Here is a 72,089-nt window from a genome sequence, read left to right on the forward strand (position 1 = left end):
ATACTATAGGCCTGGGGCACGGAATTCGTGTATGGGTAGTTCCCTGGTTCTGGCTGGTGGTCAGGGCCAGTTGGGGCTTTCCAAATGCCGGCCGGGGCCTTCATTCATTCCACATCACCCCCTGGTTGTCAACGCACATCATAGGGAGCATTCGAATTCCTGGTCTCCTGGTCGAGCTCCTGAGGGGACATATTACGTAGCTTTGCGTATCAGCCTATGGATAATCAATTAGAATCACATTGGCAAAGGTATGCTCGTGATGCAAACTGCCAAGTCAGAGACTTTTGTGGGAGTTTTTATTCTGAGTTCCCAGGGGACTCTTTTTTATTTTATTTTATTTTTTTATGATTGTTAAGCTGGGGAGCATGGCCTAATTAAGGCCACCATACAAAGACTGCTTAGGAATCCAGCTACACTGTTGGATGTTTCAGTGATCTGAGCTAATCAATTATTTTTTATTTAAATCTGTTTAATTTTTATGTTAAGCTACCAAATGACAGCTGATTAATACTACATTTCCCCTCTTGTTCAATTCAAAGTAGATATGTGTCCGTTCTTGTCAGAATAGGAGTGGTTATTTATTTTACCCAGAAAGTGGCTATAAAGAAATACAATAATAAAGCCTCCTCTAATTAAATTGTTCTTCAGAGATCAAAAATCCCAAGTCCTCAGCTTCTTTTGGCTTACATTTTTATATCCATCTTGAATGCCATCCCTCTTCCAAACACTGTTACGCTCTGTTACTAAACGTACCACACACACATCAAGTCATTTCACTTTTTAAAATCTTGTCTTATCCCTGTCACACTGGACGTGCTTTCTTCTCGGTTCTGTTCATACATTATTCATGGCAGTCTTCTGTTCTCCTTATCTAGGTGCCTTTAAATATCTTCCTAAAGTGTAAACTGTGAAGGCAGGTTTTTTTGTTTGTTTGTTTTTGTATTCACCTTTGGGCTCTTTTAATGCCCACAAAATGATTGGTAGATTTCTGCTATTCTGTCATATTGGCTTCTTAAGCTGTATTCTTAAGAAAATGGGGGAGGGGGAGAGAAAGATTTTTATCTTCAACACATTTAAAATTTCCCATCACTATTTCCCCCCAAACAGTGAGGACGATGATAGAATTAGTGTGCCAGCAGGTATCAGAACCCTTTCTGCTTTCTAAATTGTTAATTGGTTTGAACTGAATACTCAATGAATTGAGATAATCTCTTAGAAAATTTGCCCACTCACCTCAAATGTCATGTTCATTTTTTTTTTTTTTTTTTTTTTTTTTTTTTTTTTTTTTTTTTTTTTTTTAGGTATTCCCTCTTTAGTATAATTATCTAAACCGTCTGCATAACCTTTAGGTTGTGTTTTTCTTCCAAATTTGGTATTGACATTAGAAGAACATTTGTAGTCCATACCCCTTTCAACATACTTCCAGCATTCCTCAAATTATTAAATAGATACGGGGCTCTCCTAAAGTTAAAGCGTTCAGTGGTATCCCCTCAATAATTCACTAATAGATTGGCATAATTTAATTTAAAAAAATCCAGTTGAACCAGAGGAGAGGACTTCTTTCTTATCCAATTCATGGGATTTCTAAAATGCCTTTCCTCTCCCCAAAAATAACTTTATGCTATAATAGAGAAAAGCCTATTGCAGTGATGCTTTATCCTCCACTCTTACATAGTTGCATGTTTTATTCTTTGTTGTTCCTAGGAATGCAATGCAAAAGCATTATTTTTATTTATTTATTTTCTATACATTTTTAATTACTGTCACAATTTATTCTGTTGTTAACATACACAGTCATTACAATAACTAATTTTAAGGCTCAAAGGAACTTGGTATCATATGAGACTAGTACCCACTATTTTCTGATACATGGCACAGTTTACTTAGCCATGGTTAGCTTCAATTTTACCTGTAAAACGGGTTAATCTGAGAATATTTAGATTCTCATTACATAGAAATATTAAATTATATAATCAATAGCAAGATTATTAAATCTTATAATGAATTTTTCATGATACTATGCATACTCAATTTTAAAATATTGGAGCAAACCTAAGTAACATGAACAACTATGTTGAAAATGCTGTTTTGTCCTTTATAAAAGGAAAAGAAACCCTAGTAAGGAAGTATTTCTGGCTTGAATTTATGCACAGTTTTTTGTGTTTTTTTTTCTTCAGCTTACTGAGCTATTATTTACAAGTAAAATTTTATTTTTTAAATGTGTCAAAGTGATGTTTTGATATACACATACATTGTGAAAAGACTCACACCATTGAGTTAACATCCTTCATTCCACATATTTATCTTTTTATTAAAGTTCCACTCTCTTAGCAAATTTCTACTACACAATACAGTGTTTTCCATAGTGACTGTACCAGTTAATACTCCAGCGGACAGTGTAAAAAGCATACCCTTTTCTGCTCATTCTGCCCAACATTTCTATCCCTTACCTTTTGATAAAAGACATTCTAACAGGTATGTGGTGACATCTCATTGTAGTTTTGATTCGTATTTCCCTGATAATTAGCGATGTTGAGCACGTTTATATATACCTTGTGGTCATTCATGTCTCCTCCTTGGGAAAATGTCTATTCAAGACCTTTGTCCATTTTTAAGTAGTTTCTGTTGTTGTCATTGTTGCATGAGTCTTACATAAGCTCCTTCCAGAGAGATACTGGTGATTCGGAGCAGGTTGGTTCGAGTAGTCCATGGATTCTCTTTGCTTCCTGGGTCACTGAGGAGGATCACAGCCAGGCCCTACAGAGGTGCTAAATCTGAATCCTGCAGAAGTCCTAAAGTCTGCAGACAGCCTCTTCCAGGGAAAGAGTGGGAAACAGTTTCTTTTTCTGCTCCTGCTTCTGCCTTGAGCCCTAAAGCAGCAGCCATGGTGAGTCCTGGAAAGCCATTAAGGACTGTTTCATGGTTGGCTCTGTTCTTGTGGTTCCATGGGTGCAAGCCCTCTTGGCTTTTAGAGCTGGGTGCTTTGTGCATGCTCCCTCAGGTGGGACTCAAAAGCTTGGGCACAGTCCCAATCTTCTGCTCGTGAGGAAGAAGCTGGGAGTTGGGAGTTCCCTCTGCTTGTATGGTGATTTGCTGGTGGCATGGGTTGTGGTGGATTGTGTCTCAGCCTTTTTTATAGATTTTGATGTGGGTAATGTGGGTATTTTCTCATTTGCTGATGTGGAGGAGTGGCTTAGCTAGTATCTGGATTTCTTTAAGAGGAAATAGCTCTGTGTATAGATGTAGATTAATTGTGTCCATGGGAAGAGGCAAATTTTGTAGGCTTCTGTGTCCCAATCTTGGCCCAGACATGTAGATAATGTTTTATAGTATTAATTTCTATTAAGATGATAAGGTGACATGTGAAGATACCAAAGAATCAATAACTTTGCCCATAAGTGTTCCAGAGAGTCTTGGTTGGAACTAGAATTATTTCTTTTTATTTAGTAATTTAATTTTTCATCAGTTATAGATCATCTCAAAATTTTTTTTTCTAAATTTATATTTAGAAATTTAGGAATATCACAGGGTCATCCTCAGGCAAAGTGCCAACAATTTTGTTTCTAGTTGGAGAAAAAGGATGCATAATGACTGGGATGAACCCAGTATTCAAAAAAGAGGGAAAAAGAATTCCATATTGAGGACATGGTAATTATACATGACATTTAGGTCACACACATTAATGAAAGAGCAAAGTGAGATGACTCAAAGATTAACTGAAAGATAAAGATGCAAGGAAAACTGCTTATCAGGTTCATGGGAATAAGAGCAGAAGCAACTCTGGGAGCTGTTAAGTTGGATTTGCTATAATAAGCAGAAAATGTGTACAGTATATCAAGAGGGCTTATGTAAGCATTTATTAGTAGTTAAAAGAAGCTGGTAAACGCAGTGATGTTTGATTTATAGCAAATTAGATTTATAAAAAAGACAGGTCATTATTTTTAGAATTTTAAACAAAGGATATACTACATCAATAAAATATCTTTACCTATAGTTAAGGTCCTGGAGTCTCTGCCCTACAGTATACAAAATATAGGGAGATAAAGTTTTAGAAGTCCAACAATTTATTATGTTGTCATTATTTGCATTAATGCACACATATTATTAACCCCCCAAAGTCAAATGGTGCTATGACTTATTTTATGTATAGTTTTTAGTTGCTGAAATACAGAAAGACAAAATAGTATTATAGCATGTTAGCATACTGAATTAGGCTGCTGGAAAGGGAAATGGAAGAAAAGGAAAAGGAAGAAAAGAGTGGAAGCTGGCAGCAATATAGCTACTTGCAGTAGGATCAGGTACTCATTATCTGGCCATTAATATCACTGACTATGGCATATAAAAATGATTGGCCTCCTAATGAATGCTGAGAACTCCCCTCTTATATCTTATTTATATATAATATTTTGAACAGTTAATTTATCTTGACATATTTTAACTAAGGTTTCTTGCAAATGATTTTAAGGGATATTAAATAGGAAAGCCATAATTAATGCTTCAGCAAACTGGACTAAAATGTCTCCCAGCTGCAATGCTTCTATAGGGCCTGGCTTAGTTTCATGTTTTCATGGGGTTTATCAGTGGTTCAGTGTTGGAATTTAACAAAACCCACATTTTTCTTCAGGTGTATTTTGTGCCAGTTAAGGTTGAACGAATTAGATTTGAGGCAGCATTCTACACAACCAAATAAGCAGAAATGCTTATCTTGATTACTGATTATATGATACAGATTAAGCTGAATGTTCCTATTTGCTTCATATTTAAGTAATGAGGGGAAATCATTCTTAAACTGACTTGCTTTGAAACATCTGGCGATATTAGCAGAAATCAAAAGTTCAATTAGCAGCAGAAAAGCACAGATAAGAAATCTCAATTTTCCCCTAATACAGTTTTAGATATGTGAAAAATCTCGAGTTCTTGAGATAAGAGTGACCATTATTAGCTCACTTTATTGTGTCTAAATTTATATTATCCAAGTGCCATCAAGCTCTGATTAGTGCAGCTTTATATTGAAATATATATGAATGTTCCAAGGTTTTTCTTATATGTCTTCAGTCTTATAACAGAGAGGCTCTTCTACAACAGCTTCATATATATTTTCCACTCCCTCCCTCCCTCCCTCCCTCCCTCTCTCTCTCTCTCTCTCTCTCTCTCTCTCTCTCTCTCTCTCACCATTTATAAACCATGTTCTCATTCCTAGGCATGAACTTATTCTTTCTTCTCTAATTTTAGATTCTAATATATTCCTTCTCTAACCTGACCAAATAAACTACTTAAAAATATATTGGATAACATTTTGCCTAGTTCTCTCACAAATATAATTTGGAACTAATTTTTTTTAATTTTTAATATAATTCTTCAGAGGAGAGTTATATTCACTGCAAAATTGAAGAACGGATATAGAGATTTCCTATATGCATCTGCCCTCACACATGCATAGCATCTTTGATTATCAACATTCCCCAGGAAAGGAGTCCATTTATTGCAATTGATGAACCTACACTGGCACATCATTATCACCCAAATTGCATAGTTTACATTACTGTTCACTCTTCGTTTTGTACATGCTATGGGTTTCAACAAATATATAGTGACATGTATCTATTGTTTAAGTACCACAGAGTATTTTCACTGCCCTAAAGAGCCTATTTATCATTCTCCCTACTACCTCAAGCCTTGGCAACCACTGATCTTATTATTTCCGTATTTTTGCCTTCTCCAGAATGTCATCTAGTTGGCGTCATCTAATAAAAAGTCTTTTCAGATTAGCTTCTTGCACTTAGTAATATGCATTTAAAATTCCTCCACATATTTTCATGGCTTGATAGCTCATTTATTCTTAGTGATGAATAATATCCAATTGTCTGAATGTACCGCAGCTTATTCATTCGCCTACTGAAGAACATCTGGGTTGCTTCCAAGTTTTGGCAACTATAATAAAGCTGGTGTAAACATCTGTGTGTAAGTTTTTTGGTGAACATATTTTCAGCTCCTTTGGTTCAATACTAAGGAGTGTGATTGCTAGATTGTATAGTTAGAGTATATTTAGTTTGGTAAGAAACTGCCAAACTGTCTTCTTACATGTCTATACCATTTTTACATTCCAACCAGCAACGAATCAGAGTTCCTCTTGCTCCAAGTCTTGGTCAGCATTTAGTGGTGTTACTGTTCCAGATTTTGGCCATCCTAATAGCTGTGTAGGGCTATTTTATTGTTGTTTTACTCTGTAGTTCCCTGATGACATGATGTGGAACAATTTTTCCTGGAAGTTTTATTTAGAATGCCATAAGGAAAATAAGGAATTGTTATGGGTTTCTCAGAAGCTATAATATTTCAGTTAATATTTAAACAATATATTTAGGAGGTTTTTTACTAGTATATCTATTTTTTACTATATGCAATATTGTATCCTTATTTGTAATAGGCCCTGAAAAAATCAGAAAGAAAATACAACTCACTACATGCAGATTGTGATGAACACTAGATAAGCTTGTGATATGATGTGATAAAAATCATTACAAGCTTTAAAGTACCCAGAAAATCTGCACAAATCACACGTGGACTCACTCTAAGATAACTTCAGACTTTTAAGTTACCAGATCAGCATGAATAGCTATTCACATCTTTTTACATATGATAAATGGCAGATACATTATGAACAAAATAAAATTTCAAATATCTGCATTGGAGTCTCCAATGATTCTGAGAGCAAAAATTAACATGACAAGATTTGGTATCCAGTTATCACACATATTATAATAGTCTTGCCCTTATAACCACTAGTCTACTACTATGTTACTTTTATGTATTAGTAAAAATAATAATAATAAAATAAATAAATCTTTTTATAATAAAACTATTATTTTAAATTCTACAAATGATTGCTATGTTATTCTATATTATACAATTATATCATTAAAATTTACTGTATGCTGGGTTCATCATAAAACAGCATTTTGTATTAAGGGGCCTAGAATACATGAGGTTTGGCAACTAATATTAATGTGGATTTTTACCAACCTGCAGGTGGACAATAAATACATTTGTAACTTATGAGAAATATTTTTTCAAGAATCTGGAAAAAAAAAACTTAGCTAAAATTATCAAATATATATATATATATACACACACACACACACACACACACACATATATATATATATATATATATATATATATATATATATATATATATATATATATATTTGAATCTTAAGCCATTTTCTGACTTAGCACTCTCCTTTTAGGTAAGATATCCATGATTGTGGGAGCAATTATAATTATACTAGAGGTCTGGTGCACGAAAATTTGTGCACTCAGGGTAGTCTTTCAGCCCGGCCTGCATCCTCTCACAGTCTGGGACCCCTCTGGGAGGGTCCCTAGGCATGGCCTGGGATCAGGGCCTCTCAGGGCTTTCTTCCCCCTGGCTGAAGGCATTTGGCCCCACTTCCGCCACTGCCACTTCTTGCCATCTGTGCAAAGCTGCTCCCCTCCACTGCCACTGGTGGTCTCTCTCTGGAGGCAACAGGCTGGGGTGTGATGGTTTGGCTGGCCTGGGCCTCGCTCTTTCTTTGCTGGGGGTGGTCAGCCCTACAGGGGGGAGTTTGCCTACCTGATCACCCCTAACCACTTGCCTAACCTCTGGCTTGCCTACCTGATCACCCTTAACCACTTGCTTGGGGGCGGGGCTAGCCCACGAGGGGCTGTGGTGGTTGGTCTCTGATCGTTTTAATCATTCTGGCCTTTTATTATATAGGATGCTAATGATTTCCAAATTAACTCATCAGCCTAAATCACTTTTCTGAGAGGTGGATGCACAAACTTAAATCTCTATCTGACAGCTTGGCTTTAATGTCTCCCCATGGCCTGCAAATCAACATGTTCAAAACCCAGTTCTCCCCTAACAGTGGCTGCCTCAAGCACAACTGCAGGTCATGCAATGTCCTGGGGCCTTTGGAAATCAGAGCAAACACACTAGTGCCAATGAATGAGAAGTGTTAAGGAATAAAATTTAGTAAGGAAAGTAGGAATTTCCATATTTAGCTCTCCTTCCTCAGCATGTCTGGGTTTTAAGACTAATCTTTTCACTCTAAAAACCAGCTTCATCAGTTTCATAGTAAACATTGCAATGCTTCTTTTTTCTTTGAATGTGATCTCAAAATCACAATAATTTAATTTTGTGTATGGTTATACATAATAGTAGAGGCCCAGTATATGGATTCATGGATGGGTGGGGGTCCCTCAGCCTGGCCTGTGGGGATCCGGCTAAAACTGGTAGTCTGACATCCCCTGAGGGTCCCAGAGTGGGAGAGGGCACTCTGCAAAGTTGCTGTCGCAAGCTGCATTGAGCGTCTGACCTATGGTGGTCAGTACACATCAGAACTACTGGAAAGTTGATGGTTGGCCAGTCTCTTAGGGTTTTATATATATAGACAAGAGGTATCAAATCTGAATAAACATTATTTTACTCAATTCTCCTAATAGTTCTTGAAATAAGTAATTTTGCCCCTATTTTGTGGACAAGAAAATGCAGAAACAGGGAGATAAAGTATTTTCTCCAAGATCATACAAGATAGCAGTAGCATTAAGTTCTTACCTAATAATAGAAAAACATGTAAATTGACCATATCTCCACTACACACACAGCCAATCAGAGTATGCAAATTAACCCAACAAAGATGGTGGTTAATTTGCATACATACCTGGGTCCTGAGAACCTCCTTGGCACCCAAGCACTCCAGATGGCTATTGGGAAGGGGCTGAGCCTGCCATAGGAGGTGTGGGAGAGAGGGATCCCCTTCCCAAGCCTAAAGCAGGGGCCAAACCTGGGGTCAGAGAGAAGGGGAAAATAATCAATGGAAGCATATCTTTAGGTGAGGATAAAAAAAAAAAAAAGAAAGAAAGAAAGAAATGTCATGTCCTATGAAAGACACATCTTGAAAATGCTTAAAGAAGTTGTCATTTTTTCATGGTGAAGGGATTGGAGTCCATATTGATGAAAATACCTTGGCAGCTACGGTGACTGGCAGTGGCTGCAGCAGTGAGATGATGGGGCTGGTGTCTTCCCCTGATCAGCCTGGTTACCTCCTGCAAAGGGCAGCCAGACTGTGACTTAGTTGCACTCCCAATGGGAGCGGGCATAAGCTATCAGTAAGACATTCCCTGAGGGCTCCCAGTATGTGAGAGGGGGCAGGCTGTGCTAAGGGACCCCTCCCCAGTGCATAAATTTTGTGCACCAGGTCCCTAGTTTAAATATAAATGTATCAAATTTAAAAGTCCATTTGCTTTCAACTTCATGAATCCAATAATTGACATCCTCTTTTCTAAACTGTGGCTTAAAAGATTATACATTTTTAAAAATGGTGTAGCTAATAGAAGTTTAAAAAAAATTAAATCTAGTGTTCACTTTATACATTCCTAGAAATTTGAACTTTATATATCTTCTTATGTAACATAAAATTGCATTGAGATGCAGATTTATTTTAGCAAAAATATTGTATTCTAATGTAGCAATTTTCTCAGGCTGTCTTTTGAACTCAGAATAATGTATATTTCCACACAGTTGAGTGTGTTTAGCATGTTACAATTTCTTTCTGTTTGACTATTTTTCTGTTATTCCATCTTATATTCCACAACCAATTTATACTTTTACCCATACTGTATTAGCTCATGTGAAAATGTTATTAATTCACTATTAACTTATTCTTCCAGATCATGAACCAATAAAATATCCTGTGGAGTAGAAATGAGAACAATGCAGTTTTTTTTTCCCTTACATGCAATTGAAACTTATTCAATAAGGTTTCTAATAAAAAGAGACCTTTCCCTCTCATAGTTTGAATATTACAAACACCTCAATTCTTATTGTAAAATAAAAACTGTCATTATCTTTCTCACTATAGTGCTATTTGCAATAAATGAGATTGAAATACTTTTGATTTTGAAAATAGGAGGGTTCCCCCACATACACACACACTTTATATGGTTTAGGTGTTTTCAGATATCTATTTATATCTTCTCTATAGAATTAGATTGCTTATTACCAACCACTTTATAGACTCCACTTTCATTTGCCAATTGTCTTTGGCCTCTTCTCTCAATTCTGGAAAGCTATAAGCAGCAGCCCCTGTACAACTGTGAACCAGCCAGATGACCCCACCCAAAACCCATCACCTAGTATCTGCTGACAACTCCATTTTTTGTGTGTGTATGTGTGTGTGTCTTACTGCTACATTATACTTAATTATTCAAAAAGGGTTTTAATAAGATTAAAATAATACACAGTACAAATAAATAGACCAATATGAATCAGGAAAACCAAAGAGGTCTCAGGAATATGTATATACAGATGAAAACACAATCTTGATCAAAATGTTTATCTGTTTATAAAATAAAGTTTCTAGTACCTCTATTTTACAAAGAGAAAATGCTTTTATTTCCTGGCTGCTAAAATTTCAATAATTCTAAAATGTAGTAAAATTATATTCATTTTGACAGTTGAGTTTAGATTATGGCCACAAAATCAAGACATAAAAAAGTATAATAATAATATTTTGCACTCATATAAGAATGGCCAGTATTAGAAAGACAATACACAATTTTCTCAACTAAAATTAGTTTATCTATGCTATGCTTTATTTGCTTTTCCCTTATTCTGTTAACACTATTATTGAAAAAATATTTTATATCTACTATATTCAAAACTCTCTGATTAAGTAAAATTTCTACATAGGTTCTATTTTCTATTAAAAAAACTTTCTACCTGTGTTGCAAATTTTAATATCTTTCAAATTTGTAAATATATAGAGTCAACCGGTCACAATATGTTGCTACAACACAAACTCTACTCAGATGTTGTCAAAGCGCCCCTCTAGAATATGGCACACTTAGGATGCCAGATCATTTGCCCCTATTGAAAATAATGTTCAACACATGATATAAACAATGAAAAAGTGTTGAAAGTCAGTATAACATGTAACTTTTAGAATATTCCACATGTAGGAGGTCTTCTGGCCTCCTCATTTAACTTCACAAATAATTGATTTAGCTTGAATTATTCAGATTCTACATCTCTTTAGTCATGGGCAATTTAGAAGGTTTTACCGTTTTAATAATTGAGTGTCTGTCAATTCAATTAGCCATGTGGGACTCTAGATCAACCATTAAGACCACACTCAAGTTGAACCTGCTAAAATCCTTTTGTGTGCGCAATCCTTAGAGCTCTCCGGGCCCCATCTCTGCACTGGGCTTGATGGCCTGAAGAACAGGGAAGAGGTGTTTTAGTGGCTGTGAAATGCTGCCTTGTTTTTAAATGCATAATTATAGGTTTGCATTTGCCTGAATATTTTAATAATTTAAAAGATACTTTTCTAGTAATCAAAATGAAATAATTTTCCCTGATAATTGCCTCAGTCACTTTTAAAGAGTCTATGATGAACATATTCATGCTGTGAGATATAAAGAGGTGATTAAACAGAATTTAGCATTGAATATGTTTTTTATTTTTATTTTTTTGAGCTGCCATCTATTGAAATCACTACCTATATTTCATACTTGTGAGAAATTAGTGTTTTCTTAATGGAATATTATTGATAACATACATTTCTTTTCAAGTAAAATGCATTTTATTCAACTTATTTTTCTCCCCATTATTTGTGATTATAACATGAGGGAGCGAGCACATGTGGAGATAGAAGGTCTAGGAAATGGACTCACTTCAAAGACTGCCTTCAGGGCAGCTTCCTAAGTTGGACACCTTCTCTAGAGAAAGAGCTCTCTCAGCCTTACTTTAAGGATAGTTCAAGATAAGGGAAATTTAATATTATGAGCAGAGCACAGTACTAGAGAATTTCTTTAATAGTTAATACACAGGAATTCATGAAGTAGAACTAGATTTATTCTTAACGTTTAGCCTTGGATTAAGGCACAGGTAAAGGCTCCATTACCTGAAAGATGATAAAATCAAGGCTTACGGAAAGATTCTTAACCTACAGATTAGTATTTATTGGGTCGGCAGCTAAGTAATTGCGGGTTTCACACATATATGGCTTCAGTTGAATTTTTAGGTTTGCAGACGTAGTACAAATGTAAAACACATTTTGTTATTTGATAGTTGGCTATTCAGCTGTTAATCAGTAAAAAAAGTTTTTTGATCTGTTTTGTAGTTTTTGTTTGGCGTTCGTTGAAAAATGGAAAATCAAAAGGAACATTTTTGTCATATTTTGCTTTTTTATTTCCACAAAGGGAAAAACGTATCCCAAGCTCATAAAAAGTTATGTGCTGTTTATGGTGACGAAGCCTTAAAAGAACGGCAGTGTCAAAATTGGTTTGCCAAATTTCGTTCTGGTGATTTTTCACTCAAAGATGAAAAACGCTCTGGTCGTCCAGTTGAAGTTGATGACGCCCTAATCAAAGCAATAATCAATTCGGACTGTCACAGTACAACACGTGAGATTGCAGAGAAGCTTCATGTATCACATACATGCATTGAAAATCACTTAAAACAACTTGGCTATGTTCAGAAACTCGATACATGGGTTCCTCACGAACTGAAAGAATCACAGTTAACGCAACGCATTAGCAGCTGCGATTTGCTAAAGAAACATAATGAAAATGATCCATTTTTAAAACGACTGATAACTGGCGATGAAAAATGGGTTGTTTACAACAATATCAAGTGGAAAAGATCGTGGAGCAGGCCAGGTGAACCAACTCAAACAACATCAAAAGCTGATATTCATCAAAAGAAGGTTTTGTTATCAGTTTGGTGGGATTACAAAGGAATTGTCTACTTTGAACTCTTACCACCCAACCAAACGATCAATTCTGATGTCTACATTGAAGAACTAACGAAATTAAACAATGCAGTTAAAGAAAAGTGGCCCGAATTGACAAATCGAAAAGGTGTTGTATTCCATCATGACAATGCAAGGCCACACACATCTTTGGTCACTCGGCAAAAATTAATGGAGCTTGGTTGGGATGTTTTGCCACATCCACCATATAGTCCTGACCTTGCACCATCTGATTACTTTTTGTTTCGATCTTTACAAAACTCCTTGAATGGTAAAAATTTCAATAATGATGATGATGTCAAATCGTACCTGATTCAGTTTTTTGCTAATAAAAACCAGAAGTTTTTTGAACGTGGGATTATGATGCTGCCTGAAAGATGGCAAAAGGTCATTGATCAAAATGGGCAATACATTACAGAATAAAGTTATTTAGTTCCATAAAAAAATTGTCTTTTTCTTTTAAAAATCCGCAATTACTTAGTTGCCGACCCAATATTTATATCAAGGTAAGAAGAGGGGGAGAATAGAAAAGGGCAGTAGAAAAATATGTGGTCCTTTTGTTCTTTAGTCCAAGCCAATAAGAAGGTATGTGTTTGGAAATAGAACTGGGTAAAGGGAGGTTTAAGGGATTGGTGGTGGTGGTAGGTAAATATGACTATCAAATAACACAAAGTCTAAGATGTTTTCCTTGAGCAGTTGGGTGTAAGTTCTTAACAGCAAAAAAAGCACAGATATTACTCCAGAGCTCAGGGGTTATGACCAAATAGCCAGATCTCAAACACTTAGATCCGAGTTAATTCTGAGTTTGATTTGGAAACAGAGAAAGCCTGCGCATCATGGGATATTGTCATAGGAATATGGATAAAAATACTAGGGGTCCAAGAAAGAAGTGGGAGTTCTTTCCACATCGCTATAACAATGTTGAATGAAGCCCAGGCCTACTCTGTCTCTCAGACACACTTAGAATTAAATAGCTTTCCAAGATTATTTTTTCCATATGATGAGGTTTCTCTGATTTCTCCTTTTTCTGGGAATAATTCTAATTCACCTATAGACCTGCTTAATTTATATAAGTAGGATTATCATATATTAATTTGTCTGCTTCCCTTCACTCAATATTGTTTGTGATTTATCCATGTCATTGCTTGTTACAATAGTTTACCCATTTTCGTCATTGTTATTCCATTGTGTAGATATTTATTGATTTATCGATTCTGCTCTTGATGAAAATTTGTGCTGTTTTTATCCACTGACTTTTAAGCATAGAGTACAATGATTCAGGTCATTATTTTAGTGTAATAGGCTTATTTACAAACTCTTTTTTATACAATTTAAACCACAATACATAAATACAATGAATTATTAACAACATAATGTAAGAACAGAGTCATAATATTCTGAGAAAACTGGAGAATTTCCTATTGATGAAAGAATTTGAAATATGAGTGAAAACAGAATGTACAGGTTTGGAGGTAGGCATGTAATTAACAACATGATACCCATGCATGGCCTTGGTGAAAGGTATGGATTCTGCACCCTCCTACAGGGCATACTCCTCTACTGAGTCTTATGGCTTCACATAATATGATCATTCTAGTGTGCAGTTTCCCTCTCCTCTTTGTTTTTCCCTCTGTTGTCTATGAGAGCAACCCAGACATTTCTACTTTAGCACTGGCTCTTTATTTCTCCAGGCTGCTAAGAGCCACTATCAGACAATTTGCCCTCATTTCCTGGAATACTTTCTAGGGTATTGAGTCCTATGTCCTGAGAATGTGCCTCCAACTTAACAAATTCTCACATATCCAATCTCATGTCCCAGCTCTCAAGATCAAGCATCCTCTGTATTCCCCTGGTACTTGGCCAGAATAGGCTGGGTAGTTCTTATAGTTCCTTTAGCATATACCCCATTTCCTTTCTTTCTAGGCAAAGCAACTCCTTGGCAAGGTTATGTGGGGATTTTATAGCTGGTACAAGTCTGTCAGCAAGGGGAAAGGGTAGGGACACTCCTAAATGGAGATACCTAGTAGCTTGCAGGGAGGAGGACTCTTATAGCATGGGCGGGGGGGGGGGGGGGGGGGAGTGCTAGCTCTTAGTGGGGAAGGAGCCAACTTTGCTAGCACAGGCATCAAGGTCTGCAGAGCCAATGGGCTGAGGGACATCCACATCAATGACTCCATCCTATGTTTTACAGTTCCAGGCTCTCCTAACCAGGACCCTGATCAGAGCAAATGACATTTGCCTGGGATCAGCTTTTAAATGTCCCTGAATTTCTGTGACTATCAGAACTTCAGTCCTGCTTAGTTGCATCAGCTATTCCACTGCAGAAGATGGAGGCCTGTTGTAAGCTACTAAAGACACAAGCAAGAGATTCACTGGGGGTGTTGTGAAGGACAAAAAAGAAGCAAGAGAAGGTGGGAGTGCCTTCAGAATGTTAATGTACATCTGTCTCCCTTTAAGCTGAGAAATTTAAAAAACTCAGGGCAGTGTTAGAAAAGTTTGCCTAGTCAGATGGGGATATACTTTAGCTGCAGTCATGCTTTTAAAAAGTCCCCATCGCCCGTTTGGTGTGGCTCAGGAACTGAGCATCGACCCCTGAACCAAGAGGTCCCAGTTTGATTCCTGGTCAGGGCACATGCGAGAATTCAGGCTTGGTACTTGGGGAGCATGGGGGGGACACAGCTGATTGATGTATCTCTCTCACCAATGTTTCTAACTTTCTATCCCTCTCCCTTCTTCTCTCTCTAAAATATCCAAAATTTACAAGAAACTCATACAACTTAACAAAACAAAACCCAATTAAAAAAATGGGCAAATGACCTAAATAGACACTTTTTGAAAGAAGATATTCAGAAGGCCAAGAGACACATGAAAACATGCTCAAACATCTGAGAGATGCAAATCAAAACAACAATGGGGTACCATCTCACATCTGTCAGAATGGCTATCAACAACGGACAAGTGCTGGCGAGGAGGCAGAGATAAAGAAACCCTTCTTCACTGTTGGTGGGAATGCAGACTAGTGCAGCCACTGTGGAGAACAGTATGGTGTTTCCTCAAAAATTTAAAAATGGAACTGCCATTTGACCCAGTAATACAACTTCTAGGAATATATCCTAAGAAAGCAGAAATACTAATCAGAAAGGATATATACACCCCAATGTTCATAGGAGCACAATTTATAATAGCTAAGATTTAGAAACAGCCTAGGTGCCCACCAGCAGATGAGTACATTAGAAAATTATGGTACATCTACACCATAGAATACTATGCTGCTATAAAATTGAAGGAATTCTTACTATTTGCAGCAGCATGGACGGAACTGGAGAGCATTATGCTAATAAGCTAGGCAGTGAAAGAAAAATACCACATGATCCCACTCATTTATGGATAATAAAGAACATTATAATCTGATGAACAAAAAGATAGATACAGAGACAGAGAAGCATTGAACAGACTTGTCAAATTATAGCAGGAAGGCTGGTTGAGGGGGAGGGAAAGAGATCAATCAAAGGACTTGTATGCATGCATATAAGCACAATCAATGGACACAAGACACTGGGGGGTGAGGTGAGGGCATGTGCCGGGGGTTAGGGGAGCCTGTGGGAAGGTCAACGGGAAAAAAAAAAAAAAAAGGAGACATATATACTATTATTTGTAATACTTTAAACAATAAAAAATAATAAAAATAAAATCAATGAAAACCTATTTTTAAAAAAGATAATGCCCTTGCTGGGACTGGTTTGGCTCAATGGATAGAGCGTCCGCTTGGGGACTGAAAGGTCCCGGGTTTGATTCCAGTCAAGGGCATGTGCCTTGGTTGCGGGCACATCCCCAGTAGGGGGTGTGCAAGAGGCAGCTGATCGATGACTCTCATAGACGTTTCTAACTATATCTCTCTCCCTTCCTCTCTGTACAAAATCAATAAAATATATTTTAAAAAAAAGAAAAGATAATGCCCTTTAAAGTTAAAAGAAAAGAAAAAAAAGCCCCCCATCTTGGAGGAATGGGCCTCCTCCTGCTGTGACTCTGTGCTGGGAGCTGTGTGGGTGCAGCCCTTCGGGAATGTGTGTGAACACAGGCTGGATCTAGAGAAGCAGCAACGGGAAGCCATCCGTCTGACTTTCCCTCCATCAGCAAATCTAGATGCATATTTGCAAGGGCACCACACAAACACATTTCCCAGGCCTCCTTTTCAACCGCCTCCCTACTTAGCCCATGGCAAGCACAGGAGGATATGGGTAGGAGATAGGAGAATGCTAGGGAATTACTCCCCCTTTGTCTTTGGCTGACTGTCGGACAGCATGCAGCTCAGTTGGGGTTTCATCTCCAGTCAGACAGCCCCTCTGTCTATGGTCCCGGCAATCTCTGGGCGGCCCCTGCTTTGGTCCCAGGCTGCCCCCAGGGCCTCTGGGTTCTGTGCTCTCAGTGGGCTTCTCTCACTTCCCTTTAGCCCCAGGGTGATTACAGTTTCCACTGAATTAATCTCTGGATTCAGTCACTGCTTTCTTTTTGGCTTCACAGTTTTCCCATCATTTAAATAATCGATTTTTTATTCAATTTCTTATGATTTGAAGAGTGAAAATGGTTCTATTTGCCTGTCTGGACTCTAAATAATAGAATTAGAATAAATAACATAAAAACTCACACCACTTTCATGAAATCATATATTTTTTCTTTATATATAACTTTCAGAAAATGCAAATATTACAGTTTTCTAATAATACCTTCTGAAATTAATATACTAAAATTATCATTCATTCTAAAGATAGTCTTTTCTCTATACCTTATGTTTCTATGTACTTAAAATCACAACAGAAATAAGTTAAGAAAAATAAGAAACTACATTCCATAAAACATGTTTACATGTTAAAGACACAGAATATTTATTGTTATAGACATATAATTCTAATTCTATACTTTTGATCCTGACATTTAAAAAATATTAATCAGCTTAAAACTAAAGCAATATACATACATTTAAAAACAGAAATGTATATTAATTTGGATATTTTTCTTCCCCATTATTGAGTTTTTAAGCCCATAGGTAACAGTAATAAAATGTTCAATGATGCATTTAAAATTGTTAAAGTCTTTTTAAATGGACTATCCAAAGACAGATTTATCTACCAGGTAGATTTATTTTTACCATTTATACTGAACTGTAGTGAACACATATACCTATATCTTGATCTCTACTGATAACATTTGACTAGATTAAGTAACCTTTCTCAGTGTTTCTGATCAGTCTGCATTTCAAGCATTAGTCAGCAAGACTTGCACATTCTAACATCACTACGATAAAGAATTATTTAAATATACACACACACAAAAAAAGAGAAAGGAGGGGAAATAGGTCAGTAGAAGTGGAGAATTATTGTTTGTTTTACTCTATAAACTTATGTATTTGATATATAAGGAAAAAGTTATATAAATTATTGACTTCGCTAATTACCTTAACTGTGGTCTTCTTTCTTAAACATTGGCATCCATTGGAGGAGCACCTTTCCCATAACTTTTTACCATGCCGGAATCCATACCAGCATTTAAACATTGAAGTCTCCCAGGGAATGTTAATTTTATATCCCAGTGGCAGTCTGATTGGGATGCTTTTACCACTCATATTTTTTGTAATCCCTATTGTAATTGACCCTATATAGCCCTGGCCCGGTAGTTCAGTTGGTTAGAGCATCATCCCCATACTCCAAGGTTGCAGGTTCCATACCTAATCAAGCCACATACAAACATCAACCAATAAATGCATAAATAAGTAGAACAACAAATTGTATTCTTCTCTCTCTCCCCCCGTCTCTCTCTCCCTGCCTCTTTTTTTCTCTGTCTCTCTCCCACTCAATAATAAATTATTTTTAAGAAGTGCTTTATATACTCAGTGAACTGATTGGCTGTTACTTGATGTCGGAGTAAGAGAATAAGCATAAAATCAAGTGGTCTTTGAATATCTCAGAGAATCGATATATATATATAAAAGCCAGTGACCAGAAAACCGTAATGACTGGAACTACTGGTTGCTATGACACCCGTTGCAGCCAGTGAACCGGCCTGATTGACCTCTCCCATCCCAATTGAGGATGGGGTGGCTGGCCAAAACTTCCCCTGCCCCATCCCCCAGCCAGCCCTGCCCCTGATCACCCCTTCCCCTCAATAGGTTGCAGGCCCAGCCAGCCAATCTCCTGTATCCCCTCCCCCAGGCTGGCTCTAGCCCTAAAGGGTTCCCACCACCCTGATGGGCCCACAGCCCCTCCCCTGGCTAGCTCAGTTCTGATTGGGCCCCAATACGAGCAGGCTGGCTAGACCACATCTGTACATGAATTTGTGCACTGGGTCTCTAGTTTCTACATTAAGCATTAATGAATAAACATGTATGCATACTTGCAATACACATTAAAATTATAAATACATAAATAACATGCAAGAAAGAAAATGTGCATGGATGCCACTATTCTTTTCTCTACAAATTGTTACCTAGCCATTCTCGTTAGTAATAACTATGTAGATAGGTAGCTGTAGAGACTGAAAGAGACAGACAGAAATGATGATGGATACAAAGATGAAGCCGAGAAAGCATACATACTAAAACACAAAGAGATATTTACTCATCATTGACTTGGGAACCAGTGAAACTTTTTATTTTCCTCCCACAGAGCAGTTTGAAAGTCTTTAAGAAATTAACAAAAAGGACATGAGCAGATACACTGTTTCAGAAGGTTCACTGACCCTCTAAAGTCCACCAACCCACTATACATTTTCTACAATGATCATTTATTATTCTTCTAACAGGGAAAACCTGTTAGATACTGTTAAGAAGAAAAGAATAGACAGCTTACCTGGTAAGGTGGAAATTTTCTATATGTCAAGGAAATTAAGACAACAAAATCTTTCTAAAATGAACATGGCGACATAATATAAAAGTAAGACTATTTATAAAATGTAAATGTAGTTGTTTTGAGCAGGGTGGGAGGACAAAATATCCTGTTTATGAATACTACATCATCTTTGCAACATTTTACTACTTAGGTAATATAAAACTAAACTCAAAATATTTCCTCAAAGTCATTTATAACCGCTCAAAATCTTCCATAAAGACATTGTATTTTATTTAGTTTATTTTCAAACTGTCTCATTTGAGAAACCCTTTTGCATTATAAACCAGAAAATACACGGTGCCTCTGGTGTCGGAAGAATGAAAATATTATTTTCCATGTAAATAGAATAACATTTTAGTGATTAATATCTAATATATGTAGAGGTATAGTTTCAATTTTCTTTGAAAATGCAGATCAAGCATATTTGCCAAGGGAGTTTTCTATCCAATATTTTCACATGTTTTAGATTCTGAGGCTGGCATTAGAGCTATGAATCTTCCCAGTGTTTCTTCAACTGTGCTCCTTTAATTATCAAATAAGGATTGGATTTGTTCATACTCATAAATACTGTATGTAATTCAAGTGACGATATTGATGCTACTTAAGAATAGGTGATGATATTGATGCTACTTAAGAATAGTGTATGTTAGCAAATTAACAGAGGAAAGTAACTACCTGAAAGCAAGTACCCTAGGAAAAAAATAATTGCAGATTATGTATTTCATTTAATAAGCAATCTTGAATAAGGTAATTGCATTTGTGTGTGTTTTTAATATTGTTTTCAAGTTATTTCAGGAGGCAGAAAGGAAGATGGGACAACAAAAAAAAAACAAGTAAAATTTAGCTTACATATATTTATAATAATTTTAGCTTTACTCAAGCACCTAAAATTGAAATAAGACAAAAATCCAATCTATATAATGAAATTAACTTCTTATAAACCCAGCTTGATAATTTTGTTATTATTAATGTTAAGTCTTTTCCTACTCTGAGTCCTATCTCATGTTTTCTAGCCTGTTATTCGCTTTTTAGGGATGTGCTTTTAACCAGGGACTAATGATACGCCTGGTGTCAGGACAGGAGTTGTTTGTGTTGGTAATATTCTTCAGGATAATACTCAGACACAATACATAATTCATAAGGCTGGGTTTTACTAACACAAGCACTGCAGCTGTATCTCAGGGTCCCTACATTTCCAATTTTATTTCCTACCATTATCCCTGAGAATTCTGGGAGGTTAGCTTCTGTAAGCTGAGAACCATTGTTTCTACATTCTGGCATTATTGACAGAATAAAAAATGACACCTTCCCCCGCGGGTACCCAACAAGTATTTACTGATGTATATACATTCGAGAGATCTCCAGTCAGATCAGTAACCTCAGTTTGACCTCTCCATTCAGAAATAATTTTATCATTTATTTGCAGACATATCTGTTACCTTCTCTCCTTCCTTTAAATTATCCTAGTTGTTATGCTAAAGCTCTAAATCTATAACATAGATTAGATTGTACACCATTGTTAGTATCTTATATACATTTATTTTTTTATGTGCTAGCCTTTTTTCCCCCTCCAACACAATTACAGGCAAGAATGTTATCTATATTCTTCAATAACCTCCTATAGCACATAAAACATATTTTTGTATTGAGTGAAACAATTGGAAATGTCAGCTAAAGGCATAAGCAACTGTAGATATTTATCCAACCCCTATTTATTGAGTACCTACTCGATGTGAGAAACTATTTTGATGTTGGAGATTCTAAGAAGAAAAACAGACATTAATCTGTTGGAGCACATTCTATTGATGTAGACTGGGAATCTCAACAAAAGTTAAAATAAAGGAAATTAGTACTATAAGTGGAGGAGAACACAAGATGCAATAGAAATAAGGGGTGGATTATGTGATGGGCAGAATTAGCAAGAACTTGACAGAGGGTGTGAGTCTAGAGTCCTAACTTCACTTAAATAGAAATTTTATATGATTACCTATATTTGTGTAAAATAACCCCTTGCTAATTGGTAATGTCTTACTTAGTACATCGTTTTTCTAATGTGAAAGAATAATTTATTCATTGTTAAAGCTATGTCTATTATAAATGCAACAACACAGCCAAGGACATTAGAGAGCTCTTAGGTATTAATTTTCTCATGAAAAGAAAAAACTAATAGCATAGCTGCAATAGAAGTACACTCTTATTTCAAGAGCAGATTTATTTAGTAATTTGTTTTTAATCCTACCCACAAACTAGCACAATCTGTAGGCTCATACTTCCAGTTGTAGATGTGATTTATATAAGCAATACTAGTGATATCCACCTCAGTGCAGCTTTATCACCCATATTCACTTACTCCAAGTGCTAAACTTAAAAGGTAATCCAATGTTGTCTAATTTAAAAATTACATGTTGCATGCACTCATAAACTAGCAAAATTGTGCATTTAGTTTCAATACTGGCTTGATATAAAATTTTCATTATATAAAAACTCAAAATAGTTTATAATCCTTACAATAAATATAGAGTACACCACTTTAAATAATTACAAAGTCACTATTTATTAAAATGTATTTCATTTTAAAAATTAAGCTATCAGCTATTAAAGTATATATACATATTTTTGGGACACCCTGTGTTTATAATTTCCTTAATATTTGGAAATGAATTTTAAAATACTTCTGAACTTTCACTTTAGAGTCCAGGGCTTTAGAGTTCTAGAATGGATTCTATATTGTTTTATTTGGGAGATAATGAAGTCTTGGGTTCAACGTTTGCCTTTGGATTTTTTTTTCATAAATACAGGAATTGCTCTGTAACCTATCCATCCCTCACCTTACCAATCTAGAACAACAAAAGCAAATTATATTTATTTTATATAAACAAGTTATTAGAATAAGAGTCATACACTAGCTTAATTAAAGAAAATTATCCCAGGCATGATCTCCAGTTACATCTGAGGGCAATTATTTTAGTCCTTCTTCTCTCCAGCATTTAAATTATTGATCTTAAGCAAAAAGTCAACCAGATATTTCTCCAGCAAAATAGATTTGAATGAAACATAAGAGGGTGAATTGAAAGAGTCAGCTTAAGGCATAAGCAATTATGGATATTTATTCAACTCCTATTTATTGAGTACCTACTTGATGTGAGAAACAGGAACAACAAAGAGTCGCAATACAGTATATGCAACCAAGGCAAGTCAAGAGAAAGTTCCTTAAAACAAAAGAGAGGAAACTATTTTGTAGAGGGGAAGAGGAAGTTGACAGGGCTATTATAGAGTTCTTATGCTTAGAAATCAGCAATCACTAGCCTGTGAGAGCTCCCCCTTCTGGCCTCCTTACTTCATTTAAAATGAGATTTCTGTTTGTTCTTTTTTAAAAAAAACAAAACAAAAAAAACAGCATCTTGCCATTGTGCTGCTTCTCCAGCTACCTGGCCCAGTGAGGAGAGCTGTCTTCTTGTGGGATGGATGCTGGTAGTCCCAGTGCAGCCCTGGGGAGAGGACAGTGCCATTCTTCCATTTCAAAGTCATTTCTGTCTGCGCTTACTGCTCACTGGGACAGGAACCGAGGAGCACTGTGTGGTGGGTGAGGTTAAGTGGCAATCTCTTTCACCTTCGAATTGCCTTTCTCAACTGCAAGGCACTGGAGAGCTAAAACCTATTTGCTTACAGACTGCTTTTGTAGCCATTGTGGATGCAAATGAGTGTCTGCCAAACACAGGCACTCCTGAGAGAACTGGCAGGCAGGAGTGAGGATGCAGGTAACTGTGGTTGTCGTTGGCAAGATAGTTGGAGATGTGGGTCCCTTCCGCAGCAGTGTGCCAGCCACTGGCTTTGGGGTTGCTAAGATGTAGGTACAAGGGATCACCCCCACTTCAGAGAGTACCTGAGTCTGACAGTGAAAGAAACAGCCTCCAGGGGCCCCTTCCATCCTCACCGTAGCTCCTCTGGTGGGCCAGTTAAGTAGTGTTATTTGAGAATTCATCTTGAACACTCAACCTGTGGTTTTTATGACAACTTTCTGTTTTAAATACCTTTATCCTTAAGATAATTAGAATGATTTGGGTGGTGAGCCCACAATGCAATATTCAGACACTATATTATAGAATTGTACACTTGAAACTCACATATTTTAATAACCAACTAGAGGCCTAGTGCACAAAATTCATGAACTCAGGAGGGGTCCCTCAGTTTGGCCTGTGCCCTCTCACAGTCTGAGAGCCCTCAGAGGATGCTGACTGACAGCTTCAATTTGCTCCCTGATGCTGTGCTTGCCAGCCTTGAGCCTGGTTTCTGGTTGAGCAGTGCTCCCCTTGTGGGAACACATTGACCACCAGAGGCAGCTCCTGCATTGGGCATCTGCTCCCTGGTTGTCAGTGCACGTCATAGTGGCCAGTCCTTCCGCCATTGGGCCGAAACCAGCTCTCTGACATCCGTGGGGGGTCCTGTATTACAAGAGGGTGAAGGCCAGGCTGAGGGACCCCATTGGGGCCAGGGAGTGATGCAGGAGGTTGGCCAGTGAGGAAGGACTTCAGGAGGGCCCCAGGGCATGTCTGGCCCATCTCACTCAGTCCCAATCAGCCAGACCCCAGGAGCAAGCTATCCTACTGGTTGAAGTGTCTGCCCCCTGGTGGTCAGTGCATGTCACAGCGAGCGGTTGAGCAGCCTTAGCATATCATTAGCATATTATGCTTTGATTGGTTGAATGGCTGACCAGATGACTGGACACTTGACATATCAGGCTTTTATTACATAGAATGTCTCCTCAATAAATTTTATTTAAAAAACAACAACTAGAATGGTTGTTGTTTCCTGAAACTAAATTATGACAGATATTTATTTTGAGTCTCACTCTTAGCTGCCCAAATTTGGCTGTTTTCCATTTTACTGCATTTGCAGCTGTTGCTATCATTATGAACGGTGCACTCATTTTAGTAACCTTATTTCCAAGCTGCTTTCACATGGATGAGGAATAGCTGAATATCATTCCTGAAATAGTCCTGGGACACATAATGTCTTATAATCAGAGACCTGTTAGCTCTAGATCAGGTTCCAAAACCTACTTCATTGATTATCTGAGAAATAACCTCCCCCTAGGTACTCTTCAGTAATCGCACCAATTCCCTTCCGTTGAAACCCAACTCCCTACTCACAAGTTTTCCTGTGTCCTCAAGAGAGTCTGACATATACACACCTCATAAATAAAAAGTATTCATTCTATTGTGTCTGTTCTTGCTTTATAATACTCATAATTCTTCTATCGAAACAAACTATAATTGTATCTTATACGTAAGTCAGACACAAATTCTCACTAAAAATAGAATAAAATGCTTAGAGAAAAATAAATAAATAAAATAAAAGTGGGCACTTGTTTTATACTCACTTATTGTTTTCCATGATTTAAAAAGCTACTTATTTTTTTCAAAGAATCAAATGCACCAGCTAATATTAAAATCAATTTTTATTTCTATGAATATTCTCACTTTTGTCTTTTATGGAATTTACTTCAGGTAAAATAATGTATTCTCTTTGTACATTGAATGGAACTATAATTCACTTATAGTTCACTTAATAATTCACTTAATATCCACATTCAGATTTTGACTATCCAAACCCACATCATTCCATTTTCCTAAATTACTGTGGTACTTTTTATACTTGATCATTTAATATTTTAACTTTAAAATGAAATAGTTTTGAGATTTTATTTTTATTGTGGATATATTCACTATTTAAATATGAATGCTTTAGCTGAAGTATACCTACCATATCCATTTATTTATTGTAGTAAATTAAAAATGTTACTCCTCCCTTTGAGAGATGGACTCTAATTCCCCTTCCCTGAAAACCAAGCTTGCCTTATGATTTACTTGTCTAACAAAATGCAGAAAAAGGTAGGGGGTTATACATGAGCAGCTGGGCCCTGCCCTGGGGTCTTGTACAGGATGGGACCAAATTGCCTTCAGACCACCTCTCTATGGGTGGCCTAGCAGCCAGCAGTCCACCAGTGGGCAGGTTCCAAAACCAGCTGGTTCTTGGCGTAAGATCATAAAAAAATGACATGACCTCAATGCGACCTTACTAGGATCCTGGATTAATTATAATAAAATTTGCATTTCAGTTTTTACCCTGCCCCTCTGTGGGGTTTTCTATGTGCATTATGGGTAAGGGAATGCCCACAAGAAATATAGTTATGTAACCCTTTTCTGTCAATCATCCTGAATGCAAATTAAAATCTCCTTCAGAAAATTCCTCTTTTAAATCTAGGAATTTGGGGCCATTCTTCCTTTCTCTTCCTCTCTCTCATGGCCCACTCTAAGTTTGGAATGTATTTTCAATAAACTTCATTTTTTTTTGTTGACTTTAAAATCTTATCTGTATCCATGAAAAGAACTGAGGTCCCAGCCAGTAACCCCAATCGGTAACACTTGAACTCTGCAGCAAAATTATAACCAGTCTTAACAGAATCTACCCTGACTATTGGAACACTGTTTTTGTGTATGTCCATGAAAAAGTGCAACAAACATGAAATTACCAGGATGTGAGAAGCATAACCTTGTGAAAATTCTCTGAAAGATGAGACACCATAGGGAGGGAGTGTAAAAGGGAAGGGGGGAGAGGGAGAGAGAGACAGAGAGAGAGAGAGAGAGAGAGAGAGAGAGAGGGAGAGAGAGAGAGAGAGAGAGAGAGGAGCTCAGAAGCCCAGAGATACCAATGAAGCAGCCATGTTGTAAGACAATCCTGAAGCAACTGAATACTGAAGCCCCAGCTGAATCCTCAAGGATTAAAACAACTACAACAAAATCTGTGCAAGCAATCTCTTTATATAAAAGCCTAATATGTTAAGATTTCAACCATTTGACCATTCGACTGTTTGGTAACTATGACACACATTGACTATCAAGGGGCAGACGCTCAATGCACAGGCATGGAACAGAATGATGAATCTTAGAGGGAAGGATGGAGGGTGGAAGGTGGGAAGAGATTAACCAAAGATCTTATATGCAAGTAGAGGCCTAGTACATATATTCGTGTACCAATGAGGTCCGTAGGCCTGGCCTGCACCCTCTCTCAATCTGGGACCCCCTCAGGGGATGTCAGACTGCCGGTTTCTGCCTGATCCCTGCAGGCAAGACCAAGGGACCCCACCATTGCATGAATCCGTGCATTAGGCCTCTAGTCTCTTCATAATCTTCTGGCATCTGATATTGGAAACCAAATAAAATGGTTGTTTTAAGCCACTAAATATTGGGAATGTTTGGTATGTAACAGTAGATAAACAATGTATTTATTCATTCAATAGATATCTTCAAAAACTTTCTGCATGCTGGGTAATACAAAAATGACCATGTCAAATAACAGCAAAATCCTTGGTTTAAAATAAAAACACTCTAGTATAACAGGCAAACAAATGATTACAACAAAATTTGCCAAGAACATTATTAGAGAAATGTATTGAGTATTATAGGAGAGGAGATGAAAATACATTTCATTGTAAATGGGAGGTAGAGATGAGGTAAGGAATATACAAAGACATATCCAAGTTGAGCCCATGTAGTTAATGGGAATCTTTTATGTAGGCAAAGGAGTTAGAGACATTTTAGGGACAGGGAACAACTTACTAAGGGAAATGAGATGGTGTTCATTGTTGTATCAATGAGACGGTTTCATATAGATGTACAGTAAGATGTACACAAGGGGAATGGTTTGAAAGAAGATTTTCAAACCATTTTGATAATTACTAAGGGCCTTCTGGACTCTATATAGTAGGGGTGTCGAACTCAATCAGAGAAGGGGCCAAAATCTAAAATCCAGCCTAAATCGCGGGCCGAATGGTTTACTGAACAGTCATAAACTGTCATTGTGATGGAAACGCAGCGGAGTGCAGTGATGACAGCGTGGTGCGGGCCACATTGCAAGGCCTGGCGGGACGGATTCAGCCCGCGGGCCTTGTGTTTGACACATGTGCTATATAGTATACCATAGGTAACAAGTTTCTAAAGGATTTTAAAAGTAGTTAAACCATTATAACGAATAGATTCTCAAATATTTGACTGTTCAAACACAAGAATATTTCTGGCTCAACCAAAAAGTCCAAAACCTCCAAGATGGGTTTAAATTAACTGGCATTGGAAAGATGGCCGTGAAACAGTGCCCTGCTCCACACAGCCATTCATAGAGCCAGAGTGATGAAAGCTTGAGGTTCTCAACACATGATCTACAAGGTCACTTTTGAGATCTAAGCCTAGAAGCAGAATGGAAAGAGAATGAGGTATCAAATATTCAATTCTTTATGCAATTATGCAATTCTTTATGAGCCATGTCTGGAAAGTGGTTCATATTAATTCCACCCATATTTCCTGGGTGAAAGATCATAAGACAAGCCCTCACCATAAGAGGTCTGGAAAATGTAGTCTATCAGATGCTCAGAAAGGGGAGAAATCAGGTGTTTTTTGTTTGTTTAACAGCCAGCAGTCTCTGTCACAAAGGTGAAATTAATAGATCTTGACAACTAACTCAATTTGGATAAGTTTAACAGAGAAACTGTTCAGGATGACAATCTGATTTCTCACTTGAGCAGTTCAGTGTATACTCATGTGTTTTAGTTAGAATAAGGAATACAGGAAGAAAATGCCAGCTATTAGTTTTATTATGATGTGGATGATATTAACAACAACAACAAGCCATTACTTCTCAATTTTTATTAGATAAGAAAGAAACCTCAAACTTTGAAGGGGTTGAGTAAATCTCCTGAGGTTATATAATTATTAAGTGACAGATCAAGAATCTAAGACACTTTTCATTTCATAATCACATCTTTAACTACTTACACAACTTCTAAGTTAGAATATTCAAAAAACAACTGTAAATAGTCTTACAAGGTTTGTGAAACTCTAGATATAAATTTGCATGTCATGAGAGCACAGAGAATATTTGAAACTGGCCCCATTTCTCAGCTTGCCAAGGGAGGGTGTGTAGATAAATAAGAGAAGCACAGAAAATGTGCTAAGATGAGTTTCTTGGTCCTGGACCCTAGATCACAGCACCACTGTGGCAGGACTAAAGAAGAGGCAGACAAGACATGTAAGAACCCCTTGTCTTTGAAAGCAGAGAAATGAGTCACAGGAGCATTCTAAATCTGGAAAATTCAATACTGTGATTTCTAAACCAAGGGGATCATGTGTGGTGGGAGGCTAACAGTTTTCACAAATTTAGCTCTCAAATCCCCAAATCATAGTGTACATTAATGACTAACTAGGCAATACTAAAAAGAAAAATACACCCAACTCTTTCTGTCAAGGTCATTTAAATCCTAGCAAAGAGTTTTCCCTGAGCACTGAAACACTGCTTCCTGTTATATCAGTTTAACTACCAAATAATATCATGTTTGCCTTGTATGCTTCCACCATCTTTCCACAAAGGGTATGACAGAGACTGCTGTTTGTTCACAAAGCCCAGGTCCTGTCCTTTCTCAGTTCACAATTAGGCAGAATTTCTCAGACTTCCTGCAGTTGAGTTTGGTCATGTGACTGAGTGCTATTGGACAATGGCATATGAACAGGCATGATTCAAGAGGCTCACAGGCTTGGCCCATAAATTCTCCCCTTTTATGTGATCTTTATCTCTACTTATGCTCTTCTTCCATCCATTACCTATACATTAATGATTAAAAGATCCTAGAGGATGTCAGAGCTCCAGCATAACAATAATTATTTAAAGAGGTAATGTAATCCCTTGAATAATGTAATAATGTAACTGAAAATTTTTGTTCAATGTTTTTTTAAAATATGGACTAGTAAAAAAAAAAAGTATTAGCATAAACTCTTCTAACTTTATTTTAAAGCTTGCTAGTATTTTTATTGGGATTATATTGGCTTTTTAAAGTACCTTAAGGAGAATTGACATGATTATGATGTTGAGTCATTTTATAAAAGAACAAATTGCATCCCATTTGTTCAAAGTCTACTTAGTACCTTTCAAGGGTGTTTTAAAGTTTTCTTTATGTGGGTCTTGCATAATTCTAATTCTTTAAAAAATATATTTAATCTTTGTTGTTATTACAAATGGATTTTCTTTAATATTATGTTCTCTAACTGGTTACTTTCTATATAAATGAAGGCTATTGATTTATATGTGTTAATTTTATTGCCTGCTACCTTACCAAATTATTTTATTATTTTTTATTCTTTCATTATTAGTTTTCATTAGTTTTATAAAAAATTATCTCTGGTTTCAAAAGTTCCCTATCATAATACCTATAAATAGAGTATTCTTATGGTTTACCAAATATTTTGCCTATTATTGATTGACCTTATTTAATTTTGGCATAGATAGATAGATAAATAGATAGATAGACAGATAGATAGATATAGATAGATATTAAATAGTAATGGAGATAGATAGTAGGCATTCTTGCCTTGTTCTTCATCTCAGTAAAATGCCCTTAATGCTTTCTCATTCTGTGAGATACTGGCCTTGAACAAAAAAAAAGTAGCAACTTCAAACACTTTGTTTTACCATTGGAAAGATACCTGCATGCTGCAGGTTTAAACATAAAAGAGAAGATAATTTTTTTAAAAAACTGTAAAAGTCACTTATATTGTAGCCATTGATTTTTAGCCTTTTACAGTGAGTATACCTCTTAATTTAAAGTGTTTCATGAGAATCAATACACCAATGTCTATAAAGGCACTATAAGACCAATAGGCTTTTATTTATTACTAGAGGCCCAGTGCACAGGGTTTGTGCACTGGTTGGAAGCGTAGCCTGCAGGGATCAGCCCACTGTGGGAGCCACTGCTCATCCTGGTCTGCCAAGCAGCTGTGGACCCACCCTCTAAGCTGCTGCTCCCTGGTCTGGCATCTTCTGTGGAGCCAGAACACTTGCCTCTCCAGGGAACACATCTGGGGCCAGGCTTAGGAACAACAGCGCTGAGAGGCAGCAGAGTAGACCTCAGTCCCACAGTGGCCACAAACCCACCTCCCAGCCTTCAGGCTGCTGCACTGCATGGCCTGTGGGCATCCAGAGGAGGCTGCCAGGAGCAAGGAGGAGGAACCTGGGGCCAGGAGGCAATGATCACAGCCTAAATTCCTGCCCATCAGCCCTGGGTTTGCAGCAGCAGCAGCAGCAGCCACTCATCCAGATCAGCTGATCAGTGCTCCCACTGTGGTAGCACACTGACCACCATGGGGCAGCTCCAGTGTTGAGTGTCTGCCCTGTGATGGTCGGTGTACATCATAGTGATCGCTTGACCAATCATTCTGATTGTTCTTCCATTTGGTTGTTGGGCTTTGATTATAAAGGATTATTTACAGTATGTCTATGTTCTTTCCATGCATTCTCAACTGCGTGGCCAGTCCTGGAAAGTTTCCAGGGATAAAACCTGTGTAACCTTGGCTTACTTGTGTAAAAGTGAAGCCTAATTATTCAGAACAGGTTAAAGAAAGCAGGTTCTGAAGAACTCATGGTTTGATCAAGAAAACTCTGTGGGCAGATACTACTTGTTGCCTTGAATTTTATGTAGGACAAAAACATGAACCAAACAACAAAAATAAGGAACCTTCATACAGGGATGGCAAATATGTGACAGCGTACCCTCCTCCACCAGTGACACCATCACAGACACACCACAGCTCCTTTCTGTGCTCAATAGACTTGTGATCTCAGAAGCTTTCTTGACAAAACTGCCTCTATTACACTCTCCCACCAGCAACTAGATTGAGTAAGGCATTAAAATAAAAGTGGATCTGCCAGTTGTGATTGACATCGGTGGTTCTCAACCTTGTCTGTATGCTGGAAGCATCTGACAGAGATCTGAAAACCATTTCTGCCTGCAGACATTCTGCTTTCTTTGCTCTGGCCTGGGCATCACTGTATTTAGAACTTTTGGGTGATTTTAATACGCAGCCTGGAAAAGCCTGAAATGGACTTCTGCAGTAAACACAGACTGACGTTCAGCCTGTGATGACCTTCATTCTGGGAACGATATAATTTTCCACTGTAGCTGCTCCTGTAATGCAAAAGGTGTGCTCCTCCCACAGGACGTGGTTCCAGTCAGCAACCAGGACACTGCCTGGGCTGACAAGAAAAAGCCCATTATCTGAGCCTTCACGGTGGTGGGGAACTGAAAGAAAACCTCCTTAGGCCTGACCTTTGCACACACTGTCTCTAAAGTTTTTTGTGGTTATTTTTTATATTAATCGTGTCTTGTTTATATACATTCAAATCCAGCTCTTTGTTAAAAAGAGAGAAAAAAATGAAGGTAGAGATACCACCTATTCTGTTTCCTTTATTTTATAGAAAATTATGTTGAAAATCAGAGCAATCGGTGATTTGTAAAAGGCAACAAACTTGGTAATTTGAAAATGCAGTCCCCTTTCCTAACTCCCAGTATGGGGTTTCCTAGGTTCAATATTTCTTAAAACATGAGCCTTTATATTTTTTACTTCCAAATGGTAAAAAACAAAAACAGAGGCCGCTTTTATTATAATCTGACTAGAGGCCCGATGTACAAAATTCGTGCAAGGGGCTCGGCCCTCGCAGCCCCAGCTTTATCCAGAAAGTCGTCCGGAAGGACTTTCAGAAGGTCATTCGGCTGTCGGGTTTAATTAGCATATTATGCTTTATTATCATAGATACCATCCTCAGAAAAATGGCTAATTTAGCAGGAAAATCATAAATAAAAATGCTCTAGTCAGCAGGTTTTATTATCTTCCCACCAAATACTTACTGACATGCACTGCTAATGAGAACAGCAAGGGTTTTGCCCTACCTCTCCTTGCTAATTTCTGATGTCTCATTGAGACTTTCTTTTTCTGAACTTTGACAAATTACTCTGAACTTCTGAGTTTATTGAGACACTGTCCTCATTTCCAGAGTACATTGAGTCTCACACTACTAAATAATTTATCCTGGAAAATGATACTTAGCTAATAATCTGCTAGATGAATTCAGCAAAGATTGGAGATGGGATAGATCTGAAAATGAAACAAAATGTAAAACAAGAATAAACGCAAACTGAGAGACTTAATAGGGATGGTACAACTTAACTTCATATATTACTACAGAAATCTGTTTTTTATGGAAAACCAAAAACTATTGCAATAAATAATATAGCATAATGAATTGATTTGCTAAAAACTATTGCTGTAAAAATGTATTATACTAACACTTCCATTATAGCATAACTTACTACCATACAAAATCATATCACCTAGTTCAAATTAGTCATAGATTAATATTGACAAATAATAAACTTGACATAAAACAATCAATGCTTAAGGCATTCGTGAATATTTATCTTATTTAAGGTAAAATCACATTAAAATTGTCATTGTAGTTATAAATAAGTATTCTGTAAATAAGTATACTTTCTGGGCAAGCTTAGAAGTATTGTTTAATACTATTAACAGTAATTTTCTGAATTACTGTATTAACACAGAAATGAAAATCTTTATTATTCTCTAGATATTTTAAACATACATTTAGGCTTATCATTCTAGCATTGAAATTGGCAGGAAGGAAAATACACAAAGGATTAGAAACAATGACAACAAAAGTATATAAGATATTAAAGCAACTGCCTTAAATATTTCTTTTTAATAAAAATCTGTAGATAAATAGGTAAAAATAACAAAATTATTAAAATTAGATCTAAACTAATGATTTCAATAAAATTTTAGGTTTTGAAAGTAGTCTGATCTAATCAAAGGAAAAATATCTGCTCTCTCACTAGCTACCTCTGAAATTTTATCCAACTCTAAACATTTTAGATATCTATGCTTTAACAGAGATATAGCCTTCAAAGTAACTTACCCTAATATGATATAGATTTGCAAGTTAAATATAAGGACATTTTGTCACCAAATATTAATATATCAAGTTATCCTGGTGTCTGCTGGTTTAAAATAACATGTTTTCACCTTTGGGTTTAAATCTTGTCATGCTTGGCAGCCCTTCTTGGAAGAAAGGTTTTTGTATAAATAAAAACTTAATGGATACATTCTTCCACAAAGAAGGCTGATAGTGATTCCTGGGTAGAAAATTTCCTTGAAGAGGACCAAATTAGAATACCAGGACTCTAAAAAAGGAAATACATATTTTATGAAGCAAATAAATCATCCTATATAATAAAATCCCAGTGAGTGACCAGTGGAATGACCAGAACAACCAGGCAACCTGTTGCTATGAGGCACACTGACCACCAGGGGGCAAATGCTCAACACAGGAGCTGCCCACTGGAGGTCAGTGCATTACCACAGTGAGAGCACTGGTCAGCTGACCAGGATGCATGGCTGCTCCTATGCAAACCCCTGGCCTACGGGCAGGAACCTGGGTTGCAATCATTAACTCTTTGCCCTAGGCTCCTCCTTCTCACTCCCTGCCACCTCCTCCAGATGCCTGCAGGCAAAGCAGCACCACTACCAGGCTCACAGAGCTGACTCTGGAGGCTGGCAGGTTCATGGCCACCATGGGACTGAGACCTACTCCTCTGCCTCTCAGTGCTATTGTCCCTGGGCCCAGCCCCAACCAGGTCCCCTGGAGGAGTGAGTGCTCCAGCTCCACAGAAGATGCTGGACCAGGGAGCAGCCCCTCAGAGGGTGGGTCCACAGCCACTGGGTTGACCAGGACGAAAGGTGCTCCCACAGCAGGCCTCGCCCCCCACCAGTACAGGAATCCCGTGCACCAGGCCTCTGGTATAAATATATGTGGTTAGATGAAAAACCAATAAAACTAGAAAGAGGGGAAAATGCCTATATTTGAAGCATTTTATTTACTATTTAACAATCTTTGGGTATTACAGTATTTATGACAAAATAGGTCTTATCCGAACAGGATTTTAAAGAAATAAAATTTCCTCCTTTACTGTAACACTGAGAGGTTTACTGACAAACATCTCCTTATTTTAAATGAACTTGTCCTTGTGTCTTTTCAAACTGTAAAAGTTATATAGCAGCATACAAAAGGAAGGAAGTAATCTCTAAAACGAGCTAGAACTTAGGAGAGTTAAGTTGGTAAGATAAACATCTCACCAATACCAACAAAAGATTTAGGGGTAGAGATGTAGAATGTAACACTTCTAAAATTTTGAGAAGCACTTTAAATTTTTCATTGTTCCAAAAAGACTACCTTATAAATCAACACGTTTAGGTTGGAATAACTGCTCTATATTGTCACTGTGAGGTCTACACAGTAATTAACGTGAATGACATCATTTGGGGACTAGCACATGGGAAGTAGCAAATACTAATTATATGTATGCACTTTTTAGCAATTTATAAGAGTAAACTTGATCTGGAAAATCTTTCATTATTAATCTTGACAACCAATGAGGGTAATGACAACGTAACTGATTTGAATGTTTATTTTTTTAATGAAGATTGGTAGGTTCAAAGCAAGAGAAGCAGTGGCTATTTCAACAAAAGTTCATGTTTCAGAGATAATATGGCCTAATTGAGAAGGAAAAAAAAGTGTCATTATTTAGCTATACAATGTAAAGTGGTCCCTCTCATTTGAGAAAATGTGCTTTGACCATGACATTAACACTCAAAATGACTTAGCTCTTCTCTGTGACCTCTCACTCTGACATGCTGGTCACATACCATCTTTCAATCTTTTAATTCTACTGATTATAAAAGCCTTCTGTCTCCCAGCAATCAGTTTCCTTTGTTCTGAGCATAAACATAATATAGTAGGTGCCTGGATGTCAAGGACATGAGGATACTTTTTGCTTATATCAGGACCCTGATTTAACTCAACCTGACCTATCCAGAATACCTGCTTTCTTTCTTTTAAAAAAATACATTTTTTTATTGATTTCACAGAGGAAAGGAGAGGGTGAGAGAGATAGAAGCATCAATGATAAGAGAGAATCATTGATTAGCTGTCTCCTGCATACCCCCTACTGGGGATTGAGCCCACAACCAGGCATGTGCCCTTGACCAGAATCAAACTTGGGACCCTTCAATCCACAGGCAGATGCTCTACCCATTGAACCAAATCAGCGAGGGCCACAATATCTGCTCTCTTTTCTCCCTTCCTGAACACTCCAGGTGGCACAAAATATTGCTCTTCTCTCTTACCAGTTTCCAAATATATTCATCACCTCTGATGATGGAGCAATAAAAATACATTGTTCCATTATTTGATGCTGTGCATGTATCCTCCGACTGCAAATTTCTGCATGAAGAGATACTCAAACCACTATTCTAAATCAGAGGTTGCCACTTGCATAAATTGGATTTGTAAGTAGGAACCATTTACAGGTGTGGTTTCTTTGCTTTTCAATTTTACCTAATGACAAGGAGCAAACACATATCCAAGGTTACTTTATTGCTCCCACTTTATTGTGCATTATGAAGGTACAGCTAACTGTGGAGACATAAGACATCAACCTAGACAGTCAGTGTGTCACCAGGTATGAGATGTTTTTCATGGTCTCTTAAATTATCAGTTCCCAATGGGTGTTTGGTATCAGCCAACTCAGAGCAACTGCTCATGCTACACCAGCTCTCAGAGGAGAGTGCTAAAGAGCTTTCTCACTTGGGCAAATAAAGGAGGCTCTTTTTATTAGAGCCCAGGCAGGCACATGAGAATGAAACCTCAATACCCAGGACCGCTTTACATTGTATAGCTAAATAATGATACATTTCTTCTTTCAATTAGGCCATCTTATCTCTGAATCTTTCTAATGTAATTCAACTATTATCACTAAAACAAACTGACTTTTGGCCTTGGAGTTAACTAATTAGATCAGAGTATGGAGATCATGTAAAAGGAGCAACATTGCCTGATATTTCAAGCCCAGCAAAAGACAAAAGAGACAATTTCCCCAGAATTTTTCTCAAGCTCAAAAACAATGACATCGCCTGGCTGGTGTGGCTTAGGGGTTGAGTGTTGACCTATGAAACAGGAGGTCATGTTTCCATTCCCAGTCAGGGCACATGCCTGTGTTTAAGGATAGGTTCCTAGTAGAGGGCATGTAGGAAGCAGCCAATCAATGATTCTCTCTTATCATTGATGTTTCTGTCTCTCTCTCCCTCTCCCATCCTCTCTGAAATCAATAATATATATTAATAAACTAATGACATCAAATACTGTGTTGTATATGACTTAAATAATTATAATTTTGATAAGTCCTACCCTGATAGTGTCCTGGAAAAGAGAGAGCTGAGGTCTTATGATGCTGCATGGAGGAAGAGAAGTGGAGTAGAGCTCAGCTTTTGCACATCTGAAGGACCCCAGAGCTGAAAGAACTAGGGAGTAGGGTGGGTGGTTGTGTGAGGTAGGTAGGGGTAGTGATAGAGTATAGAAGATGCAAGATATTGAGTGGAGGAAAGACCCCTCTTGGCTATTGCCACACACAAGTTTTTACTTTATTGTCAACATTTATTTTTCTAATTTTATCTAGCATAACCATTTGATTAGAAAATTTTTGCAAACAACCCAAAATTCTAACATGAAAAGATTGACTTAAGCCTACAACTAAGATTACTCAGCAAAGCTATCATTTAGAATTGAATTACAGATAAAGAGCTTTCCAGACAAGAAAAAGCTAAAGAGTATATCATCATCAAACCAGTATTAGAAGGAATGTTAAAGAATAACAAGGAGGGGGAAAAGAAAATAAAATTAATAAAATGGCAATAAATATATATCTATCAATAATTACTTTAAATGAAAATGGATTAAATGCTCCAGTCAAAAGATATATGGTGACTAAATGGGTAGGAAGACAAAATCCTTACATATACTGTTTACAAAGACTCATTGAAGATCAAGCCAAAACCAGTTTGGCTCAGTGGATGTAGTGTCAGCCTGCAGACTAAAAGGTCCTGGGTTCAATTCTGGTCAAGGGCATGTACCTTGGTTGCAGGCACATGGATAGATAGCCAAATTTTGGAAGCTTCCTAAATGTCTATCAATAGATGAATAGATAAAGTAAAAGTAATGCATATATGAAATGGAATATGACTCAGCCATAAAGAATGACGTTTTTCCATTTGTGACAACATGGATGGACCTACCTAGAGTGTATTGTGCTGAGTTAAATAAGTCAGACAGAGAAAGACAAGCCATATGATTTTACTTTTATGTGGAATCTAAAGCACAAAATAAATAAACAAGCAGAATAGAAACAGATCCATAGATTCAGAGAACATGTTGATGGTTGCCAGAAGGGAGAGAGATTTGGAGTGGTGGGTGAAAAAGGTGAAGAATTAGAAAATACAAATTATTTTTCTGACATCTGAGGTTCTGCCTGAGATGCTCATGCATATATGCAGAGATGAATTATCTATGCTTTTCTAATCTGAACTCGATCATAAATTAAACAAACTTTGCTATTGAGTTTTGTCTACATAGAATCCATTGGTTATATAGTCTCTTACTTTGGCATCATAATGAAGGCACTAGACCTCTCAAAGATCTGCCTCTTCTAAAGCACCATGATTCTTATATATGTCTTTACAATTGGTGCTGCAGGAAATTTTACAGATTAAATTATCTAAAAGTATATCATATATGCAAATATTAGAGCTTTCAGATCCAATAGTTTTAAAAGGTTCAAAGACTAACAAATCTTCCTTAATGGATATTTCCTTGTTCTTTCTAATTCAACTGAGTATAAAAAAAGGTATTAAAGATGACCATTTTTTGCTGCACTCTCTACAGTTGTAGTTCAGAGCAAAAGAAGAGAAAGGGCAGCATATCATGCCAGACAGTCTCTACTGCCAGCACCTTGACAAGTGTGAAAAGGGAATATAACAGGAGACTAAGACTGTTTATAACCAACACAACATTACCATAGCAACTATTCTCCAAGAATATTGCCATGCATTTTGTTAAAATTTTTTATCTTTCTCATTAAAATAATTATATATGTATATTTTATTTACTGTATATATAAATATATAGACAGATAATAATTATTATAAAATTAAATATACAAAAATACTTCACTAAATTAAAAGAGATGTTTAATCATATTATGTATCTATAAAATATGTAATTATAGAAAAATGCTTATAAGTGATAAAGATACTACATGTAAAATGCTCCATATATATATTTCATCGGTAGATATGTTATACAAATGTAAAGGCCATAAACAAATTTATCGAATTATTACTAGCTGTTAATTGTGCTATCTTCAGAAGAAAGTACTAACAGAAGAGTGATTTTAAAATTTCTTTTCTAATTTTTTTACCATGGATATATTATGCATGTAGGTGACATCTAACATTTATATACAGTAAAATCATTCTTCTCCCTCTCCTCTTCCCATTCTTTTTCTCTATCCTCCTTTTATTTTTTTTCCTTTGCTACATTGTTCTGAGTTTTAAAATATGCATAGCTTCTGCCCTTTCTTACCCCTCTTTTTCCTGCAAAAATTTCGGTGTTTTCCCCCCCCAGACAGACAATGTGCTCAGAGCTAAATAATAAATCATGATTGGCTTAAGACAGTCCTGACTGTCTTAAATGATTTCCCAATTTCCATTGTATGTAGTAAGGTAGCTATATAACCCAATTAGGATTGCCAGGTAAAGTACAGGATGCCAGTTAACTTTGAATCACAAATAAACAATAATTAATTTTTTACATCCCAAATATTGAATTGTATCTACTTACAGAAAAATTTGTCATAGTTTATCTAAAATTCATATTTAACTGGTTATCTTGTATTCTTATTTGCAAAAATTGATGCAACTTCACTCCCAGTTCTGGCAAATGGAACCTAATGGAAAGACTTGCAAGAATTTCTTGGGAAGTTTTTGCATTTTTTACCTTTAATATCTATTTTTATTGATTTAAGAGAGGAAGAGGGAGAGAGAGAAACATCAACAATGAGAGAAAATCATTTACTGGTTGCCTTCTGCTCGGCTCTACTGGGGGATGAAGCCTCAAACCTGGGCCATGTGCCATTACTGGGAGTTGAACCATGACTTCCTGGTTCATAGGTCGATGCTCAACCACTGAGCCACTGTGGCCAGGTGCTTTAGCTCTCTTTAATAAAATGGTCTCATAGGACTAGTTCTACCATCTGCCTATTCTTGAATGTAGATGTAGTGTATGGAGATTAATTGCATCTTGTTATAAGTGCTATCACCACAAGCATTGGGGATGAAAGCCACAAACTGAGAGGAAAGATTGGAAAGCTACTTGAAGCTGGTCTCGTATCAGAAACACTGGAGGCTAACTCCTGAATTTTTTCTTTACAGGAAAAAATAACTTCCATTTAGTGAGAACAATGCAAATTTGATTTTTGTATATTTTAATCTGAAGTCATTTAATATGAATGAAGTCATAATAGCTACATACTGCTTGAGGACCACTCTGCCCTCTATACCAAGAGTGCTTTATTTATAGTGATAGTAATACAGTTATATATTCCTTCAGCAATTATTTTTTAAGCTCTGACTTTATGCCTGGCATTGTTTTCCTATAGCTCTCTCCCAGCTATCTGTCAATTATTTTCTAGGAGGTTGCAAAGAAAGTTGATAGAATTACTAACATACTTTAAGTTCTTACAAAAACATTACCTGATAGCCATTCATATGGAAAGGTTCTGCAAACAGCTTGGGTGGGGCTGAAAATTGGAATGGGTGGGGTCTCAGGGAATCACCAATGCTGAGTTAATAGTGTGGGCTCCTTGATGAAAACTCAGATATGGCTGCCAATCAGCTCTGCCACAGACTAGGTCCCAGCACAGGAACAATGACTCCTGCAAGCACCCCTGTCTGAGATAAGTTCACCTCCAAGGCTCAGTTCCTCCCCATGTGTCCCTGGCTCCACCAAGCCATTGCCCCAGCCCTGGAGCTCAGAGGAAGTGGGATCATGTAAGTTTGTGTGCTGGCCCTTTAACAGTAACTGCCTGGGTCAGTCTCCAACAGCCTCCCTGTCACTCAGCCACAATCCCCACTGGCTTTTCCACCCTGAAGTTATGGGGACTTCTCTTCCCAGCTCTGGAACCCTGGGCTAGGAGTCTGGCATAGATCTGGGACCCCTTGCTTCCCATGGGAGGCCTCTGCAGTGGAAATATCCCTCCTGATTAAAAACAAACAAACAAACAAACAAACAAACAAAACAGCCCTTTCAATGCCTCCATCCTTCTTACTAGTCTTTATGTAATTTCTTTACTTATCTAGTTGTAGGACTTCCATTCAGCCATATTTCAAGTGGTTCTGAATGATGGTTTTCTGTATTTTAGTTGTAATTTTGCTGTGGTTATGGGAGGTGGCAAGTACCAGTGTTTATATATGCTGCCATCTTCCTATTTCAACTAATATATTCTTCATCTTAAAATACTAGTAAATCTATTTAAAACATACATATTGGCTATGTTGAGCACAACTCAGTTGACATCATATATATATGTTATTTAAAAGAGAATTATTGCAACTGAAATAAGTGTTGTCAAAAGTATGCTATATCAACATCAGTGAAACGGAAGGGCCTTAAATACAAGCACATTTATCACTGACCATCTTATAATCTTTTTGTAGTTCAATGGATACAATATTTCATAATAAAGTTTTAGAATATTTAAAAGATTTCAAATTTTAAAGTGTTTTTCTAAAGGATATTTTAGTTATGTCTTTATTGATAGACTTATTCTACATTTTATGAACATATGAAAAATGACATTCTTTATATTATAATTGTCATGCTACTTTGCTTTTGTTAAAACTCCAAAATTTGACTTCATTTTAGCCTATAAATAAGATTTAAAATCCTTATTTCATTTTTAAAAATTGGAACATTAAATGCTTTCCAGTTCCTTACTATAACTCATATTTCTACAGAAAGCAACATTCTTTTTGTTATGATAGTCTCATAAAGCTAATTTAAATGACAGATTGTAAAAACAAAGTGATATTAAAAATGTACTTGGATGAGAGGTTTTGGATTTTTAGGAATATTTATGGCAAAGATTGTGTTGATGAAATAAGATGGGCCATTAAACCAGTACAATTAGGATATAAACCGATAAAGACATAAAAATAAACTATTTTTAATTCTTGGTGCTTTCTCTTACTTGTATTTCACTTGTGTACTAGATTTTAGTAACATTTTTGGCTTTGCAAAACACAATGTATAAGACAAAAATAAAAAGCAATCATTTCTAGCAACTTGCACTTAGAGAGAAAAAAACTCTTATCAACAAATCTTATCTCTTATTCTGTTCTGTAAACATTTATTGTAAACAAAAAATTCTTCGTTTTACTAAGAACCATTCTATAAAAATAAACAATTTTTTTGTCTAATTTGAGAAAAAAGAACTCATATCAACAGACATGTTTGTCCTCAATTTTCCAGTTCTCAAACATAATTCACATCAGTTATAATTTCTGTTCAACACTCCTCCTTGCTTACTGACTAGTACTGACCCCTCACAAATTGGGCATAGAGTCAGACCACCACTACTAATTTTAGCCTGTGACCTTCCGTTAGGCATGGTGCTTACATGACATTGAGGAGTAGGAATATGTTAGTCTATCCCAAGGATTTACACATTACATCTGGTGGAGCAGATTTCTACCTTGTTTGTTGTTGTTGCAAAATTGTAGTTGCCTGTTTTTATCCAAGCTTTATTGAAATATAATTAATTGACATGCTGCATTGTGTAAGTTTAAGGTGTACATTGTAATAATTTTATTATTACATATATATAGCTAATTGCTAAATGTCCAACTATATGACTGGTCACTATGATGCACACTGACTACTAGGGGACAGACACTCAATGCAGAAACTGCCATGAAGTGCACTAGCCATTTACAGAGAAACGGCACCTTGGACCTGGTGCTGACAAAATAACACTAAGCTTCTCCCAAGTGGGAGAGAGGCCCCGCCACCACCCTGGAGCAACATCCCACCAAATCCCAGCCAATATTGCTGAGACCCATGATGCAAAATGCTGCACATAGCCCAGTCCAGTCTGGAAACAGTGGGCACTGGGTAATGATGTCACATAGCAACACCCGGCTTACTTTCCCTATCGACTAGCCTCCTTGGGGTTTCTTCAGCTCAGGAACACGACTTGCTTTATAGCCAGGTGAAAACATTTTACACTTTAACTAAAGTCTGTTAAGTGTTTTCCCATGCCTCGTCTCACTTGATCCTTGCAGAAGTCCTGGAGTAAGTAGATAAGAGATTAGTGGAATCCTATTCTCTTTTCAGTAGCTGGAAAACAGAGATTTAGAAAGCCTAGAATCTTGACCCAACTGAAAAAAAGTAAGAAATGGTGGACCTTGAAAATGACTTCAGGTTTTCTCACTGTGCAGAATATATACAATATTATACAGTATTTTTCTTTCTCTGTCTGATTTATTTTATTTAGAATAATGCCTTCAAGGCCCATGTTACTACTGATGGTAGGATTTCCTTCCATTTTCTTTAATGGTTGAATAATACATTCTATATGTATATATAACATTTTTTTTACCCATTTCATTAAAGTCATTAATGAAAATCATGTGAAGTAAGTAGTATTCTTTTAATGAAGAGTAGTTGAGGCTCAGGAGTTGGGTATCTTGCTCAAGGTTACAAGATTTCTAGACTCTTTCCCAGAAGGACTAATTAATAACTGTAGAATAACATAAATATGTTAAAGTTTCTATTAAGAAACAAAATATATATTTCTTTTAGAAGTGAGTCTCCATTCATTTTAATATAACTATATCTCAAAACTGAAACACCTTAGAAATTCCAAACACAAAAGGTATTATTGACAAAAAGCAGCAATGTAGTTTTTTGTCTGAATATTAGAATATTATGAAAACCCAATGAAATATGACTTTTCTTAAAATAAATAATTAAAAGTAAATTATTCTAAATTCAGGATAAAGTTTTTATTCTTCCAAATTTATTTGGAATAAGCCCTTACTTTAAGTCATTGTTTTAATGCTAATAATTTGGTGTTACATTGAAGAAATGAATGAGGTGAGTCATTATAATCCAGTTTTTAGACTAATTCTTATTGGAGTTTTCAGAATTAATTGTGACTTTTAAAAAATAGTTTTGTTGGACTTTTGGACTGCATTTCTCTATATCAGCAAATAAAAGATCTGGTTAAAAACAATCTCTATATTTACATATCTGCTTATCATAGGAAACCTTCTAATCTACTCATCATCACAGTCACAAACTCAGTGATAGACTGTCAGAAGGTCTGGTTATCACCTATCTATCATCTAATTATTTGAGCAAACAAAATTGTTCATAAGTTGACAAAATTAAAAATTGAGTATGTCTAGCCTCATCTTAATCCCCCCCCCCCTTTTTTTTAGAGACAAGGGCTCAAAGAGATTATTAAGTTTATGTTATCTCTCTTACCTCTACACACACACACACACACACACACACACACACGCTCACACCTCATAGATATATGGACTTAATTCTAGTATCATAAAATAAATCAGGAGATATTAATTTTACCTGTAAATATCACTAAGGCGACATTTCAATGAAGATTTGGAAATGGGATGGGGTTGATAAGGTAAAGGACAAGCCACTCTACGTAGAGGAATAGCATGAAATATGGTGTGAAGTAATCAATGAACTTTGAGAATTTGGAGCCACATATCTTTGCATAAATACAGATTGCATGAGGCAGATAAGGCTGGAGCTAATAATGGAAATACAAAATGGAATGTCATAGTGAAGGACTGGAATGCTACATTAAGGTGTTTAAATTTTTTCTCAGAGGCTATGGCATACCATCTGAGTATGGTCTTATTATTTATTTTCCAAAATGAAAAAAGGCATATAGTTGGTCTTTTTAACTGTAAGTGTGGTATATGTTTTTGATTAAAAATAAAATACCATAAAATATAAATGAGAAATAAATGTCTATAATCCCATGAGACAGATAGCAGCCAACACTTTGCTTTATGTCCTCTATGCATGTTTACACTTATTGTGACTATCCATATACCATAAAAGAGCTTCAGAAACCTTTTTAGAACTTCTTAAATATGCAATAAGCTTTATAGGTAAATGTTTAAAATTTTTCAAGAGAAAGGTAAATATCACCCTACTATTTCTCCATTCCCCCAAGTTCATTGTCCAAGAACATAAAATCTGATACATAATTTCAGAAATGGCTATACATACATAAAGATCAATATTAACAAAAGAGTAATATGCTAATTAGACCAGGAGACCTTCCAGGTGTCATTTTGGACAAAGCCATGGTGGCAGGGCCGAGGTTGAAGTTGTTAGAGGCAATCAAGCCAGGAGGGGAGGACAGTTGGAGGTGAGTAGGCCAGCAGTGGGAGGCAGTTGGGGGTTATCAGGCCGGCAGAGGGGCAGCTGAGGGCGAGCAGACCAGCAAGAGGGGCAACTGGGGGGGTAGAAGCCTGGCAGGAAGAGTGGTTAGGGGTGATCAGGCAGGCCAGTGAGCGGTTAGGAGCCAGCCATCCCAGATAGCAAGAGGGTGCAGACTGGGCAGAGGGACACCCCCACCCCTGTGCACAAATTTCATGCACTAGCAACTAGTATATATATTTTTTCTTTTAAAACACATTGTAGTATATTATAAACATGTGAAATGAAACACTATACCACACTATGCTTTGCTTATTCACATAACAATTTATCATGAAATATTGAACATTAAATAAAAATGTTTAATGTAGAGGTACAGAGAAGGTGAGAACTCATGCAAGCATATAAATTATTCATTTTGCTTATCTTAGTAATTTTCTGACTAATTTGTTGTTCTCTTACATTATAAACAAAGCATAATGTTTCTAGTAATTTTACTGTTCTGAATTTATTGAGCATCTTTTGTCAATAATATGACTGTTTTATGGGTACTTGGAAACTGTAAATTTTATGCTCTGCTGAGCTATATCATTTAGATCAATAGAAGCCATAAGGTTATTTAGGTCTTATGTATTTTTTTTTATAATTTAATCTATTATAGGTTGACAGAGGCACATATTAAAGATTTTTTGTTTTATGGTTTTTACTGCAATTGTTTTGTATATAGATCATGATTATAAATTGTTATGTGGATTAAGTCTTTATATTTAAAAGTCTTTTTATTTTATTCAGTTTTTTTATTAGAATCCTGTATTGTCTGATATTAATATGCTGTAAAGTTTTTAGTCTTCAGTTTCCTGCTATGTCTTTGTCTACTCTTCTACTTTCTGAGTTACTTCATTTTATCTCTCCTGTACATAACATGCCATTAGGTTCAGCTTGATTATTTAGCATAAGCATATTTTTTCATTTAATAGGTAAGCAAATCATATATATATAAGTATATATATATAATTAATGTTTAATCTAGTTTTGTCAGCTTAATTTATAATATTTTTGAACACTGATATTTTATTTATTTTTGTTCTTTATAAGGTCTACATTTCCATTAGTATGTATGTTTACTTCTGATCATTTTAAAAGTTTATACTCTTTTAAAGCCATGTGGCCCTTTCTCATTGTAATTTATTTAGTGGAATTAATCTATTTCTTTCTTAGTGCCTACTGATTTCCCTGCAAGTGATGTTGAAATTTTAATACATCTACTTTCTTCCATCTTTGCAATCGCCTTTGCTCCACAGTATGCTGTTAATTATATAACCCTTTGCTTTTCTAGAGGCTATTTTCATTCATTTAAACACAAATACACCCCTTACTAATTTACAAAATGTGCATAAAACATCTTTTCTCCCTAAACAGACATTTTTCTTTAGCTGAAAACTGCTCTCCACCCACAGGTTTCCTTTTACTATGCAATGCAGTTACACAGATGGTAGCTTTCTTTAGTCACTTCAACTTCCTTTTTGAAATAAATGTGAGGGAAGTTTCTGCAGCAGTTCTCATCATTGAACAAATCTGCTTTTCCAAGTATGGGTTCATTGAAATGTCACTCAGGATAGCTCTCTATTTTTGAGGATTCTGTGTTCAAACACCTTTGCCTAATATCTGCACTAGCAGGCTTGCTTTTTTAGGCATTCATCCTCATCTTTGCTCCAATAGGGACGGACACACACACACACACACACACACACACACACACACATTTCTGTATAGTTATTTCTTTCTTATCATCAAGATAGATTTCCATTATTTTTTCTCAATGCTCTTGTTATCCTATTAGTAAGACAATAAAAGAGGAGGTTCTTTATCCCATCATAAAGCCAGAAGTCCATTTAAAAAATGAAGGTTAATGTTTGCCACACATGCAATTGCATTTTATTTTTAAACACTTTCATTGATTTCAGAGAGGAATGAAGAGGGAGAAAGAGATAAAAACATCAATGATGAGAGAGAATCATTGATCAGCTGCCTGCACGCCCCACACTGGGGATCAAACCAAGGCATGTGCCCTGACTGGAATCCTTCTCATTTATAAGCCCATGCACAACCACTGAATCACCTGGGCCAGGCTGAAATTTCATTTTATTACCAAGAAAGAATAATGCCAGTTGTTACAATTCAACTTTATGAGCAGAGATTAAGCTTTTTCAATATACGATGTTATCATTGGTATCAGTTACTCTTAATTGACCAGCATTTACTCCATCTCTTCATGACAACTCCCTGATGTTTCTTGGAACCGTATCTCCCTATTTTCAGTCCACAGAGTCCAGACAGTCCAACCTAACCTTAGAGTTCATGTGTGAACGAACTGTAGTTCAGACCTGATCAATCTGCATAGTTCATCTCCTTGATCATAGTGATTGATTCGATTCAGGAATGGTCATGTGATTCAAGTTGATCAAGTGATATTCAACCCTAGGAGTTTACTGAACCGTGAAGAGGAAAAGCTCAGAAACTGTATTTACTGAGGTTTCTTATCTTTGTAGGATGTACAAGCTCAAACCAGCAGGGTCCACCATATAAAATGAGCCAGTCAGAGAATGAAGCCAGTGCAGAGGAAGGCAGAGCCAAATGACGGAGAGACTTGATTCCTGATGACAATGTTTGTCTCCTAGATCCATTCGTGCCTGAAGCTAATATATCCTCTGGATTTTTCAGTTTTGTGAACTAATAAATACCCTTTTGTTTAAGTTAAAAAAAAAAAAGAAATTGCATTTTAGAAAGATAACTACAAGAATATAAAAACATTGCCACACACTGTGATTCAGTTGGGACCTACAAATATTTTAGATATCTTTGAGTTTATCTAAAGATACCTCAAGATATAAATTTTTGAATTTCATACAAGAAGTGATTTAAGAAGTCCAAGTATGGCATGATAGCCTAAAAGCCCAAAATTAAATCACCTTCATTGTTGGTTAATACCTGAACTTCTACATTTAGAACTTAACCAATGCTTATTATTTGGATCATTTTTAATTTCACATTATTGTTATTAATAGCACTATAATTTGACAATCATTTATTCAGACCTTAATACTAATAAACATGTTGAGAAAAATATTTTTTATAAATGTTTTTGAGAGGAAATTTAGGAAAAGTAAGAAAGATATGAATTCCATGAAGAGGTATTAAGATGCAGAATAAAATATACATTCTGCAAGTCCAAGTTTGAAGGAAATCAGCAGCTATGAGATAATGCAGAAGTTAGTTCTCAACTATAAGAATCAGGAAAAATTTTATAAAAAATATTATGTTTTGATATTAAAATTGTATCTTAAGGGCTTTACATGTTATAAAGCAAATGATATATTTAAAGAAACTCAATTTCAGGCTGAGCAAATGAGATGCTTTAAGGCTCAAAAATATAGAAAATATGAAGTGACCAATCCAAGTAGGCTTAAAATAATACAGATATGGGTGGGTAGCAAGACACTTGTAAGTGGGTTTTGTCTGTGAGACACTTTGAATGCCAATGACAGAAATTCAATTTAAATGAGGTTAGTCTTAAAGTAAAATGAATCATCTCTTGAATCCAAAGCACAGGAAGTCAGAGAGTTAATCTGCCTCAGTGTCAAGAGGAAGAACCCTGTTTAGCCAGGAATGTTGTCCTTGGTTCTGTTACTTCCCCTGAGGTTAGAATGTAAAAGTCATTACTAAAGGGAGGAGATAAAAAAACAACTGATTTATAGTATATTCTCTCTCAGTATAGTAAGTCAATACACACACACACACACACACACACACACACACACACGTATCTTTTTTTTCATCATAGATTATAAATCATGCTCTGGCTAGTTTTTCATCTATTCATAGCAAAACATTCCTGTTTCTAAATGGATATACTGACAAATTGGATCCATCTACAGATTCTGATCTGAGTTCTATTTCCTTCTGTATCATGTTTATTCCCCTAGACTACATCTGGATATGGCTCATCATAATTCTGCAAATCTCGCCTAAGACATTCGAAGAAAGACAATTTAGATCAGGGACTCAGATGTAATTAGGATTCTCTCCATCTCTTCTCTCTGCTAATTTTCTGTATTTTTATTCTATTTTATACCTTTAGTTTCTCCATGAAGCAGTGCTCATGGTGAGAAGCAACTATATGACTAAAAGAGAAAGCAAAGCATATATACCTTTGGCTAGACTAGACAACATAAATTCAAACTATCATAAGAGATTATTATGAAAACTATATGCCAACAAAGTGGACAATCTAAAAGAAATGATAAATTATTGGAAACATGAACACTGAGTCATGAAGAAATAGAATATCTGAACAGACCAAATGCAAGAAGATTAACTCAGTAATCTGAAATCTCACAACTAAGAAAATCACAGGACCAGATGGCTTCAAGCATACATTTAAAAAAAAGAAATAATGCCAATCCTTCTAAAATTCTTGCACAAAAGAAAAAGAGAGGTGATAACACTTCCAACTAATTTTATGAGATCATCATTACTCTGATATCCAAACAAGATAAGGAAATTATAAGAAAAAAAATGGTGAGGCAATATCCTTGATAATATAAATGCAAAAATACTAGCAAACAAAAATTCAACAGCACATTAAAAGGATCATACATCATGATTATGTGGAATTCATTTCTGGGATACAAAGATGGTTCAACATACACAAATCAACAAATGTGACACATCATATTAATATAATGAAAAATAAAAATCACATAATTATCACAAAAGATATAGAAAAGTCATTTGACAAAATTTAGCATCCATTAGGATAAAAAATATTTTCAACAATTTGGGCATAAAACTAATATAACTCAGCATAAGGGCATATATGACAAGCCCACAGCTAATATAAAACTCAGTGACAAAAGATTGAAAGCTTATTTTCTAAGCTCAGGAACAGACAAATATGTCTACTTTCCCACTCCTACTTACATGATACTGGACTCTGGCCAGAGCAATCAGCCAATAGAAATGTATGAAATGCATCCAAATTTGAAAGAAAGAAGAAAAATTATCTCTGATTGCACATGACATGATCTTATATATAGAAAATCCTAAATAAAATAAAATAAAATAAAATAACTGCACCAGAAAATTGTTAGTAGTAATCAATGAATTTAGTAACATTGCCAAATACAAAATCAACATACAAAATCAGTAACATTTCTCTGCATTAACAATGAAATATCTGAAAAAGAAACAAAAAAATTTAATTTATGATAGCATCAAAACCAATAAGTTTAGGAATAAATTTAACAGAGGTGAAAGATCTGTATATTGAAAACTATGAAGTACAGCAGAAACTGGTTTGGCTCAGTGGACAGAGCATCGGCCTGCAGACTGAAGGGCCCAGGTTCGATTCTGGTCAGAGGCATGCACCTTGGTTGTGGGCACATCCCCAGTAGGTGGTGTGCAGGAGGCAGCTGATGGATGTTTCTCTCTCATCAAGATTTTACTCTCTATCCCTCTCCCTTCCTCTCTGCAAAAAAAAAAATAAATAAATAATAATAAAATAAAAAATCATTAAAATATATTTTAAAAAAACAAAATAAAACCAAATAAGTGAAAATATATCTCATGTTCATGGACTAATAGAATTAGTCTTGTTAAAATGTCCACACTACCCAAAGCCATCTATAGATTCAACACAATTCCTATAAAAATTCCGGTGGTGGCTCAATTGGTTGAAAATTGTCGCATCCATTTAGAGGGGGTCCAGTTTGATTCCTAGTCAGGGCATAGGACTGGGTTGAGAGCTCCATCCCCACTAGGGGGCATGCAGGAGAAAGACTATATGTGTTTCATCGATGTTTCTATATATCTCTCTCTTTCCCTTCTCTTTCTAAAAAAGCAGTAAAACCATATTTTTTAAATTTCCAATGGCATGTGTTTTGTTTTGTTTTACAAATCTTGAAAAAAAATTCTAAAATTCATATGAAACCACAAAAATCCTGAATAACCAAAGTAATTCTGAGAAAAAAAGAACAAAGCTGGTGACATTGCACTTCCTGATTTCAAACTGTATTACAAAGCTATAATAATCAAAAAAGTATAATACAGGCATAAAAACAGACACATAGCCAAAGGAAGAGAATCAAGAGCCCAGAAGTAAGCTTACACATAAATTGTCTGCTAATAATTGACAAGTGAGCCAAAAATACTTAATGAAGAAATATTGTCTATATAATAAATGGTGATGGGAAATGTATATTCACATGCAAAAGAATGAAACTAGACCCCATTATACATTAAATACAAAAACTAACTCAAAATGGATTAAAAATTTAAATGCAAGACCCCAAAACTCCTAGAAGCAAAATAGGGAAGAAGCTACTTGGCATTGACCTCAGCAATAATTTTATGGTTGTGGTACTAAAAGCGCAAACAATAAAAGCAAAAATCAATAAGTGGGACTAATTAAACTTAAAAGCCTCTGTACAGCAAAAGAAACAATCAACAAAATGAAAGTCTGCCTACAGGAGACTTTAGGAGAAAATATTTGCAAACCACATATCTGATTAATTAATATCTAAAATATATAAGAATCTTATATAACTCACTAGCAAAAAATAATAATAAATATTACTAAAAATGAGCAAAGAATCTTAATAGAAATTTTCTAAAAAAGATACTGAAATGGCCAACAGGTACATGAAAAAGTACTGAACATCACTATTCATCAGGGAAATGCAAACCAAGACCACAGGAGATTACAGCTTACACCTGTCAGAATGTCTGTCATTAAAAAGACAAGAATGTGGTGAATATGGGGGAAAAAGAAAATTACACTGTTGCTGGGAATATAAAATAGTACAACCACTATGAAAAACAGCATGGAGAATCTGCAAAAAAAAAAAAAATTAAAATTGGAACTATAAATTCAGCAAGTCCACTTCTGGGTATATAACTGAGGAAATAAAATCACTATTCTAAAGACATATCTAATCTCCCTCTGATTTTTTTTTGCATCATCATACACGATAATTAAGACATGAAAATAAGTACAATAATTATTTATATGTTGAGCTTCTATTTTGTTTTTACTACCTTTTTAGTATATACAAATATTTAAGGCCTAATTACCCAATATTTTCAATTCGAATGTTGAAATAAAGTCTTGTGCAAAATATTTACAGAATTAGTATTCAGAGTCTCAAACTGCAATGCACAGACAATTGAAAACAAATTTGATTAATTAATGACAAAGCAGTTCTATCTTTGATAAATAGTGTAGTGAGTTGTATGAGAAATATTTTCTTATAGATAGCAAATAAAAACTCTAGGATAAAATTCTGAAAAAAAAAAATAACTACTGACAATTCTGGAATATAACCTAAATCAGGCAGAACTGGGGGGTAGATAATCCTTGAAAGAGGAATTTTCACTGGGAGATATTTGTGTTTATGTGGCTTTTTTCTATATAATGTGGTGTAGCCTGAACATAAGCAGAAAAGTCAATACAACTAGTTTTAAAAAATAAGAACTAGAGTTCAGGGCTCCTAGAGAAATTAAACCATCAGGGAGATATGAATGGAAGGTGTATCTAGAGAGGACAGTTTATACCAAACCTGAGTATAAACGTTGTCCACATCCTTGCTTCTATCATAAACTATACATGCATAGAGGAGCATCCAAGGTGCTGTGAAGGTAACAATGGATAGAAGGTTATGAAGACGGAGCAGAGATTTGAACTTTACCCCCACTGCAAAAGATACAGAGTGTAGCATTTAAGTCCAGCTAAATTAATTACCTGGTAGGAAAATACACACCATTCTTCAAAGAAAGCTGCCTGAACTCAGTATCTGCAATATATTATCAACAATGCCCAGTATACCAATACAAAACAAAAACATTAAATATGTGCGTTAAAAGAAACATATTACCACTGGAAAATAAAAAAAGTGAGCAATAGTCGCCAAACCTGAAATCACTCAAAGGTTGAAATTAAAAGTAGGAAATAAGACCTTCAAAGCAGGTAGTACAACATTGTTTGTTTGGACTTAAATAGAAATGTGGAAAATCTCAGCAGAGAAATTTCAACCATTAAGAAATCTAGTAAAAATTCTAAAACTAAAAAGTAAAGTATGTGAAATAAAATGAGGCCTTGCTCAGTGGCTTTAAAAGCATACTGGAGAGGGCAACACAAAATGAAATGTGAGTTTAGAGATAGTATAAGTTATCCTACCTAAAGAATAAAAAGAAAAATATTTTAAACAGTAGATGGAGAAGAAGAAAAGAACACAAAAGAGAAAGGGGGAAGAGGGGAGAGATGGGGAAAGCAGGGAAGGGGGATGGGGTGAGAAGGGGAGGGAGGCAGAAGGAAGGGAGGAGAGTATATAAAGACAAAATGTAAATAATAGGTCAGTTTAAGTATTGGTTATTTAGGATTTTCTTATTCCATTCTTACAATATTTTTATAAGTTTGAAATTACATAAAGAGCAAAATCTACTAAAAGCAAACAAAGTCATTCTATTTTTATTTCCCCTTCTTTTAAACTTAAAGGGTGGTTTAAATATTTGATTCACTTCTATTATAAGTCAACATCTTTGGACTAGTAAGACATTTTAGAACAAATTAAGTTAGAGTATTTACAGTAATGGTTAAAAATTCAATTAAGGAAAAGTCTAACATGTATATAATGCATGATGCCAGAGCTAATTATTCACATTCATAATAATCTTAGAGAGAGGCTAATCTTTCCATAGTTTTATTTCCAAAGACAGAGTAATATTGAAAACAAAGACAAAGACTTAATTAAGTCTTAAAAATAGATTGAAAAATTAACTGCATTTGCTAATTAATTTGTAATGCAGAAAGCTGTTCTATTGAGTGCTATTAAATAAATACACTTTCAGTGTGTCAATGTCCTAAAGCCTTTATTTTTTCAGATTTAGACCAATCTGCTCCTTAAAGTTTGGGTAATTTTAAAGGGAATTGAGAGTCTGAATTTAGGTCAGATTGCTCACAGCTGTTGCAATGTAGGGTCTTTGGCTTTTCTTTGGTTTTGTGTTTTATAAACAGAACCATACTCTCACCCCCCCCACCCACAAATGCTGAGCAATTAAATAAAGATATAACATTGTTTTGATACAGAAAAATGATTTTCTTAAAATTATCAGATTTAGTTTCTTTGAGAGCATACAAAAAATGAAGAAATTTAAAGTATTAAAAATAATGATTCTAATGCAGAGAAAATGATACTGCCCAAAATTGCAGAAAAATATGACTCATGACCACATCATGTGCAGGAGGCAGCTGATCAATGATTATCTCTCATCACCGATGTTTCTATCTCTTTTACTCTCTCTTTCTCTCTGAAAATGATAAAAATATTTCTTTTAATAAAAAGATGACTCATGTAAATAAATATATGGCAGGCAGGCAGTAAGGAGTGAAGGGTCCTGGCTGCGAGAGCCCCAGACTGGAAAGGGATGTCTCAGTGCCAGCTTAGACCTGATCTCTGGGGGGATAGGGCCTAAGCCCACACGGGGACATCCCCCAATGGGTCCCAGACTGTGAGAGGGCACAGGCCAGGCTGACAGATTCCCTCCACCAGTGCATGAATTTCATGCACCAGGCCTCTAGTATAATAATAAAAATTAATTAGCTCAAGAATTCACTAGTTTAATAGTAAAAATATTAGAAAATGTCATTCCCATACTAATTATGTCATTTTCACACTAATAGGCAAATATGGTAAGTTGAATATACTTTAAACTTTTGGAAATATTATTAATAAAATGTGGAAGTCTACTATATCTACTTTTATTTAGCTTGGGAAGTCTTAGATGGTATAGAAAAACAAGGGAGGAGGGAAGCACTGAAACCCAAAGCTATCGTTATTTGATGAGGTTTTTGTTATTTGCATATAAAATACAAATCAACCTACAAATAAATTATGAAAATTAATAACTGAGAAATTAATAGTTGAATAAGTTTATTGAAGAAAAGAGTGTTGAAAAACTAGCTGTGTTTTTATGAATAAGAATAAGACAAAAAATATAATTGTAATAGGATGTCATTTATAATGTAGTATCTGAGAATAAGTCAGATTCTGTATAAGCACAATTCCTTCCTTTACTATTTTAATATGTGAAAATAAACTATTTAAAAGATATCATCAAAGAAAGTGTATGTGATATATCATTGATGTTAATTAAATTATTTAAATGCATATGATTATATGTATAAATATCTACATAAGATCATGGTGATTGAACAAGTGTATGACAGTTATTACTGGTTACTAAGATTTCAGATGATTTGGGTTTTGTTTTTTTTTTACTTTCTTACATTACTATGTATTTGATTTTCATGTAAATTTACTTAAACTTAAAAACTAGAAAACAGCCAAAACCGGTTTGGCTCAGTGGATAGAGCATCAACCTGTGGACTGAAGGTCCTGGGTTCAATTCCGGTCAAGGGCATGTACCTTGGTTGCAGTCACATCCCCAGTAGGGGGTGTGCAAGAGGCAGCTGATTGATTATTTTTTCTCATTGATGTTTCTCTCTATCCCTCTCTCTTCCTCTCTCTCTAAATATATATATATATATATATATATATATATATATATATATATATATATATATATATAAAATATAATTAAAACAAAACAAAACAGAATAAAACCTAGAAAACAAAAAAGAAAAAAACAGACAATAAGTAAATCTCTGTTAAAAAGTAAAACTCAAAAACTTGCAAGGTACTAATGAAAATGTATTTATCATTATTGTATAACTAGGGGCCCGGTGCATGAAATTCTTGCACTGGGGGGTCAGAGGTCCCTCAGCCCAACCTGCCCCCTCTCATATACTGGGAGCCCTCAGGGGACATCCTACTGACAGCTTACCATTCCCCTTGGGGTATGGGCCTAAGCCACAGTCTGGCCTCCCTTTGTGGGAGGCAACCGGGCTGATCAGGGGAAGGCACCAGCCCCATCATCCCACTGCTACAGCCACTGCCAGTCACCACAGCCACAAAGGTGTTTTCATCAACACAGACTCCAGTCCCTTCACCAATAAAAAACAACTTTTCTTTAGGCATTTTCAAGATGTGTCTTTCATTTCTTCTTTCTCTCTTTCTTTCTCTCTTTCTCTCTTTTTTTCTTTCTTTCTCTCCTCCCTTGCTTCCTTGCTTTCTTCCTTCCTTCCTTCCTTCCTTCCTTCCTTCCTTCCTTCCTTCCTTCCTCCCTCCCTCCCTCCCTCCCTCCCTCCCTCTCTCCCTCCCTCCCTTCCTCCCTTCACCTGAGGATATAGTTCCATTGACATTTAGAGAATGTGGAAGAGAAAGGGAAAGACAGAGAGAAACATCAAACTGAGAGGAACAAACACTTTGATTGGTTGCCTCCTGCATGAGCCCTGATCTGGGCCTCAACCAGTGAGGAGCCTGCAACCTAGGTACATGTCCTTGATCAGAATCGAACCCAGACCCTGCTGTCTGCAGGCCAAGGCATTATCCACTGAAACAAACCAGATACGGGAGGATACAACATTTCTTAGCCCTCCAGCAGCAGACCTTCATTTTTTTCTCCAGAAGTGTGGTAGAAAAACCCTAGACCACCTTTTTGGATTCTTATTATACCCAAGTTACTAAGAATATTACCAATGGCATACAGGAAGCTTAGCCAATGTGCAGTCAGAAAAAGTGTTTCCTCTATAGATCACACCAATCGAGGACTGGGCCCTGCCCAAGCCTTATCTCACAGTGACCTGGGTGCCAGGATGTTCCTGGGACACAGGCCCTGGGAGCCTATGTATGCAAATTGACTGCCATCTTTTTTGGTTAATTTGCATAGTCACTCTGATTGGCTATAGGTGTAGCAAAGGTGCCGTCAATTTACATATTTGTCTATTATTAGGTAAGATGGCTATTTTATTTATTTTTATTTTTTTCTTTGTTGATTAAGGTATTACATATGTGTCCTTATCCCCCCATTGCCCCTCCATACACACCCATGCCCTTACCCTGCTGGTGTCTGTGTCCATTGGTTAGGCTTATATGCATGCATACAAGTCTTTTGGTTTATCTCTCCCTCTTATCCCTACTTCCTCTACTTCCCTCTGAGGTTTATGGTCTGATTGATGATTCTCTGTCTCTGCATCTGTTTTTGTTCATCAGTTTATCTAGGTCATTATATTCCACAAATTAATGAGCTTATGTGATATTTATCTTTCTCTGACTGGCTTATTTCACTTAGAATAATGGTCTCCAGTTCATCCATGCTATTGCAAATGGTAAGAATGACTTAATCTTATAATGGCTATTTTAAACTAAAATATTGTAGTTAAATAGTTGTTTATAACAAGCTCAAGAGCCTATTTTATGTCATCCTGAATATAAATTTATTTCTAAAAAAAAATGAACTAATGCAAGCTGTTTTACTTTAAAGTTTATCTGTTTCCAAAATCGCAGCATAGAATGATATATATAAGAGGAATACAGCAAAGTCCTTCACAAGCTGAGAAACATAAGTTCAGTGATGAGGAGAAAGGGAACACCAGAGGAACACTCAGAAAGATGTGCCATTTAAACTGGTGTGTGTGTGTGTGTGTGTGTGTTCGTCCCCTGGTTCCTTCATTAGCCAATCAATCAATAATGGTTGTATCAATACCCAAGTTCTCTTACCTCTTGTGTGAATAATTCTAAGACATGTGTTCTACACTTCTCCCCAAGTTTTTGAGTTCTCATTCCTATAGATTTAACTGGCTTAAAAATGTACACTTTATTGTCTGTCTGCCTTTTCCTACCCCAGTTTCCCATTCTTTACCAGTTTTTCCTTTGCTTCTCATATACATTCTTCCATTTGAATCTTTGCAATGTGAATCTTTGTCTACTTCTGGGGAAACCCAAACTAAAATGGAAGAACATTTCCAACTAAACAGTAAGGCCTTACCTAGGGAAGTGAAAAAGTTGACAATTTTTAGGTTGAGATTTTTCAAATGTCAAATTTTAAATATAGTGTTGAACTGTAAAGTAGTCCAGTGTTTTTCAACCTTTTTTGGGCAAAGGCACACTTGTTTCATGAAAAAAATCACGAGGCACACCACCATTAGAAAATGTTAAAAAATTTAACTCTGTGCCTATATTGACTATATATAAAGTAATTCTCTTGAATAGGAATCAAATAAACACAAAGAAAGTATTTTATAATTACTTTATTATGAAATATTAAGTAAACAAAATAGTGAAAAATTATAAAATTCTTGTCTTGTCTGCACCTACGGCACACCAGGCAACATCTCGCAGCACACTAGTGTGCCGCGGAACAGCGGTTGAAAAACGCTGAAGTAGTCAAATGAATAACTATGAAGGAAGTGGTAGGAAAACAATAGGATTTTTTATTTGTTTTCGAAGAGACTACATGAAAGAGGAAAAAAATATTGGGAAAATTTTAGAAAAATACTTGCTATTCAACTGTGTTAAAAGTTACAGAGCTTGTGCTGAAACCGGTTTGGCTCAGAGGTAGAGCATCAGTAAGGTCCCAGGTTCAATTCCGGTCAAGGGCATGTACATTGGTTGCAGGCACATCCCCGGTAGGGGGTGTGCAGGAGGCGGCTGGTCGATGTTTCTCTCTCATCGACGTTTCTGGCTCTCTATCTCTCTCCCTTCCTCTCTGTAAAAAAATCAATAATATATATATATTTTTTAAAAAGTTACAGAGCTTTCTGACCTCCACAGATCAGATCACCTGTCTGTCCTTTGTACTGTATGTAAATAACATATACCCAGCTTCCAACTGATCTCATAGTTGGTGGAGTTGTATTCAGATTCTAATACAAGCCAGTGAAACAAGGTAAATGGGACAGAGTGTGTGGATGGAAAGTGCTGAGAAAAAAAATGGAATCATTCTCAAAGCTTCAAATTAGAGTGTTGGTATTAGTATGTGGGTTAATGAAGTTTTATGTTAACAGAAACTTTTGTGACAAGCATTATACTTAAGGCAGAGATAATGCAAATAAATTGCCCTCCAATCTGGTTATTATAGTAGCTATAGGAAATTTGAAGAAAAGTAGCTCATCTTTTTGACATGAGCCAGTAGTATACTGGTGGTTCTGTGGCAGACAAGGTTTGCTCCTCAAAATGAAAATAGTTAAAATAACAAATAAAAAAAAAAATCTATGTTTTCAACTCTTAGAAGAAACTATATAGGAATTGGCTCACTGTATTCCTAAATGAATGAAGTAACTGGATTCTGACAAATCATTTTTTCTTTCCCTTTATTATACTTATTTTATAAAATTCCCATCTGCTTTATAAACAATATTGTCCTATTTATAGGACATTTCATTTAAAGTAGTTTAATAAATTACAATTCTTGGACTTTTTTTAGCTTTGGAGAAAATAATTGGTCCTACACAGAAACCTTTGGTGTTGGGGCATAAAATGCAGATGTCTGCTGTAAAAAAGAATGTGTATTTAGGACTTAATGCTATTACTGAATTTTGAGACTAGTGATCAGAGTAACATTTACTAAATAGTGGTCAGTGCTTTTTCTTAATTCAATAACAGGCTGATATTGATATATAATATTAGCACTAAATTCTTAAAAGTCATGATTGGATTACTAATTTAACTGTTATTATTAATGGTGAAGCATTAGGCATGTTTTCTTTATGATTAAGTCAAAATCTTAGCTTATTTTAATGTAAAGTTAATAATTGGGAATGGAATATAGCATCTGGCTTTACAGTTGCCAATAAATGATCATTTTTACTGGGATGAGATTTAGATAATGATGCCTTCAGCTCTCCATTACCAAAGCAGAAGCAAAGCCTTCCATGCAGCTCATCTGAATGGACCTCCTGGTTCTATGCTCGTCAGTTTTGTGATGCACCTTAGGAAGTTTTCCAAATCTGTCCTACCTCTCGAAAGATGAAGGATAGCAGTATTCATTAGAAAAGAACCGTATGAAAGATAATTTGAGCCATTAAAAATAAAGCCTTCTTGAAAAATAAGATTTCTATGATGTTGGAAACTCTAGTGTGTCTTGAAGAGTAGCAAAGGTCTTTGCCTTAAGGCTTCATAAGTGCTTGTTGAAAGGAAATTACCTGGAATAGCCTAGTCCACAATGTGCATAATGCAATGCATTGAAGTTATGGCTCATTGCTAATTCCTCGTTCATGCCACTTTTAGAATTGTGATTCTGCTGACCCTATTACCTTTTCAGCAAATGATATTTATCCAGGGCAGTCCACTGCTATGAAATCTGGTTGGCTTAACCTTATCCCATCAACAGTAAATTGGACTGAATGTGTGGGAAATGAGGCCACACTTATAAGGGCCTCGGAGATAAGGAGTCTGCCTTAAAGTACAGCGAACATAATGTGAGATGAAATAAGCCTTTCAAGATACAGTTTAAGAAACTCCATCCTTTGAAATCTTCACAAGGGACTTACACTCCTGAAAATTGTCTGGAACAGGGCAATGCAGCCTCTGAACACTGTCCTTTTGAGATCTGTAATTACTCATTATTGCCCTGGGATAACCACCAGGATGGTTGAGAAGAAAATGAGCTATTCTACAAGGGTGCATGCGGCAGGACTGGATGAGGCAGAATTGTTTTTTTTTTACCTTCATGAAGGGAATCTCTTTAAGTAAGTTTTCTCTAAATCCCAGAACTAGCCACAGTGGAAACATGAGCTACTATTTTCAATGGCTTCACACTCCATCCGTGTAGGATAACATTACATCAGAGATGATCTAGGAGGGCTTACTAAGAACTTCTGAGCAGAATGGCTAAAAAACAAATATCAGGGCAATTTAAAGTCAGTTTCAGTGCTGGCCTTTTGTTCGCTTTGATGTTGGGGCTGCATTTAAAATGCTTTAAAGGAGACTTTGGTGTGTGCCTTAAGGGGACAGCAAAGATAAAAATGGGAATAGCTAGAGAAAATGAACAGATTCCCAAGAAAGTAAAATACTCCTGTCACTCTTAGATGTCACTTGATTACAGAGATTCTATTTACCATCATTAAACAACGTAGAAAAGAGTATTCCTTATTAAACTATTACCCGTTTAAGCAGAAATCTTGAGAATCGACATGGGATCGTAGTTAAAAGCATAGCCTAAAGTGCAGCACGTTTTACATTCTAGTTGATGCCCTCTCTTGGCTATAACAGTCAGTCCTAGATTGCTTTAGGAAGAACTATAAAAATGCAAATTACTGAGACCTGATTTGGTCTTATTGCCTTAGCTAAGTTCTAACACTTAAACTTAAAATATATGGCTGCTGGAGCTAATTAATACTGGTTAATTTGCATATTCAAGAGTCTTCCCATAGTACTCCTTCTCTCTCTTAACTAATACGAGATGACTCTTTCAAAGCTCATGAGGCTATTTAAATAGTGAACCGGATTGAAATGTGTGCCTTCATTTAAAAATGTTTCAATTTTTTTTATTTTTTTTTTTAGCACCATATCCCTGTTTGAATTGCCTATTATCCCTTCCTAGATTCCCTCCCTAATAAACAGAAGACAAGGACTATTTGGTATCAAATTACACAATTTAAGTAGAAATTGATGTCTTGAATTAGCATAATCACAAGTTTTGGAAGTGATTGTATACTTATAAAATAATTTTACCATGCATTTAAATACAGTAAGTGGCAAGCCTAGTAATATGTTTGCAAATAGGTCAGAGCAAAATATCTACTGCAATGGCTTTATAACATAGCAGAAATAAATAGTTATATAGTGGGAGTAAAAAGTGAGTTACTATGTACTTCCAATTTTCTAAACTTTAACATCGTTGATTTTGAGATTACTTGCTTTTTTCTAACAAATGAGAACTACAAATAGTTAATACTGAAAGAATGACTAGTTTGTTCCAAATTATAAAATGATACTAGCTGGATATACAATTATATGTTGCTCACAAAATTTAAGGCATATGTAGGTATATATGCCATCTATACAGACAGAGAAAGAGGAAAACATAAGGGTGAATAATATCAAATACATGATCTTGTAACCTAAATTTAATGTTCTGTAATATTTAGCTTTTTCTCCCCAAAAAAATGTATCAATATTAAAGTTCTTATTGTTTCTTTTGAAAACTTAAAAAATACCTCTGAATTTGTTATTTAACAAAGTTAACATTAACATTCACCACAGGACATTACACTAGTCCTAATAATACCCCCAAAGTATATGAGGGAAATTTGAGGACAATGTCATTACTGTAATAAGTGCTTGGTTGTGCCTGGTAACACTTTTGTAAGGAAGACTATAATATTCATGAAACCTTATAGTCATACACGATCTGTAAATGGCTACATTAGAGACATACAGATAATTTTACATTGACACAGGAAATATGTCAAATCTCATTTTAGATTTCCATGGTTTTAGTACCCAAACCAGTGAATACACCTTAGATTCTATAGCTAATAGGAAAGGGGGAAAAGTGAGATAACTGGGCCTTCATCAGGATGCTTCAAACATAGTTACAAGCTTTGGTTTTGAAATACATTATCTAATACACCTCCACCTCCAAAGTATAGCTGTAACAGAGTGAAATGCTAGGTCTCTCTGACTCCATTTTGTTCAAGCCCGTTTTGTTCTCATGGCCTTCAGGCTAAAAGCTCCTACCATAGTCTTACATATAGACATGCTAATCATTAGAGGAATTCTGTTTGAAGCTTAGGGACCTAAGAGAAGTATGTATTATTTATCAAATGTTTGCAGAAACCTTCGAACAAAACTCACATCAACAAACTTTCAGACAAAACTCACATCAACGAGCACTATCTTCCTGGACCCTTGCTGGCACCCAGATATCTGAGGTTGTCGATCACCTATTGCCCCTCCCAGGGCCCCTTCCCTTGACATAATAGAAGCCTGAACTCTGTACTTGTTTAAAATGGACTTGAGGTACCACTAAGGCTCCCATCTTCATGCTTGGCTTATTGTCTGGCATTCTGAGTTTGGGCCTTTTGAAGTATTTGGGAACAGGGACTTTAAACCGGTAGCATGATTAATTATTATAGACACCTTCCACTTGAATGCAGAAAATAATGACTTAAATCTGCATAACCACCTCACCTTTGTTTACTCTACTTTTCCTGGTAACCTTCAATAACTGACTTCCCACCTCCAACATCTTTTTTGTGATTTTAGCTGAAGGTGGGGTATTTAACCTTAAATATCACTTCTGCCACTTTGGCAAGTTACTCAGTTTTCCTGAGTCTTTCCTATGTATACAGGTGGTATACATGTTATTAAACTTTAATTTTGTTTCCTTTGGCTAATCTGTCTCATATAAATTTGATCAAGACCAGCCAGAAGAACTTAAGAGGGTGTTGGGAAATGTGCTACCCCCATTAGAAATAAGCATAATGTGTCTTTAAAAAATTGGATATCATGGTTAGGGTACTGCTTAATGTCATCACATAAAATAGTCTATTTGCAAAATAAATATATAGTGACAACTGTAAAATACTGACTACTTATATATCTATTATAATTCTTGAAATAAGTTTTATGTTAGCTTAATTGAACTTTTATAGCATGTTAGCAAATTACTTATCAGCAAACTGAAAGCAGAGTAAAACTTAATAAAACATCATTTATAAAATATACTAAAACAATAGCTTTTAGTTCGATGTAGTCTTAACATATTTCAAAATAGCAGTATTACCTATATAATAAGAAAATAGGAAATATTAAACTATAAAACAACTAACAAAGTTATATTAGATACAACTATCAGAAAATGTCATATTGCTATAGTATATTACCATTTTAGTTGCACATTTTACCAGATAATTAATTAGATGAGATAGATAATGGGTTCTTAGAAAAATTTCCCAATTGAAACATCAGAATGAACATAAATTTGTACTTTATTTACTAAACAGACAAGCAATTGGCCCTTGAGTCAGATTGATGCTGAGTTTATTAATAACACAAAGTAGCCAAAACCGGTTTGGCTCAGTGGTAGAGCATCGGCCTGCAGACTGAAAGGTCCCGGGTTCGATTCTGGTCAAGGGCATGTACCTTGGTTGCAGGCGCATCCCCGGTGGGGGGTGTGCAAGAGGCAGCTGGCCGATGTTTCTCTCTCATTGACGTTTCTAGCTCTCTATTTCTCTCCCTTCCTCTCTGTAAAAAATCAATAAAACATATATTTTTTAAAAATAACACAAAGTAATCCAAAAGCCAGGGAAACTCAGGAAAATCTGATGTTTTGAATGGATAATTCTGTTGTATATTTTTAGAAATTAATTGGGTTTGAGTAAAGGGCAGACAAAAATTCTTTGAGCAGCCTCTGTTATATATATTATTAATCAATCGAAATGTTTTTAACCTAGCACTACCTCAGCAACAGACCAAAGTCTTTGTCCTGTAATTTACATTCCTGAATTCTCTCTTTAATGATTCTTCATTTCATTTTCTTATATTTGTCTTTCAAGAATTTTTTTTCTATAAGGAAATTTCTCATACTCCTGCAAATGTGCATGTTGCCTCTGTTTCTTGGAATTCTGCAGGGAAATAGGAGGATGGAGATGTTCTCTCAATTTGTGTTTTTTTTTGTTTTTTGTTTTTGCCCAAGTTAATTTTAAGTCTTTGCTTCTAGATCAGGTTTCTCTTTCTTCACTAAGACTTCTAAGATAAATTTAGCCTACATAATCAACTATTCTCCTTATGAGCACTTATTTAACCACTTAAACAACTTATTTACAAACTAATAATGTACTGCTTCTTTAATATTCTTTATGGCTTCACATGTCTCCATGTCTGAAAGAGTACACTAGAATAGTTTGCACTCTTATCGCTATTTTCTGTATTTTACCTATCATATACCATCGTTAGCTTTGTCTCTGATCTTTGACATCATTTGTCTTCCATAATCTATTTATTCCCCTTGGTTTATCCTCACTTCCTACATTCATTGCCTGGACTTTCACAACTCTTTCATTCCTTAAAACCTGCCTACCTTACACGTTTACTTTGCTACACTCACCTAAAAATCTGCCAGGATTAACACTATAATTTACCTTTAATATATGCAGTATCTAGAAGACTGAGTAACTTTGGGGGAGAAAAGTCACATAATCGTGTAGATAAGTGTCATTGCAAGTCTAGGCTTCAATCTCAGGCAAACCCTCAGTGTTATTTGAAAACCCTTTGTGTCTTAGGCAGTTCACTATATTATCCTTTCTCCTCAATCATCTCCCCTTTTTCTTATGCCTCTTTCACAATACCCACCACACTCATATTTAGAAGACTTTCTGGCTTTTTTTTCTGACTCCAAATGAATTGGTTAAATTTAATTTATTAGGCATGAACCCTCTCAAGCTCAAAATCATAACAAAGTTATCAAATATGCTATGATACTCCTTCGTTTCATTTAGTCTCTAAGAAAAAAGACACTCCTTCTCTTCTTTAACTCAACCAATTCATTTCTACACAATAGCTTCCTAATATCACTGTAATCCTTGTCATCTGCCCCAACTTCTCTTCTACTCCTCTGGTTCATCATTTCTAAACTTTTGAGTGCTTTGCATGTACTTAAGGTGTCACCCTGATCACAAACCAATTCATTCTCTACATCACTGCCAGAGTGATACTAATATTTCTAAGATATACATCTGATATGACATTCTTTGCTCAAAATGCTCAATGTCTTTTTTTTAACTTGTTCAAAATGCAACTGTCTCAGCTTCACTACTCAGACCTATCAGGAGTCTGGCTCATCACTCCAATACCCTTCAACTACACACTAAGCTTCTTGCATTTTTACATCTTATATTCTCTTGTATTTGTATTTTGTTTCATTTTTGTCTTTGTGCATGCTGCTTCTTCTGACTTGGAGTGCTTTCTCCTTGGAAAAATTCCTCTATGTAATTCAGAGTTTGCCTGATCTATAACCTTTGCCTGGACAAATCCTCTTCTGATCTTCTTACTCACTCTGTTGGGTCTTACACCCTTCTTTGGGTTCTGTAGCACTGTGCTTGCATGCTGTTCTTTGCATTTTATCTGTGTAGTGAGGGTACAGATACCTCATTTACTCAAGATCACACTAAAATTAAATTGAAGTCCCCCCCACCACAATTAGTTTATTGATAACTATGAAAACACCCTCTATTTCTTTTATTCTATTTATTTACACATGTCGTATAAAATAATACTAATATTGCCCAAAATACATGTAGCAAAATGAACAATAGTATTTATAAAGCACATGTTATAATAACATATTTACTTTGCATGATTGTATGTTTTATTAAAAAAATAGGTATAATTAAATAAAATACTATCACTAGCAATCCAGTCTTGGCATAAAGGACTAGATTGAAGTGTCTAGTTGGTGTGTGCTTAGACATCCTGTCTAAAGGATAATTTGAAAAGTATGTTTATATGTTTCATTACAGACACAGAAAAATCTTTACCATTTGTCTTATTCCTGTTTTGTTCATTCCTTCAATATATATTTATTGAACATCCAATAGGTGTTAGGCCATGTGTTAACTGATGATTATATGTTGGTTACATAAAATAGTTATGGTTCTGGGTTCATGACACTTGTAACCCTTAACCCTGCTATTCCAGCTAGAAATACAGTGACAAGTGTATAAGAGGTAAGTAAACACTTATCAAATATAACCATTTACAGGTGTATGACCTTTAAAAAGACATATTAACTCATCCCAACATTTTATTGGAGCTAGTAAAAATATTCCATTAGATTTATCACTAAGCTTCTGATAAAGTTTTTATCTTTAACTAATCAGGGTTTTTATTAGAAAAATGTATATTCACCTCATGGTAGAAGGAAACTTCTTAGTTATTAGTACATCTACCAGGTCAAAAAAAGTGTCACCATTTTCTATTTAGAAATAAAGGAAGAAAATAATTATTTTCAAATACTGTCATGAGTCAGTGTGCTAGCCATTCTCATATGCCATTCCATTTCATATAGCAGATTTGTTATTTATATTCCTATATTCATTTCACAGACAGAAAAATCCAACATTTAGGGAAAAAATTGATATTTCTTTTTTCCTGAAGGGTGCACATCCACTAAATATCAAACCAAATTTGTAATTCAGAACAGATCTCTTTCTAGGCCCCAGCTGCAGTATGATTAGCAACACTAAGTTTGCACAGGTTTCTATCTGATAAAGGATGCAATACCATCAAACAATTTCTTGCTGAGGAAGGGTCTATAAGTCCTAACCAGTGCATCAAGGAATTGGGGAAAGAAAGCTTATTTGTTTTCAAGGAGACTGTATTCTATAATTAGCAAGAAATAAAATGTGAGCAAGAGTCAGTATGAATATCTGAGCTGTCAATAGGACAACTGAAAAGGAATTTAACTTTTGAATAGAATGAAAAATACCACTAAATGGAGATGTCAATGAGAACAATTTAATAGATGAAGTTATATGTCCACCTGCTAGATTCTTATGACAAGTTTCCTGGGAGGGTTATTTCAGAAAAATAATACTGTACTGAATGAATTAGTGTCAAGGTCTAATCCTCATACTTTTAGAATTTATTTTGCAGGAATTCAAGCCCTCAAACCTGTCCATGAAGTTTTCTTTTAAACATGGATAAATTAGCACAAGATCAACTTACATCATTTTCAATGTTTCTAAAATGTTTTGTAAGAGTCCTAAATTGAACAATTTCAAAGGTGATAGAGATATTTTCATTTGAAGCACAAGGATTGGCTTTCTTCGAGTCCATATTTGTGTATAAATACTTCTTTAAATAATTTTAGTCTTACACAATTTTCTTTTAGTTATCATAAGAGAAAGAGGTTAGAAAAGTCTATAAATAAAAGCCCCTTCTAGTCCTTCCTTGGTTTATTACTGAGTAATTTTTTAACTCCTATTTTGTATCAGGCTCTGGCATGTACTAGAAATGCAAAAATGTACAAGCAGACATTGTCCCTGCCTTCATAGAGTAGCAATCTAAGGGAAAAACCTTTCACATTTACTGTTTAAAAAATACTTTACAGATATGTGCCATCTTGATATGTCCTAGCACAAATTTTATTTTTATTTTTTTTATTTTTTTAAATATATTTTTAATTGATTTTTTTACAGAGAGGAAGGGAGAGAGATAGAGAGCTAGAAACGTTGATGAGAAACATCGACCAGCTGCCTCTTGCACACCCCCTACTGGGGATGTGCCCGCAACCCAGGTACATGCCCTTGACTGGAACCTTTCAGTCCGCAGATGGACACTCTACCACTGAGCCAAACCGGTTTCGGCTCTAGCACAAATTTTAATAGAAGAGTAATTCATTTGCTGTCGGTTATTCTAAGGAGAGGATACATTAAAGGGAATTTAGTAACCTCTTTGCAAATCTACTCATGTTGCTATTTGCAAGAATTTGTCAGAAGTATAGAACAGTTTATTCCCTATACCAGTGGTCGGCAAACTCATTAGTCAACAGAGTGGCAAATTGCAGCTCGAGAGCCGCAATTCGCAGACCACTGCCCTATACTGAAAAACTCTCAATTTTTCTTTCATTGTATCCATAGCTATCATGGCACCTGGATTTTCAAAAGGGAATTTCTACTCTTCTGGTCTACATAGACTCAGTAGCTGTCAGTCAAGATGCCCTGTATTCTTTTTTTGCCATGAAATGAACAAGAGACCAGACAAGAACAATTTGCATTTCTTTTCTGGGCATTTTAATTTTGAATCAAAGGGCATAAAAACACAAATTAGTTGATTTGTCCACTGAAACAGGACCTTAAGAACCATCCCATTAGTCCTGCGACTTTCATTTTTCTATTACAGCTCTGGTCTCTGTATTTTCTTTAGTTACACCTTACCTCAGGTGCTGAGGGTAAAATGGCCCAAAAACCAAATGTGGTTTTTGCTCTCATCATGTTTAAATAGAGAGGCGAAGGCAGATATTTTTTTCAGATAATCACAAAAATGAATTGCACATTGGATGAATAGCACTAAGAAAATATTGGAATTGATCAGAACAGCTAGGTGCTCATTTTAGTTAATATTGTGGGAAGCTCTAAGTTCCTTTCCATCTTTCTTGCTAGGTGGAACTTTTGAGATTTGTTGAGAATTATAGTTTAATTTGGTTCAGATAGGTAGATACATGTGGACTCATAATGAAAGCACCAAGAAAGAAGAGAGCTAAGAGCCTGCATTAGCAGTTTTCATTTTTTTCCTGAAGAACCTGTTGTATAAACAAAATAAATTTTTATTTGGCAGAACACTAACATCATCTCATCTAAAATGCTAAGAATCGAAATAAGGTGACGCCATTATAACACTATTAAACTTACATAAAATGACTAAAAGGCACTCAACACTCAACATTACCTATTTAGAACATAAGTATAGCTAAGAGATAATTGAAGATTATATGATGATAAAACATCTGCCTTTATCATTGTAATAGATATTGCTGTACATTTGTAGTCTTTCTATTTAATTTAAGTATGATGTTTCTATTGGAAGAAAGTTAGGCATGTTAGTATCGATATTTCTCTATAGAAATCATTTTCATGTCTTAAGAAACAAAAATAAAACAAATACACTGGAATGTCATTATTAAAAAATTACTAGAGGTCTGAAAATATAAATTTAAGTGGAGAAAGGTGAAATTCTAGATTAAATATTATATTTATTCATTTAGAAGATTAATCTTTCTCCCTAATCTGTCTATACTAATAAAAGGGTAATATGCTAATTAGACCGGGTCAACCGGCCATCTTCCAGACATCTGACTTCCTTCTGGACAAAGCCATGGTGGTGGAAGGCAGAGAAAGAGGCAGTTAGGGGCCGAAACCAGTTTGGCTCAGTGGTAGAGTGTCAGTCTGTGGACTGAAAGGTCCCAGGTTTGATTCCGGTCAAGGGCATGTACGTTGGTTGCAGGCACATCCCCAGTAGGGGGTGTGCAAGAGGCAGCTGGTCGGTGTTTCTCTCTCATCGATGTTTCTAGCTCTCTATCCCTCGCTCCTCCTCTCTGTAAAAAAATCAATAAAATATATTAAAAAAAAAAAAGAGGCAGTTAGGGATGAGATCAGTCTGGCAGGGGAGAACAATTAGGGGTGAGATTAGGCTGGCAGGGGGTTAGGGGTGATCAGGCCAGCAGGGGAGGGCAGTTGGGGAGATCAGGCTGGCATAAGAGGGAAGTTGGGGACAAGATTGGGCCCACAGGGGAGGGCAGTTGTGGGAGATTAGGCCTGCAGAGGAGGGTAGTTGGGGGCGACCAGGCCAGCAAGGGAGGGCCACTGGGGGTGATCAGGCTGGCAGGGGAGGTCTATTGATGCATTAGGCAGGCAGGCAAGTGAGTGGTTAGGAGCCAGTGGTACTGGATTGCGAGAGGGATGTCAAACTGCTGGTTTAGGCCCAATCCCTGTAAACTGGCAGTCGGACATACCCTCAAGAGGTCCCAGATTGAAGAGGGTGCAGGCTGAGCTGAGGTACACCCACCCACAGGCACAAATTTTGTGTACCATGCATCTAGTCTTATCTAATAAAAGGTAAACATGCAAATTGACCATACCTCTGCTATGCCCACTAGCCGATCAGAGCAAGTATATAAATTAAACCAACTAAGATAGTGGCAGCCACAGAGCTGGAGCAAGCATGAGGTTGGCGATGGAGGAACCCAAGCTTCCCACCTACCATGGCCAGCCCTGGCCTCTGCTCAAGGCTACAAAGTTTCAAGTATAGAAGATACATAAATCCCAACAAAATCCACCATTTCTTACTTCTTTTCTGTTGGGTCAAGTTTCTAAACTTTCTAAATCTCCATTTTCTGGCTAATGAAAAGAAAACAGGATTCCAGAGTCATCTGTCTATCTACTCCAGGACTTCTGTGAGAATAACATGAGATGAGGCATAGGAAAACACTTCACAGACATTTTGTTACAGTGTGAAATTTTTGCACATGGCTATAAAGCAAATCATGTTCCTCTGCTGAAAAAAACTGCAAGGAGGCTTGTTGTTGCTAGGGAGAGGAAGCTGGGCGTTGCTATGGAACATCATAACCCAGTGCCCACAGTGATTGTTTCCTTGAAAATGAATTCAGGTTTTCTCACTGTGCAGAATATAGTCAAACACTGCTGCAGTTAAATATTTTATTCTTTGTTCTCCCTGTGTGATCTACAATAATAATGTGCTTCATGTTGATATTTACTGTTGCGTTGCTAACAATAACCTGAAAGAGAAGTTGGGGTGCTTCACTGGGTTGGCAAAAGTTTAGCTAAATCAGAAAGCAGGTCTGATTAAGCATATGCAAATTAACCCACCAGCTTTGTTGGATTAATTTGCATACTCACTCCTGACTGGATGGTGGGCATCACAGAGCTACAGTTAATTTGCATCTTTCTCTTATATTAGTGTAGATTTACTACATTTTATTAAGTCTGTTGATAAAACAAATTTTACTGGATAAAAAGACTTCCACTGTTAAGAATAGATCACAATTGATTTAAGCATTATTATGTAATGGGACATTTTTCTTTATTTTTATGATAAGTTTGCAATAGATATTTTTGCAGATATACTCTTGAACATCTGAACTATGTTTGTATATGTCAGACAAAGACCCTTTGATTCAATTGTTTAAATGCTTTGGCATTAGAATTTTATTTTAAATATCTGACTTGTGCATGTGCCTACATGTACATACTAATATGAAGGAAATTCTTAAATTTAAAAATATTCTTTTTAAACTTAAAAAAGAACTTGACTCAATTAATTAAAAACAAAGCTATTTAAAATAAAATGCTACTTTTATTTTTCCTTGCATATATAAAGCTCTTTTTCAGCCAAGTTAAGGTTTAAAAGATGTGTATATCACTTAAGAGAAATAGGCAACTTTATGCATGTATTTCTGCTGAAGAACAGATAAGCTTATCTAAACATTATTTCCTTTACTCAATTGTCAGCTTACATTTTACTACTAAATTTTTTATCAAAAAGCAAGGATAATATTTTAACTCTCAATTAATGAATTATTTAAAACATAGAATTAGTATATTTTAGGAATTTTAAAGTCAGATAAAATGAAAAAAAATACAAGTTTACTAAAATGTTCTTTCTAATAGGTAAATATATGATTTGATAAATATATGTCAATTTTAATTAGCAGTTTATTTTGTAGCTGT

Source organism: Pipistrellus kuhlii, unplaced genomic scaffold, assembly GCF_014108245.1.
Source record: "Pipistrellus kuhlii isolate mPipKuh1 unplaced genomic scaffold, mPipKuh1.p scaffold_m20_p_5, whole genome shotgun sequence".
In the NCBI taxonomy this organism is placed as follows: Eukaryota; Metazoa; Chordata; class Mammalia; order Chiroptera; family Vespertilionidae; genus Pipistrellus; species Pipistrellus kuhlii.